The sequence below is a fragment of the Elgaria multicarinata genome, chromosome 4, assembly GCF_023053635.1.
Source record: "Elgaria multicarinata webbii isolate HBS135686 ecotype San Diego chromosome 4, rElgMul1.1.pri, whole genome shotgun sequence".
NCBI classification, from domain to species: Eukaryota; Metazoa; Chordata; class Lepidosauria; order Squamata; family Anguidae; genus Elgaria; species Elgaria multicarinata.
In genome coordinates, this window is record NC_086174.1 from 19,383,629 (window position 1) to 19,444,576 (window position 60,948).

At 42.7% G+C, this 60,948-nt stretch overlaps 2 protein-coding genes across 2 annotated transcripts in view; both read right to left on the bottom strand.

Annotated features, from left to right (window-relative positions):
- Positions 1-8,761, bottom strand: part of APMAP (adipocyte plasma membrane associated protein) — a 21,438-nt gene extending 12,677 nt beyond the window's left edge. The window contains exons 1-2 of the mRNA XM_063123906.1: positions 8,589-8,761; positions 2,240-2,356 (exon numbers count right to left, since the gene is read on the bottom strand). Of these exons, the coding sequence (XP_062979976.1) occupies positions 2,240-2,356; positions 8,589-8,680 (209 nt within the window). The 5' untranslated portion in view covers positions 8,681-8,761. The remainder of the gene's footprint in view (positions 1-2,239; positions 2,357-8,588) is intronic.
- A 10,903-nt stretch (positions 8,762-19,664) lies between these two features.
- On the bottom strand, positions 19,665-55,095 carry ACSS1 (acyl-CoA synthetase short chain family member 1). Its single transcript, XM_063123898.1, has 13 exons — positions 55,015-55,095; positions 46,076-46,275; positions 44,558-44,733; positions 43,280-43,432; positions 40,847-40,994; positions 39,803-39,940; positions 38,959-39,051; positions 28,377-28,489; positions 26,623-26,749; positions 25,094-25,221; positions 24,429-24,492; positions 22,326-22,444; positions 19,665-20,341 (listed from the first exon to the last, which is right to left on the bottom strand). Exons 2-13 carry the CDS (start codon positions 46,260-46,262, stop codon positions 20,165-20,167), a joined length of 1,623 nt encoding a protein of 540 aa, XP_062979968.1. The 5' UTR covers positions 46,263-46,275; positions 55,015-55,095; the 3' UTR covers positions 19,665-20,164.
- Positions 55,096-60,948: the final 5,853 nt, after the last annotated feature.

Consider the following 60,948-nt stretch of genomic DNA (forward strand, 5'->3'; position numbering starts at 1 on the left):
GATCTAGGGCCTGCCATTATCAGGACAACGAACATGCTTCAAAGTACAGTTATTCTTGAACTGTTACCTCTGCAGTTTTGCAAAGCATATATAACATCTGACACAATGAAAACAGTACTTTTGATCAAATATTAAAATTTTCATTCCATGGACCATCAAGCCATTTTACACAAAAAATAGGTTCAGGCATCACTTTGCTTATAAAGCATATTTACAATCATTATGTCCCTACAAAAAATATCTAGAAGGAAAATGATTAGCTCTACTAGACAGAGGAGAGAAAAAACATTGAGGAAGAAAATCAGAAACTAAAGCCATAAATAAGTTAGTGGCTGAGCTGGAATATGAACCCAGGCCTAAGCAGAGATGTGAAAGCCCCAAGAATAGAAAAAATAAAAAATTGGGGGAACTATGATATATTTTACTTTTTGGATTTAGTAATATGCTTTTTAAGACAACATTTTATTCACTCAAAACTAGTCCTGGTGTAATGTAGGGCAGCTGCCCCTGAGGCTCAGAACAGCCCATCCCTAACCATGTCAACCCCTATGGCAGGCTGAAGCAACAGCCACTCACTCACTCACTCACTCCATGAAAGTTTCCTCAGGGTTGGACAGAGGCACTCTCGAATGGGAGCCAAGACAGCGCCTGGATCCACTTCTTGCCTGCCTGTCACCCATCTGTTTCCCTTCCACAATTTCACCTGCCCTCCCCGCTGCTGCCACCAGGACCACCATCTCGTCCGCCTCTGCCTCGTTCCCTCCACTGCCACCATTTCGCCTTCCTCCCTCTCCTTGCCACTCACCCTGCCTTGCCTCACCACTTGCCCTACCATCTCCAACATTTCAGATGCCCTGCTGCTGCCATCTCCACTTCCTTTTCTCCACTCCTGGCAAGGTAACAGTGCTTTTGAATGTGACTGGAGTCCTCTTAAGATTACTCCAAATGCAATGCCTGTCACATAAATGCCGAGCATTGCATTTGGTATAATCTTAAAATGGAAAGCATCAGCTGCAGAGTGGAACCAAGCACACTCCCACCATTCAAAAGTGCCACTGTCCCACCAGGAAACTTTTTGTCGAGTGGTGGGATGGAGAAGGCGGTAGTGGCAGGACAATGCGCCAAGGGTGGAGGTGGCAGCGGGCAGACAAGCAGGTGAAATGGTGGTGGAGCGTCGCAGCATCACTGTGGCACATGGCAGGATGGAACAGGAGGTGGTTGCAGCCTACAGGTGAGAAGGCCTTGGTGGAGGTGTCCAGTGGGTGGAGGTGGAGGTGGAGGAGGAGGCAGGGGACTATGACTTTACAGGAATTTAGCAAGAGTTCATGTGATAATTTAAGCAAGTTGCATGAGCAGTTAGAAACTGCCTGGATTTCCAGGGCCTGTGGATGTGACTCGTTACGCAACTGTGGTTTGCTGAGCAAAGTTCTGTGGGATAAAGAGCACTAGAACTTGCCAAATGTTAAAAGCTGACACAAACACACAAAGGCATGCTCGAGAAAAAAGTGGAGGGGAAAACCCAGAAAAAAATGCATCAGAAAATTTGCAAAGCCACTTGATGCTTTAAAATGAAGACTAACATGGATGTGGTAAGCTCCAAGACAGAAGTTTTGATATATTGCCTATAAACCCCACGGATCTTACCAATCAAATACTGGCATTCATTTCAGTTTTTAATTTCATGAAAATGACTCTTGACCAGCCTGGCTACCAGCTCTTGCTTGTTATGTAGCAAGGTGGATAAAAATGAATGCTTAAAATAATCCACCAAATTGGATTCACAACCAGATATATTGATTCTCAAATTCCTTTTTAATTCAAAGAACTGACTGCACTCTTGAAGGCAAACACAAGCCCAGCATTGTAGGCATTCTTGGTTCTGGTGCCACCAGAGAATATCCTGCCATGTACAGTTAGAGTTAAGTCTCACAAATATGAGGGATCTAGAACACTGCCGTAAATGTTGATCACAGCACATGGGGAGGTTCATATGGGAGAATACATTCCCTAAATTATTCTGGGCCTAAGCCACTTAGGGCTTTGAAGATCAAGACCAGCATTTTAACAAGCACCCAGAAGTAAAATGGCAGCCAGTACAATCAAGCAAAGATGTAGACATTGGGCTTTCTGCACTAAATACCTGCCTTCTGCAGCAAGCAACTAAAACTTAATACTAAAAAACCAACACCAAAATGAAACACTCGAACTCATAAGTGCTAAGTTCTGATGTCATACTCACCTAATTGGCTGAGGGTCTATTGGACAATCCAGAAAAATTATTGCTCCAATTAAGGGAATAATTAGTGATACTGCCAGAGTCATGAAAGTCACACGGAATACCTTGTTGCTGTAAGTGCTGCAACAGAAATACAAAACAGAAATTAGAATCTTAATCTAATAGAAATTGCAGATCTGCCCAAACATGCTAATTCAAAATAAACTGCCTTGCAGTTTCAGGCCACATTTATATTTTGTGAATGTGTGGGTTCTTTGGTATGAATTTGCACTAGAAATGCATCTATGTATGCCTTTGTTTTTCCACATGAACATAAAATATGAACACAAAATATGTTATTCCACCAATCTGCGGGGAATTACTAGTCAAATAAGACACTCAGTTCCAAAAAGTGTTTTTCAACGTAAGTACAGTTTGTCAATAAACATTGGCTGCATTTCCACATAACACTTAAGCCATCGTTTATGTTGACCACAATTTGTTCCTTCAGCCATGATTTCTCTTGTAGATGAGCAAACAAACCACAGGTTGTTTCCCCTATTTCTGGTCTGTTTCTCTTTTGCCTTTTTTGACAACTTGATACCAATTTCATTTTTAAGTTGCTCTTTCTGTGTCAGGGCAGACAGCAGTGCAAATAAGCCAGAGATAAGTTGTGGTTCTGGGTTCAAGCATCACAATAAACCATGGTTTATACAAGCCAGTTTGTAAGCCAACAAAAAGCCATGGTTCTATTTGTGGTTTATAGCTGCTTAGCAAGCAATTATTTGTTTGAAACGATGAGTTCAGACACACTGATAAGCCAGATTTCAACAAACCACACCAGTTTAGCATTTTTTGCAAACTAAACCATTCAGTAAATCACTTGGTGCAGCCTAACTGTACAACTTCAAAGTCTTATCTTCCAGTACCCTGAGAAAGATATTAGACTATTCTTGGATAAGGGATAGTTAAAATCATTTGGTCAGTGGGTATCATGAAACAGTAGTACTGCGTTATATTTATGGAGTGCTCCATAAAGCAAGAAGAAAATCTCTACTAAAAAGTATAAGAAGCATTTTTGTATCTGAAGGAAGTTATTGACTTGTGTCTAATTTGAAGTTCACCAGCAAGACAGACTTGGGGAGGCAAATTTAGACAAAGGTGTGCAAATAGAACAGATACCAAACATCTATTACCCTACCAATGTAAAGTTGTATAGATATATCTACAAGCTTTATGCCCCAATTATGTTCAAACAATAACTTTAATGCCAGCCAACATTACAGTAGCTTTATAGAGATTTCTTTAGCACTTTTCTTCAGACATTTCCATACAGGGCTATCCCTGTTTAGGCTATGAAGGTAACCAGGTAGATTTGGGCAAGCCACCATCTAGTCTAGCTTCTCTCAGTTCTATAGATTATCAATATGCCACTTTAGAGTTTCAAAGAAGAGTGGCTCCTTTGTCTTGTTGATAATGAAGCTGTGGTTGTTGAGTCAAGGTACTATTAAGAGTTGAATCATCACATGCTTTTTGTTTAGAGAAAGACCAGGTGAGCAGGCTATCCAGGTACAGATAAATAAGAGTTGTAGATGAGTGATCAGGGACACTGTTATTTTGACGAAGATTCAAGAAATTGAGTTTAGGCCACAGAGCATGGTTCTGTATTGGAAATAGTGCCGCTGAAATGCTGATCTAAGAAATTTTCAATGATGGCTGGAGATCAGGATATGAAAAAAGCTTCTGTCAAGACATATTGATGCTAGAAACTCTCCTTTCTAGTGGAGTGTTTCATGATGTTTCAATAATAATAAAATTATTATTATTATTATTATTATTATTATTATTATTATTATTATTATTATTTTGTTGTACTAACCTCCCTTTGGATCGAGGCAGGGAACAACATTAGTACAACAAATCAACACATCTTAAAAATTCTTGGTTTCACATTCATCTGGGTAGGACTGCCGGAAAAGGCTAGTCTTTAAAGCTGTCTTAAATTCAGAGAGAGAGTTAAGTTTACGAATCTCCTCCGGCAGGCCATTCCAGTCTGGGGGCGACAGAAGAAAAAGTCCTCTGGGTAACAGTTGTCAGCCTAGTTTTGGCAGACTGAAGTAAGTTCTCACCAGAGGACCTGTGTCTGCGGGCGGACTCTATGGGAGAAGGCGATCCCACAAGTAACCTGGACCCAAACCATGTAGGGCATTAAAGGTAATGACCAACACTTTGTACTTTGCCTGGAAACTGATTTGCAACTAGTGGAGTGATTTTAATATTGGGGCAATATGATCACCCCTAGATGTACTGGTGACCAACCTGGCTGCCATATTTCGAACTAACTTAAGTTTCCAAACTATGGTAGGCCTTTGTACAGCACATTGCAGAAGTCGAGCCTTGAGGTTACCCATGTGTGCACTTCTGTCTTTAGAATTAATCCGAATTTGACAAATTTCTTCACAAATTTGAGATCCTGTATGGCTCTCTGTCCTTCATCTTTCTTGGGCAGAAAGAAGAATATAGTGTAGATGGCTCCAAATTTCTCTTCTGGTGGGTCTTTTTTTAATTCTATGGAGTAGCCATAGCAAATTGACTCCAAAAATCAGCAGTCAGATGCTGGCTGTTCCCAGGTGGAAAGGGTGGAGCCTTCCCCTACAGTGGGGATGGATAAAGTCATCCTAATACATCATGCCATCTAGGTCCATGACTCTTAGCAGGTTATGTATTGTCAGTATTAGCAAATTCTAAATGGATACCATATTCTGAAAAAAATATAAATTTCTATTTGGCCTCTGAACCAGAAAATATTTAGTTTCTCCATTAACACAAGGTTCTAAATTTTCTATACTCATATGATAAGAGAAAGTTCATTGCCTATTTCCACTTAGCAGGCATGCCCAACATGGCTGCTTTCCAGAAAAGGGTCAGGAGCTCTTTATGTCTTATTTGTGTTTTCAAGTCCATATTTATTTATTTATTAAATTTATATACCGCCCCATAGCCAAAGCTCTCTGGGCGGTTTACAAAAGTTAAAAACAGTGAAAATTAAAAAGTATACAAAATTTAAAACCATCAAAAATATAAAAGTAACAGTATAAAACAGTGTCCATTTAAACAACAACAGTTCTGGGGGCCATTAAAAAACAAACAAACTTAGTATATGTTGTTAAATGCTGTTAAATGCCTGGAAGAAGAGAAAAGTCTTGACCTGGCACCAAAAAGATAACAATGTTATGGAGATCATTGCATAATTGGGGGGCCACCACTCAAAAGGTCCTCTCCCTTGTTAGTAGTCCCAGTTTTGCAGGTAATGTTATTTCTTGTGACCTCTCTGGTGAAGGCAAAGACCTGGACCCAACACCTTTGCACCTCCCACCACATATGAAGGTAGGTGTCTCTCATGCCTCCATACCTCCAACAACTAGGCTTCATATTACATTAAAATAGCTGTGGCATAACACACCATCATCTGTGTCTCATCTTCAATGCATTTTCTTTCACTCTATGTAACACAGACTTCACTGGGGCCTTAGATCATATTACTAACTACTATCCTGAGCCAGTAATCCTGGCTTTCTGTCAATCACACTAAGCCAGGATTCTCCGGAATTCTGGCATACCATTGCATGTGAAAAAAGTCATTGTCCCATTTGCTCCATGATTCTTATAATGCTAACAAGTAATAACCCCGAGTCATTTTTCCCATCTGAGTTTAGACTGAAGACAACATGTGGGATAGTAAACTATTTCTTCTAGTCCCTGCGTCAATGACAAGCATAAAGACAGACAAATCAATTATTCTGCAGCAATCATGCTTACTCAAGGTATCACTCATGAGGATCTTGCTTTGTTACTCCTTTTCTCTTCAATATATAATCTTTATGCACACAACCATCAAGTTGTAAAATGGAAACGTTTATTTATTTTAGGGTGAAATGTGTAGAAAAATGTATTAGCCATAGCATTAGGGCAATGCATCTGTAGGGGAGCACAAGTAGGCATATACCCACTTCACTCCCAGCCCAACTGCAAATTACTCCTGGATACTACTGCTTATGAACAGTAAGCATCTTCTCTGCTACAAAACAACTAGACTTTCCTCACTTGTCTTCTTGACGCAGGAAGCAGCAGGGTACAAAGATCAACAAAAAGGGATAATAACTCTAAAGAAACTGATGGGAGAAAGGAAAAAACATTCATAGCCGTTGAACTAAGCACAACAGACATAACATCTCCTTACATCACAAGGATTTAAGAAACAAAAGTTTAGTGCTGTAAGCTTTAAGCAATGTTTTAAGTAGAGTTTTAATCATAGCTTAGCATTGACGTCTGACCAATTAAGGATACTGAGCAGAACTCTGAACTCATGAAGGTGGCACAAATATTATGATTTCTACTTCCTTACGCAAAACTAATACTAAATACAGCCTTTCCTTATGACAGGGGATACTACTTAATTACATTTAAATTTTCAGTCTCTAGGAGCCACTTTCAATAAGCTTCTGCAAGAGGAAAGGTATTTAGTCATCTTTCAGCTGACTGTGCAAATCCATCCAATATTGCTTCTCTGAAGGTAGCATTTGTCCAATGTTGCAGATACAGCACTCACTTCTACAGAGATTAGGGGCTTCTCTATGCCATAAAATTCTTGATCTCTCCCCTACAAACCTCTTACCTAGGCAGGATCTACACTACTGCTTTAAAGTGCTTTATGGCAGTTTTGACAACTGCTGGGGCCCAGGACACACTGCATATACAGTTTTAAAAACGTTTTAAAAGTGCTTTAAAGCAGTAGTGTAGATGCCCCCCCCCCCGTTAACTTTCACCCTCCCTCTGTAGCTGTTTTTCAAAAGAGTTCACCAAGGCTTAGTACTAGAACCTATTTAAGAACATAAGACGTGTCATGCTGGATTAGTCCATTACTCTGTTCACACAGTGGCCAACCAGCCATCGGCCAGGGACCAACAAGCAGGACATGGTGCAACAGCACCCTCCCACCCATGTTCCCCAGCAACTGGTGCACACAGGCTTATTGCCTCGAATACTGGATACTAGTAGCCATTGATAGCCTTTGCTTCCAGGAATTTATCCAACCCCCTTTTAAAGCCATCCAAATTGGTGGCTATCACTACATCTTGTGGTAGCGAGTTCCATAATTTAACTATGCGCTGTGTGAAGAAGTCCTTCCTTTTATTTGTCCTGAATCTCCCACCAATCAGCTTTATGGGTAGTGAGTTCCTATACTAGAGCTCTAATCAAGTTATATTATATGAAATATTAATAATGGAAAGTTCTAAGGACATGTGCAGCACTTTCTCCTGCACTGATAACCACTTAATACATGTAGAATTGGGAAATGTTTCTATTTTGGCCTTCTCCACTGCACTTTTTACTGCTGCAGCTTTATTGCTTTTATCATAGTGTTGTTTTTTGTTTATATAGCAGCAGCGTTTTTGACACTTTACTGTAATGCATAGCAAAAAAAAAAAGTCAGCCCTGCTTTCAATACAGGCTAAATTTTGAGAGTATGGAGAACCACAGGGGTGGGAGAAGGGAGAAACTGGGGTAGTGAGTGATGGGTTTGAACATACCTAGGCTTTGTTCCAGCTTAACATAAAAGAAAGCAAGAGTTTCTTCTAGCACCTTAAAAGAATAACAGTTATTATGGGATAAGCCAGCCTTCCCTAACCTGGCCATGCTGGCTGAGAATGATTGGAACTCAAGTTGGAGGACACCAGGTTGCATTACAGAGAGCCCATTTCAACAGATGCACAAAGTGTTATTCTCAGGTGAAAGGAGCATTGTGTTCGTGTACACGTATGTGTATAGATACATAAAGATTCATAAACACGCAGGTATATTGGGAGGAAATGCGAACAATGGGGCCAAATAAAATGTATCTGATACAAAAATTCTATTTATTTTACATTTTGTCTTGGAACCTTCGAGAGGGCAAAATACATTATCGCTTTAATGAGCGAGAGGCCTTACAAAATAGGCTTATGCTCAGGGACGTCCCACTTGGTAAAAAATTAAGCATGTTTCTCTTCACGCCGTCCCAGGTCACCAGATCCACCTCCAGCAGCCCCTTGAGGCACCATCTCACCGCTCGAGACCATGTCTTTCGGGGCAGGGGATGGAGAAGCCGGGGGTCCCGACCTCCAAACGCATTTATTGACAACCTCCGCGTCCTCCCTCACACCCGACTCCCCATTGGCACTGCCGGTAAGGGGCGACACTCAAGCGCACCTGCTTCGAGAGACAAACAGGCGCCCTTTTCCCTGACGGGGTGGGGGGAGGCAACGCCTTGAGGAGGGAGAAAAAGGGGGGCCCGCTGCTACCACCACCCACCCACTCACCCACCCACACGCACCTGCTACCCTTGGTCTCTTGAGCCGTGTTGTCCTCGGTGATCACTTGCGGCCGGATAGGGCGGCGCTGCCGCAGGCCTTCAGCCTCATTCATGTTGCCCGGATTGCTCTTCGGCGTGACAGACCAGAAACGGGCTTGCCCGCCACCGCAGTACAGGCTGGCCTGACAACGCCACGGAGCGCCGCCCCCCGCATCCTGCCCCCACCACCGCACCCACGGGGCCCCGCCCACTCGGCCATGCTTGCCTAACAGCTGCCTCGCTACCGCTCCGCCCACTCTAAGCCCGCCCAACGGCCGCCACAGAGCCGCTTCCCGGCTCTGCTTGCCCAACGGCTTCCCCACCCCCAGAGCCGCGCCCCTTTCTCCTCCCCCACCTTGTTTGCCCAACGGTTGCCCCACAAGAGCTCCTCCCACTCCCCTATGTTCGCTCATCCGTTGCCACAGGGCCGCGCCCCTTCCTCCTCCCCCGCCCTGTTTGTCCAACGGCAGCCCAACCTCCACTCCAAAGCTCCACCCCGTCCTACGGGACGGTCCAATCGACGCCACCCATCTCCCACCCCGCTTCCGCCATAGCCCAACCGTCGCCCAGAGATTCAAAAGCCCACCTCTGCCGATGGCCCACCCACAGTCTTCGCGAAGCCGCGCCCCCATCGCTCTTTGGGCGATGACTGGCCAAGGCCTCCCAAGACTGCCCGTAACGGGCCCGGCTTCTACCGAACCCTCTACATTTTTACAGTATACGTCGTCTCTCCCGCTCTTCGAGCAGCGGCCCTTGCCTCCCTCAGAACGTCTCACAACTGGGCATCCCACAAATTAGCTCGTCCGAAGGCCGCGCCCACACCATCTAGGCCCGCCTTCTTGTTCGCCGCTGCCCAATCAGAGTTCGAGTTGCCTGCTTAGGGTCGGGGTCAAGAGAATGTTCGCTCGTTTCCTTTCTGTGGGGACAGAAAAATTCAGCTCATGGGGAAATTTTGCCCCTTGCAATGGTCAGGGCTGGGCCAATTGGCATGGGCCTACTATTTTGAGGGGGGCTACTCTGGGTCCCCCTGGGCAAAGTTGCTTGATTTTTCTGTTGATGATGATGAATTTGCCCAAAGAAAAGCATGTAAAGCATTTCTGAATGTGAAGAAGTGATGTCTTACATATATCTTGAACAAAAGTGCTTGCCATTACCTTTTTTTATAAATCGTTCTAGTTCATATGTATTTAGAACTGATTAAAAAAAACTTAATGAGCAGTTTGAAATGGAGCCTACATTTCCCATCTGCCCTGGGCCTACTACCAGCTTTGCCGGGCCCTGTGGCAATAGTTATTGTGGAGCAAAGAAACGTCAAAGGGAGATCACAGGGAGAGACTGTTGCGTGAGTTAGAACTCATCAACAAGTTTAATTCTGTCACCAGAGGCTTGAATCGAGATAAAAGGGTTTGTTTGTTTTTTAATCACAACTATATGTGTTAATTGGCTTTCCTGGTGCCAGGATTCTTGTATTAGCAGCAAAAACTGCACTGTAAATGACCACTGAATAATATGATTGCCCGTGGGTACTTTAGACTGGTGGTTACGAAGCTGCAGACAAAACATAGTTGAATCATGAGAGATTTTAGTTTTCGTTAAGTTGTGCTACCTGCTAAGGTACTAGGTGGTACTAATTCTTTGTACTGGTAAAATAAGCTTTTATTGTGAGGCACTCTGCAGTTCTTTCTATGTAAAGCAAAAAAGCAGGAATTATCCAAGTTGTCAAACTAATAAAAGGCTGTGATCTGGGGAAAGGTTGCCTATCATGGCTGGATCAGACCAAGGGTCCATCTAGTCCAGCACTGTTCACAGTGGCCAACCAGCTATTGTCCAAGAACACACATTTGCTTACATTGAACCATATTTGCCAGTTCACACAGTTCAAAAGCTGTTAACTATAGAAGCTTCTTTGCAAGACCTACAAATCTATACACTAGACCTAAAAAATCCCTGCCCAATCACATGTCTGTCCTCTGAATTATGTGCAAAGTCTAGGTAATATGCTAACGGTATTATATTTATATTTAGTGCCTCAAAGGGGTGAAAGGCTCGCTACCCTGGCATGTTAATATCTAATCAAACACAAGAGGCTGGAGAATGTTCTTAATCATTTTTACTTCCGATACTGCAGTATGGGGGTGCTCTCCAGTTAAACAAAATGGAGGCATCCAGAACAAAGGAATCTTACAGTATATATATATGCTCTGATTACACAGGGGGGGGTACTTCCTTTCTAACCCCTTGATTAGTCAGGGCGGGGTTAGCAAGTTAAGTTACATTCAATTAGCAAGTTAAGGTGCACAATTTCAATGAGTCATAGGTTGCATTGGATGCTCCATTGGTTGAAAGTTTTCCCCTTTGCCTGCTAGGACATGATGTCCACCATTAAGGAATGCAAATCTGGCATGTAGCCACCTGCAGCCACCCTTTGGCAGAGAAGCCATCTTTAACCCTTGGCACATTACATTCTTTCACAAGATGAAATCCCTCCCTGCCGCATCAAGACATGACTATATTGATTTATATACTGCTGAATATATTTTAAAGTATCTCTAATATCTCAAATTTTATACTTTGCATCTTCAAAAAAACCCAACAACACCCCACAACAACCTAGGCACCCTTTAAAACAATATTCATACAATTATTGTCCAGGTTCACTTCACATCATCACTAGCTGCAATTAGCAAAAAGGATGATTCATACAAAAGTTGCTGTCAGAGAGCAGCCTGATGTTAAAGTACAATGCAGGGTAGGAATGTATACTGATCCTTGGGTTTAGCATTCTGCTTGGGTAACAAAATGTTTGAATTCTTTAGAAATGTTTCCTTTGTATACTTTAGCAGGTACTTATTTATTTTAGCATTTTTATTAGGGGTGTGCACGGACCCCCTGATCCGCTTCTCTTCCAGATCCGCAACTTCCGGATTGGGTCCGTCTGCTCCGCTCCGCCTATAGTCCGCTCCGGTTCGCTGCGAAGCTCCGAATCTGGATCAGAGCTCCACTTTTTCTCCCCATAGGCTTGCATTGAAATCCAAAAAAGCCTACAACTTTTTTTCTGTTAACGTTAGAAACCTCAAACTCGGCACCGTGATAGCTTATCCATGTATACACATGCATGCCAAGCCTCAAGCAATCCAAGCATCCCCTGATTTTCGGGGAATTTTTGAAAATCGGACACCCCATTTTCAGACATGGGATTTACTCCGACATTTTGAGGAAGCAGGCACATCCACATTCGTGGCAAGTTTCAAGCAAATCCCATCATCCCCTGATTTTTGGCGGGGCTTTAACCTCTAACGCATCACCCCTAACCCCAATTCACACCCCTTTCGATATCTCCGTCAATTTTCACGTTAGAAACGTCAAATTAGGCACCATGACACCCCATGCATGTATACACATGCATGCCAAGCCTCAAGCAAATCCAAGCCTCCCCTGATTTTTGGGGAATTTTTGAAAATCGGACACCCCATTTTCAGACATGGGATTTGCTCCGACATTTGGACAGATAAAAAACTTTGAAGCAGGCACCCTCACAGATGCTATCTAGATCCATATTCATGGCAAGTTTCAAGCAAATCCCATCATCCCCTGATTTTTGGCGGGGCTTTAACCTTTTAACTCACCCCAAATCAAGTCCCATGCTAGAACTACGTCAATTTTCACGTTAGAAACGTCAAATTAGGCACCATGACACCTCATGCACGTATACACATGCATGCCAAGCCTCAAGCCAATCCAATCCTCCCTTGATTTGGGGGGAATTTTTGAAAATCGGACACCCCATTTTCAGACATGGGATTTACTCCGACATTTTGAGGAAGCAGGCACATCCACATTCGTGGCAAGTTTCAAGCAAATCCCATCATCCCCTGATTTTTGGCGGGGCTTTAACCTCTAACGCATCACCCCTAACCCCAATTCACACCCCTTTCGATATCTCCGTCAATTTTCACGTTAGAAACGTCAAATTAGGCACCATGACACCCCATGCATGTATACACATGCATGCCAAGCCTCAAGCAAATCCAAGCCTCCCCTGATTTTTGGGGAATTTTTGAAAATTGGACACCCCATTTTCAGACATGGGATTTGCTCCGACATTTGGACAGATAAAAAACTTTGAAGCAGGCACCCTCACAGATGCTATCTAGATCCATATTCATGGCAAGTTTCAAGCAAATCCCATCATCCCCTGATTTTTGGCGGGGCTTTAACCTTTTAACTCACCCCAAATCAAGTCCCATGCTAGAACTACGTCAATTTTCACGTTAGAAACGTCAAATTAGGCACCATGACACCTCATGCACGTATACACATGCATGCCAAGCCTCAAGCCAATCCAATCCTCCCTTGATTTGGGGGGAATTTTTGAAAATCGGATACCCCAGTATCTCAGGGATTTAAAGCTGCAGACAGCTCAATGGGGCCATTTCAAAGGAAATCCCAACATGCCATGAATTGGGGAGTAGATAACCCTAAATATGAATCTTCTTCCACACTTGAAAAATTTATTTGGAACTTCAAAAAGTCTAAGTGAGCGCAGGAAGGACATTCCCTAAGTCAAAGCAGGACACACACAAACCATCCCTGTGACGCGGGCACAGAAGAGGAGGCAAGGATAGTTTGTTTCTTTCTAAGCCAGCAGTAATGCATTGCAAACCAACCCTGCGAGGCGGGCACAAGGAAGTGCGGCAAGGATTGTTTCTTTCTTTCTAAGCCAGCAGTAATGCATTGCAAACCAACCCTGCGAGGCGGGCACAAGGAAGTGTGGCAAGGATTGTTTGTTTCTTTCTAAGCCAGCAGTAACGCATTGCAAACCAACCCTGCGAGGCGGGCACAAGGAAATGCGGCAAGGATTGTTTGTTTCTTTCTAAGCCAGCAGTAATGCATTGCAAACCAACCCTGTGAGGCGGGCACAGAGGAGGAGGTCTGGCAGCAAGCATGCCGGAGGCTGGTGGGCACGAACCACAAAGCCCATCATGTAGTGCAGCTCCCAGGCACCAGGTGGGCAGAGAGGCAGGCAGAGATATGCCATAGATCTATGGGGGAGTCAGTCCCGGCAGATGCCCCACCACAGCAGCACCCTGGGGGGAAAGCAGGCAGGCAGCAGACATTTCTGGGGGCACAAGGAAGTGAGCCAAGGATTGTTTCAAAGCCAGTAATGCAAACCATCCCTGTGAGGCGGGAGCAGCACAGAGAGATGCCTTTTCTTTTGCATCCCATAACTAGGAGGCTAGGAGGAGTAAAGCTTTGTGATCCTTGCTTCAGAGTTGATTTAGTGCACTGTGATCACAGCCATTATTAAACAACAACAATAGTAATGTTAATAATAGCAGTACTAATTAATATCAATAATAATAATAACAATAAGGAGTCGAACCACAATGAAAGCCCACCTGACTTCACTGAAGAGGAAAAACCAGGAGAGCTTGGGCTATGGGGTGTATATATATAAAATGGAATAAATAAATAAAGGAGGGGTGGAATTAAAAGCAGCAGTGTTGCTGAATAAACAAGAAGTTTTTTTTTTAAAAAAGGCTATGTCTGTCTTTTACCAGTAAGAGGAAAGTGGACGTGCCCAGGGGGAGGGGGATATGCCAATTTGACTGGCCCTAAGTAAGTACCAGTCTTTAAGAAGCTACCTGTCACTTCAACTCATGACAGGCATTAGCTTCTCCACTCCAGTCTCCCTCCACTGGTTACTCTTTGGAGGGCTCTGATGATCCTCCAAGGAGTCCACTGGGCACATCCACATGCCCTAGGGAACCTCATCCCCTTGCACCACATCTATTCAGTTGTTCACCAAGGTTAGGGTGGGCAGCAGTGCTGTGTTTCCTATCTGTTATTTATTTGCTTAGTATATGATTTCAGGTTGTGTTTGTGCATTTGGTGGGGCTACTGTTTAAAAAAAAACACTGGGAAAAGTCCGTTCAGAGACTAAGAAGAAGTTTCCCATTATCCCAAGTTACTAAGTATTCCGTTTTGCTTATCTCCCCCTCCAACTTTGGGATTGGAGGATGTTTCATCAGGTGATCATGACTGGGAGTTGAATCTGCCTCTCAGCACTTCAAAAAAGTACCTCTCCCGCTTTTTTTACCCTATTTTTTAGAAAATTATAGCAAGCAAACCGCACCATGCAGAGTGCTGAGAATAGGCTCAAAATGACCCCCACCCATGACTCTCTAAGCACAGCGAGTTTCAAATAGATAGCTTTAAAAACAAAAAAGTTATCCACTAATCTTTTCCGCAATGCAATCCTATGGGCGAAAAAATCCAAAATGGCGGGCAGATCGCTCCACAAAAAGAGGAGCGCTCTGCCTATGGTCGCTTCTCTTCGCCATGCTCCTCCAGGCCCCAGACTCACTTCTCCTCCGCCTCAGGCGGATCTGCCCAATTCGCTGTTGCTTCTCCGATCCTAAGAGAAGCGGATCACACCCCTAATTTTTATCCCGCCCTTTCGTTTTACAAAAATATTTCTTAAAACAGTTTCTGCCCACAGGCTTACAATCTAAAAAACATGACACAAAAGGAAAGGGGATTGGGAGGGAGGAGGGGGGGGAAGAAAATCAAATCCAGGCACTAGAATTTTAGTAACAAGAAGGAGGGGGCTCTCAGCTGGAGATGGATCCAGGCACGATGGAGAGGCAGCTGGCTGCTGCTTCCTCTCCCACAAACTGGACTTCTGCAGCTTTCTTCTGGCAGACAAGACAAGCAGAAGTAGCAAGATTTCCACACAACCCATAATTAAGAGGGGAAAGACGCAGAATACACATCTTAAATCAGTTTTGAATGGCGCGCTTATATAAATTGTAGCTTTATACAAAATATAAATACAAAATACATGGAAGTGATGACTGGGGAAAGGATCAGATTCTTCTGTGTATTTTGAGGAGGGGAATCTGCAATATATAGACAATTTCTAGAACTGACACAAGATCCATGTATTATATATCAGGTTTCAGACTTTAAATACAACATGGCTTTTAAAAAGCAACACCAAGGCCCATTTCACATTGCTATTTTTAATATGGCATCATGGGAATGTTAATGCTGGCATGATAGCCATTATAGCAGTATCATAGGTTTGGTCTGCCCCCCTTTATGAAACAGACTATGTATAGTAGTTGGACTACTTAACTATTTTAAGGATTTTTTTAAGCAGCAAATACTTTGGGGAAATCCATCTGTGTCTGCCAGTAGAACAGGAACAATTTGCAGAAGATTCCCACTCCTCCACCCCCACCCCCTCTAAATCTGCTCCAGAAGGTGGGGAGGGGGGCAGCTCTGAAACAGATTTGGGGATGCAGGGAGGAGAGGAGTGAGAAGACCCATTGTGGAAGCCTGCTCACATGACATTAGAAGGCCTTACAGTGCCCCGGAGTGAGGGGAGGTGGTATGTGGGAAGGGTAAAGGTGTCTTATTATCTAGCAGATAATACTATTGTTTCTTGTATAACTATTTTATTTATTTATTTTTATTTATTTAAGGATTTTTATGCCGCCATTCAGCCAAAAAAGGCTCTCACGGCGGCTTACAAAAGTATTTCTTGACAGTCCCTGCCCACAGGCTTACAATCTAAAAGACATGACACAAAAGGAAAGGGGATTGGGAGGGAGGAGGAGAAGGGGGAAAAGGAAAGCAAATTCAGGCACTACAATCTTAGTTGGAAAGTTCAGCAGTTACAGTTGGTAGCAGGAGGGAGGGGGCTCTGAGCTGGAGCTGGACCCAGGCACGGTGGAGGGGTGCCTGGCTGCTGCTTCCTCCCTCACTGGTGGTCTCTGCAGGGACAGTTGGTAGCAGGAGGGAGGGGGCTCTCAGCTGGAGCTGGACCCAGGCACGGTGGAGAGTTGCCTGGCTGCTGCTTCCTCCCTCACTCATGGAACTAGGTCTTTCCATGGGATTTATTGAACTTTATTTAGATTTTGCAATATATTTATCAATTTCCTCATACCTTGCATGTGTGTGCGGTATCGTTTATTTGTACCTCACCTTTCTACCAAGAAAAGTGGCACTCCAGGCAGCTTACAATCATAAATAAAAACCAACAATAACAGAATAAAACAGCATCCAATCCAACAGATTTTATTGGTCATATAAAATATATTGTCCAGTAGGGGGCGCTCTTGTTTGTATTTGCAAACGCTTATTGGCGTCAGGAACACTCCTTTTCCATTTTTTCAGTGCACATCCTCACAAATCCATTCCATTTTGTTGTATACATGCACTAAATATATAAAATGTGAATCAGCCTACATTCTAGCTCTTATCCAATTGTTTCCAGTAACGATAAATGTTCCTGATTCACAAATCAAAATCAAATGTACTGTCCCTTCTGTACCAAAAAGATCTTAAGAAATCAGCCGAACGGTATGTATAGTTCTGGGACAGAATTTAGGTAGACAATCTGTAACAAGTGGCAAGAGGGAAGTAACAACACTCAGTGTCCAGGAATCCCACAGGCCTTTTGGGTAAAAAAACAACAACAAGGACACAGCACCAAAATAAACCATGCAAGTCCCAACATTACAGGAATTCAATCTAATATCTGAGCAGCTCTCATGTACTAATGAATCATTCTCCCTTCCATTATTCACATGTTGAGTGTAATAGGAATTTATTGGCCTCAAAAACCAAGTAATTGTGTTGGCTTGGATTAAAGATTCTGAATTGGCACAGTGTTTTATTTTGATTTTTTGCACTGAATTCAGTACATTATTTCTGAATAACTGCACGTTCAGACTTGCTACATCTTTTAAATAGGCAATATACGTGCATATGTATATAAAAAGGTACACACATGTATTTATCTTTACAAAAGAATATATTTCTATTCGTTATTCCTAACTAAAATTCAATTTCATGAAAAAGAACATGAACCATAACTAATTCTGCTTCAGATGTTATGAATGCACCTCCCCTATCAATGAATGCAGCATCATGAGAAATCAGTTTCTCGTTAAGGCACCAGGGTGGGACTCAGGGCATCCTCGTTGTTGTCAATCTTCCTGTGTCGTCATCTTCTCATATGCACAATGCTTTACTTTCACCTCTGTGTAAGATTCTCAGCAGTTACTTCCATTTCTTATTAAAAGTATTGATCCAATGTGTCTTTTACTGATGGGTATTTTAGGAAGCACCAAGACATGCTCAGTTTCCCAACATGTGAAAAGAGTCACCATATCATGATATGGAACAAAATGTACATTCTTGGTAGCTTGGGTTTTTGTTCTTCAGAGTCCTGTGTTTCTTGACTTGTCTTCCTCTAGTTCTTCCTGCTTCTTCTGGCTTCTACGATGATTCAAATGTCTCAGGGACGACTTGCTGAAGTTCCCTCTGGTCAGACCTAAACCAGGAATCTAAAATATGTTATGTATAACTTGGTTTGCTCATAAAATTAATCATGTTTGTTATATCAAAATTTAAAACTATTGTTTATTCAGATAATAATGACAAGTTCACTTTTTAAAGTTTCCAAATACAATAATTTTCTTGAGCAAACCATATTATACATAATATAACTTTAAGGACATAAAAGTTGCTTTATGTTCCTAAAGCAGCATTCCTCAACCTGATGTCCTACAGCTGTTTTGGACTACAATAGCCAGCATTATTGACCACTGGCTATCTTATTTTATTTTATTTATTTATTTATTTAAGGATTTTTATGCCGCCATTCAGCCAAAAAAGGCTCTCACGGCGGCTTACAAAAGTATTTCTTGACAGTCCCTGCCCACAGGCTTACAATCTAAAAGACATGACACAAAAGGAAAAGGGATTGGAAGGGAGGAGGAGGAGGAGGGGGGAAAGGAAAGCAAATTCAGGCACTACAATCTTAGTTGCAAAGTTCAGCAGTTACAGTTGACAGCAGGAGGGAGGGGGCTCTCAGCTGGAGCTGGACCCAGGCACGGTGGAGAGGTGCCTGGCTGCTGCTTCCTCCCTCACTGGTGGCCTCTGCAGAGACAGTTGGCAGCAGGAGGGAGGGGGCTCTCAGCTGGAGCTGGACCCAGGCATGGTGGAGAGGTGCCTGGCTACTGCTTCCTCCCTCACTGGTGGCCTCTGCAGTGACAGTTGGTAGCAGGAGGGAGGGGGCTCTCAGCTGGAGCTGGACCCAGGCATGGTGGAGAGGTGCCTGGCTGCTGCTTCCTCCCTCACTGGTGGCCTCTGCAGAGACAGTTGGCAGCAGGAGGGAGGGGGCTCTCAGCTGGAGCTGGACCCAGGCATTGTGGAGAGGTGCCTGGCTGCTGCTTCCTCCCTCACTGGTGGCCTCTGCAGAGACAGTTGGTAGCAGGAGGGAGGGGGCTCTCAGCTGGAGCTGGACCCAGGCACGGTGGAGAGGTGCCTAGCTGATAAGAGCTGAAGTCCAAAAATATCTGGAAGGCACCAGGTTGGGGAAGGCTGTTCTTAAGCAACAAAGAGACTTTAGATCTGTGAAGAGTGCTTAAAAATAAGTATTTCCTATTTTTCTATTTTCCCCTAAATTTTCATTTCCCCCCGGAATGAATGAATGAATATATATATATATATACATATACATACATACATATATTATATATATTCTATGGCTGCAAAATTTCTGGGAATTTTACATCTCTAAATCCAGCATTACTAAACTGGTCATGGTACTCCTATTGATTTTGGGTGTAATGAAAACTCATCCTTGTGAGGCCAATTTGGGCACATTTCCAGCTCAAAACAAGTGGGAGGAAGTTGCAGCATCCAAAGAAGAAAGGACTTCCATATACCAAAAGAAGCTATTTTGTGCCACGTAAAAACAAACCTACATTCATGAAAAGATGCCAATGCAATCTTCCACCTCCCACTTGATGTATTAGAAAATTCATTTTCATACCTGCCATCACATTCCTCTTTAGTAATCTTAGGCCTAGCTAGTATCCCGGGATTATCCCAGGGTCATCCCTGATCATGTAAATGACACACAGGGGATCCTGGGAGCAGGCAGGGACAACCCCGGGACGATCCTGGGATAAACCTTAGGTCTAGCTAAGGCCTAAGTTGAGTTTTAAAATATTATTTGTCTAGCCACAATCTTAAAAATTACTGTTCATTCAAGAAAAAAGTCATACAGAAATATCTTTATTTGTGCGATTGCAAATGTTTAGGATCTCACATGACTTCAAGCACTGAAAAATTCAAATTACCTGAATGGTCAAGGACACTTAAGAGAGATTTCCCTAAGACAATGATCAAAAAGGTGCTTCCTATTTTCTGAGGCACAGACATGAGGCTCAATTCCTGCCAACTGCTGAGTTTCCAATGCTCTGTTACATTAACAAGGTCTTAAAAATGCTAGAGGAAGAAGTCTTAAAATAAGGGAACCTAAATGAAGTCTTGCATAGTTTCAAAGACAACATAGTGAACTGCAGCAAAGCACATACAAGAGGCAAATACTACTGTAATAAAGATTTTTTCAGGAGTAGAATATTCTGTTCCTTACATAAATAAGCAAACACAATTCTCTGACAGAGCATGAGTAGATCTGGTGATTCCATTTGTTCCTCTGGGTTTCTTATGGAACTAATGTCCACAGCTTCCAATTACAAGGTAGGATGCTTAATTTTGTACTCCTTGTATGCATCGAGTATTTCTGTGATGACACTGGGGTCATCCAGTGTGGTGATATCTCCCATGTCACTAACAGTGCCTGTCACTATTCTCCGTAGCAACCTTCTCATGATTTTTCCTGAACGAGTTTTGGGAAGACGCTTCACTACCTGAATGAAGAGGGGAGGAAAAGAAGGAAATCTATTTTTATTACTAATTACTATTACTTTAAATCAAGCCAGAGTTGTACAGCCTTGAGATACTGGCTAGTTTCAGATGTAACAGTAAACCATGGTTTTTAAGTGAAAGAATGTCTGAGGGAAGGAAGTTTAAAGTTTTCTTTCATGGTTTGAAACAAACCAGTTTCATATGTCCAAATACAGGAAACAATCGTTTTTACAAACCACAGTTACACAAAACAAGTGGGGACCAGCAACAAAATGTGGTGTGCAGTATTCAAGCCACTCCATTCCCAGTCTCTTCCCACTGGTTTTTCATTCCCACCTGCACTCCAACCCCACAACAGTCAACATTCCACGTCTACTGAACTATTCAGGGGAGTTCCATTTCGGGAGTTTTTGATCACATTGCTGTCCAATCTCACCTATATTATCATCTTGGATAACTCTCAGGTTCTCTGGGAATGTTTAAAAATAACTTCTCAGGTAGGGTTCAGACAACCACCTACATACACACGCATCATTAATACACTCCACTTATTGTTAATAAATTGTTTAATAATGACGCCCAGTATTGAACAAAAGGCAGGATACAAATAATAATAATAATAATAATAATAATAATAATAATGATGATGATGATGTCTATGAGCATCTATTTATAAGTAACTATGGCTGTTTCTACTCCCATTCACACTTGTTTTAACACCTTCCTTTTTTCCAGCAATCGTCCCAGGAGCATCCCTGTACATGCAAACACACAGGGGATCCCGGAAGCAGGCAGGGGCGATCCCTCCATGTTCCTGGGATAATCTTTAGGTGTAGAAAGGGCCTATGTGGAGTGTAAAATGGCCTTGTACATATGTGGTGTGCGTTCGTCTGCATAAGCAAGAGCACATAGAGAATCAAATTAGAAATAGAAGGAATAAGCAAGGCCCTGCACTGTATACCTGGAAGGTGTGTGTTACCTGAGACTTTGCTCTAATTTAGGTTTTACATCATCTGAAAATTTTTAATGGCAAGCAACTCAATGGAGCATGAGGCTTCTTGCCACTGAATGTTCGGTTTGGCCTGGGAGGAGGTCTCTGGCAGCAATTTAAGTAGCCCCACCTTTAGCCTGCAATATTAACCAGACTATATTATGCAGTTGATGTAAGCTACCCTCTCCTAGCTCAGCTCTCCAGCATGCAATAGGGACATAACAGTTAACTACACCACAGGGTTGGTGTATAATGCTCACTTTCAGCCAAATCTGCAGTGTAGGAATGAAACAAAAGAAGTGGGGATAAAAGGAATGGATTGTTGTAAGCTACTCTCAGCTCCAACTTGCAAAAGGGGTCTAATACCTTTGGACAACATTGTAGGGATTTATTTATTTATGTATTACATTTCTATACTGCCCAATAGCAGAAGCTCTTTGGGCAGTTCACAAAAATTTAAATCATAAAATGCAAGACGATAAAATACAATATAAAAGTGTTAAAAGTTAGTATCAGATTTAACACTAACTTTGTATTCCTTTCAGTGCCTCCTGAAAACGTCATTATTCCAGGAAGCCTTTCTTTAATGACCAGCCCCGGTTCACTTTACATTTTGTTTCTTTTAAAATCTATTTTAAAGTGTTTTACTTTGTTTTTATTTTAATCTTGTATACCACTCTAAAATTTTGAATGGGGAGCGGTATATAAACATTGTAAATTAATTAAAATTTAAAACAAACTGAAAAACTAAAATATCCCCATATCACTGGTGATGATGAAGCAAGTGAGGAACAGATGGGCACTAGGTGTCCTGATTCACATGTACAAACTGGTCTGGGAGGAGTCCAATAAATGTTTGTACCTCCGCTAGGAATGGTCTCCAATACCATAGGCAGGCTCAGTTGACTCCCTGTAGCTTGAAGAGAGCGTGCCATTGTTAAAGGTAAAAAGTTTTAGAAGTGTTTAAAATTTTGGCTATCATCCTAAGAACTTACCAGAACATGATCAGGCACAGCATATTTGGCTATCTTGGAAGCAACTATTGCTCTTAGCTCTTTGGTAATTATTTCTGGATTTCCCGTGTTGTCTTTTAGCACAATGAAAGCAAACGCAGCTGTAAGAAAAGACCAGAATTAATTTACTACACATTAATGTACTTTTCGACATGTGTGGGACACTCAAACTTATCAAGTAAGATAGACTATGTAGAATAATCCATTACTCAATGCAATAAAGGTGATTATCTGGCGTGAAAGCTTTTGGCTCTAAAGTTATTTTCACAAGGGATGCTAAGCATGTTGTTTTGATTAATGTCGCTCTTTCATTGTTTAAAAATATGTGTGTAAAATTCAAATAACCTTAACTTTACTTGTGAAAATACTCTTGCAGTGCAACTCTAAGCAAGTTTACTCAAGTTTAAGTCGTATTTAGTTGAATGTTATTTATTCCCAGGTGAGTGTGTATAGGTTTGAGGCCAACCACATTATCGCCTTGAAAAGCTTCTACCCTTAATGGCAGCCTAAAAATCATTAAAATAAAATAAATACATCACACTTTATTTCACTGGGTAATGGATTATGCTACATGCTTTCCATATGTAGTGAAAGAAAATCAAGGAGAGAACCCTAAAAGATGACTGCTTCTTGTGCAAGAATTCTTGGGCCAAATTGTCAACCCATTCAGCATTAATTGAGCTAATAAACTGACTCCGTTAAGCTTCATATCGAAGATCCCGTTCCTAAATATTCTTCGAAGGAACCACATTTTTACGCAACGAAATATATTAGGTAGGAAAAACTACCTGCCGATCCTGATTCTGCAGAACTGATCGAACTGGTAACACAAGCACCTGGAATGGAATCTATTCACTTTTACCTCCTTTAACCATGGGGCTGGCTTCACGGCGCTGACTTCACGCCTACTAACAGGGATTGGCCGACGAGATCATATTACACCAGTCCTTCTACAACTTCATTGGCTGCCAGTCCTGGTCCAGCCGGATTCAAAGTGCTGGTATTAACATTCAAAGCCCTAAACGGCTTGGGGCCAGGTTATCTGAAGGAACGCCTCCTCCCATATGTGCCTGCCCAGACCTTAAGATCATCCACAGGGGTCCTTCTCCGTGAGCCCCTGCCGAAGGAAGTGAGGCAGGTGGCTACCAGGAGGAGGGCCTTCTCTGCTGTGGCACCCCGGCTGTGGAACGAACTCCCCAGAGAGGTTCGCTTGGCACCTACATTGTTTTCCTTTCGTCGCCAGCTGAAGACCTTTTTATTTTTTCAGTATTTTAACACCTAATTTAACTTAAATTTAAACTGCTGTTTAATTTCATATTTTAACCTATGTCAATTTTTGCTGTGTGGTTTTATCCTGGTCGTGCTTTTTATATTGTATTTTGTATTTGTGTTTTTAAATTGTTGGTTGTTTTATTATGCTCTTCATGGTTTTAATTTTTGTGAACCGCCCAGAGAGCTTCGGCTGTTGGGCGGTATAGAAATGAAATAAATAAATAAATTGGCACCGCTCCGCCACCAAACCCCACGATTTCACTAATGCGGGGGTGGCAGCAAGTTATCCAGATGGAGGGAGGCAGTGCAAGCTTTCCAGCGACCATTAGGCTCGCCAGGCCCGCCCCCACCTCCCATGGTTACTGGCGACCAATGGTAGGTCACCTTTCGCCCGGGAATGCCCCCTGGAGCAACACCAGAGTGAGGACAGAGGAGGAAGAGACACGCTGACTTTGCTCAGGCAAGAAAAATCAGGATAAATCCTTGACTTTTCTGCCCGCATCTTCAGCTCTTTGCCCCGAGGTGGCTCCGGATCGGTGGCTGCATCATATTTATTTATTTATTTATTACATTTCTATACCGCCCAATAGCCGGAGCTCTCTGGGCGGTTCACAAAAATTAAAACCATTCAAAGTATAAAACAACAGTATAAAACCTTAATATAAAACCAATGCAGCACAGATTTGGAACCATTCTGGGGCAAAGACAAAGTATAGACAGCCCCTGTATTTCTATGCCTGGATCTTAAAAAGGTAATTAGTAAACATGAAAATAAATATTTGAATAAAGACTTAAAACATTTCATTCACTTACCCTCCCCTTTGATATCATGGGGAAAACTAATCACAGCTGTTTCAGGTACTGCAGGATGTTCATCCTTAAAAAAAAAAAAAAGATGAATGGAGGGGGAGAAAAGAAAATTAAGCTATGCATTTGTACTGGTTTGACCTTATGCCTTCTTTTAAAACCTGTATAAACAGATGTCAAAAGGCTGTTTCAAACATACATGCTTATTCTCCGTGGACCTAGTTCTCAAAAACAGTAGATGAGGTGATAAACCTATGTCAGGGGTACTACAAACTGTAGTGAATGCTCATCTACGGGTCTTTTCTTTATGTGCCCTCACATGCAATCTGATGTAGTACTAAGAGACATAGATTTACCAACTCATCCTTTTGGAAAACCAGGCCTTGACCTCGCATGAACTGATGCCCCTTGGCCAAATATGTGAACCTTCATTTGCAAGCCTTGTGTTTTGACACAGTATGACAGAAGTTCCACCTGTGGTGACTAATCTGCAATGGCTCATTCACACGTGCAAGTCATCACTTAATGCCACAATGCAAGCATAAATGCAAGCATAAATTCATGTGTAAACCAGCCCTAAAACCAAAACTGTATACATTAATGATTTGTGACTGCATCAGGTTACCTGAATGAATTATTGTCGCCCACAGTTTTCCTATCCCAATAATTACCATGGCATCTTCAATCTCTGCAGTTCCAAGTCTGTGTCCACTGATGTTTAGGACATCATCCATTCTCCCTGTTATCTGATAATAGCCTTCTTTAGTTCGATAAGCACCATCTCCTGTGAAATAATAACCTATAGTGACAAACAGAGTTAGTGCCAGCAAATGTTGGTGCACACTTTTTTTAAGTTCACTGTGCTCTTAACACACTCAATGCTCCTAAATTCACAATGCTCTTAAATGGCACTGCACATTACTCCTGTGGGGAAATTAATTAACGTGTGTATGTTGCATATGACCACTCGTTGATAATTATAATCGCATAACAATTGGAGAAAATGACCTTGAGATTACATCACACACTACATTTTTATAATGTGTACATCTAATACTGTGTAAGCATAGCCAACTAACCTATTTAGTAAGGCATGGATGTTATGGGTATATGTGCCAGGGAACTGGAAGGGGTCAGGGTCTGAAAGCATGAACTCTGAAAATGGTCCCAAAGGCCTCAGTGTCTGTGCCACCACAGCTGATTGCCAGAGGGAGGAGCTCCTGGACTGTACTCTCTGTTGCACTTCTGCACTATCACTGCAGGTAGGCTGTTGTTGTTGCAGCTACCTGCTCAGCAGGGGGCAGAAGAGCTAACAGAGTCTTTGAATAGGGGCTGTACTGCCATTTTGTAGGAACAAGTGAAATAAGCAGTAAGGTCCCAGAGAAGTATAATGCCTGTACTAGCAGGAAAGAAGGAAGGCATGAGAATGAGGTACTGCAAATGAACAAACTGGAGTGTTGGTTGCGGATGAAGGAGACAGACTTGGACCTTATCCTCAGCACTTGGCTCTAGCCTGGCCTATAGATATTGAGCAATAGTCTATGTCATGTTTTTCTAAAGCCACTTCCACGGCAGACTCTGCTATATAGTAATAACAACAACAACTATACAGAAAACCTTCAGAAACTGGGCCTACAAAAATACGTCCACACCAACATGGAGAAAGCAGTCATACTTAAAATATGCTTAATTGTCAGGAAATTCCTGAATCTGTAAAACACAGCATGACTTGGCAATGCCAGTCATGTCCGTCTAGAAAATCTGCCATTAGCAAGAAAGAGATAATAACAATAGATGGCACCTCTTGCAGAATTTATCATGTTTCTAGATCAGTCTTTCCCAAACCAGTACCCCCTAGATGTACTGGACTACAACTCGTGGCGTGCCCATGTTGGCTGGGGAAGACAGTTGTGAAAGGCACTGGATTGGAGAAGGTTGATCTAGATTATTACTCCATTTATCAATCTACTGCAACAGTTTCTGTACACATTTGCTTAATGATTGGTGCAGGTTGCAGGATTCAGCTTTCCTTAGCACAGAACTTGCTGGTACAGAATTGTTCGTTGTTGTTGTTTTAAGTACAGAGAAAATATAGCATTAACTGTACAACATTCTATTGTCAAAAAAGAAAAAAACCAACGTTTTATGCAAAAGACTGCTGTGCACTAATTGCACCAACATTTATTTTCATCATTCTCACCTGGGTACATTTTGAAATAAGCCTCTATAAATCTCTGATGATCTCCATAGATAGTCCGTGCTATACCGGGCCAGGGCTGTGCAATGCAGAGAGCACCAGACACATCATTGCCTTCTAAAATTCTTCCCTAGGGGTCCAAGTACAAAAGTCACAGTTAACATGACCATGAAACAGAAATGTCCCAGAAGCTGAGCTAAATAGCCTAACTGTAATTTCCATTAACACCTATAACTTGGCACTACAGCATTAACAACACTAAGACCAGCAAGAGAACCACAGTATTCTGTCCAAATCCAAGTGCTTGTCAAAAGCAACACATGGTGTACGCAACATGCCCACAGATATGAACAAAATAACTTTTTTAAAAAGGAGGGACAGACGGACGGAGAACAGATATGACCACTTGGAACACAATGACATATTACCCTCGCCAAATACTTAATTTATTTTACAGCACAAGGAGGGGTAAGGAGCTGCTGGAGAGCTGACTCATATCCTGGAGTTAGTTATACTAACCCTGAGAACTGAAACAGCATCTTATGTCCATAAACCAATTCAGAATCAGTGTGGTTAGAGCAGACTTATTCAACCTGGCACCCTCCAGATGATTTGATCAATTCCCATTAGCCCCTCAGCATAGCCAATTGTCAGGAATGATGGGAGTTCTAGCCCAAAACATCTGGAGGTGCCAGGCTAAGGATAGAGTGCTGGCCCTGAACCTAAAAGAAACCAGCTGAGCTACTGGGTAGCCCCAAGCAAGCCACTTTCTCTTAATCCTTCATCTTAAAATGGGAATAGATAAAAGAAACAGCTGTTGCAGTGAATAATGTAAAGCCTTTGTGGCATATCTAGACGTTTGTCCTGGCCACCCTAACCCCGCACCCCACTGGCAATATTCCGTGGATTCAATCCCCACAATCTGAAATGAGCCTGCACTGATCCTGAGCACAGGCATATGTAAGACCGCAAGGTCACTGTCCGCATGGACCCAATGCATGTTGATGATTCTAGCTAGAAAATAGCTAAAAAAGCTAAAATAATAATAATAATAATAAGGTGTCTTCCATGTCAAGGACCACTGGCACAACACATATTTTGGAAGGATAGGGTCCCAGGTTCAGCCTTTAGTAGATCATGGGGTTGACAAAAGATCTCAGGATGAGGTCTTGGTAAGCTATTGAAATTAAGAATCGAGTATGCATGCTGAGCATTGGTGGTACACAGCATAACATTCCATCAGATATCAGGACAGTTACCTCACACAAGTTCCTCAGAAAGACACATCCTCACATTCCAGATGCATTTAGCTCATACAGTAAGAAACAAAGCTCTCTAAGAACATAAGAAGAGCCCTGCTGGATCAGACCAAGGGTCCATCTAGTCCAGCATTCTGTTCCCACAGGGGCCAACCAGCCATCGGCCAGGGACCAACAAGGCAGGACATGGGGCAACAGCACCCTCCCACCCATGTTCCCCAGCAACTGATGCACATAGGCTTACTGCCTCAAATAACTTAAGTAGTCCTTCTGGCCCCTTTAACCCAATTCTTGTTCAAACTCCAGACTATTGTGCAGCAGCATAGAAGCAATCTTGTAAGAATATATTCAAGCTTTTATTAAATATTTTAAAAGATACATTTAAAATACTTTAGGGAGGTTAGGAACAATACATAAATAAATAAATAAAAAAACCAGCATCACTACTAAATATCTCTGTATTTTCAACACCCAGAATTTTACAGTGCCTCAACTCACCTTCTCATCCATCAGTACTGGGCTAATCCCATAGAAAGGCCGCATTGCTATAGCTGGAATGATCTCAGCTCCTTTTTCTGCAGGCCGAGGAGCAATGCAAATGCCACCAGTCTCTGGAAGAAGAATAAGGAATGTCACTTGAAATCCAGGCATCCTCTGCTCTGCTCTAATTAAAGGACTTTGTAACCTCATTTTAACAAATGATTTCCCCTTCATTACAAAGGGAGCTGGATTATACCCCCAAGAAAATAAACAGAACAGCCTTGCAAACAATTATCATATGCAGCAGATAATTCATTAAGGTCCGGGCATTTGCTTACCCTTTCCCTGCAGGATTCCCATCACAACATTCGAAGCCCAGCATCAAAAAACAAAACAAAAACCACGGAACTGGGATATATAGGATTATTCTCCCAACCATACAGTTTTCTATAACAAACAATGGGAGAAAATGGCGTGGGGGGGGGGGGAACAAGACAGTTTTTGGGTTGAAAATTCTGTCTCTGGCTCCAGCTGCTCAAACTACTAGAGGCAGGAATGGGCAATCACAGATCAGGGTTAAAAACTAGATTTCTAGCTGAGGTTCTGTTCACAAAGGAGAAACGAGTGTTTGTGCGTTCTGGAAGGCAACCACATTCTGGAGCAGGGGTGGGCAACCTGCAGCCCTCGGACAAATTTCATGCAGCCGTCAGCCTAATTTCAAAAGCCCTTCTGCATGTAATCAATACAGACTTCAGGCAATAGCAATCTGTTCCTTCCCTGGAAGACCGCTGCATGGGAAGGAAGCAGTACAGAGACAGAGGGCATGGCTAGATGGGGCGATATCCCAGTGATCGCTCCAGGATCGTCCCTGTGCGTCCACATGATGCACAGGGGATCCCGGGAACAGGGAGGGATGATTCCTCCCTTTCCCCAGGATATTGCCCTACCCTTCTATCCTGGTTTTTCCCACGGTTTTTCCCACGGATGATCCCGAGACCGCGGGAGGTGTGGCCCGCAGTCCCAGTTTGCCCCGGCTCCTCACGAGTAAACGCGGGGAATCAAGCACGGAGCTCCTCAGGAGCTCCGTGCCCATTGGGGGTGGTGTGGGTGGAGTGCGAGGTTTTTTTTAATAAAAAAACCTTACAGTTGCATTCAAACGCTTGTGCGGTCATTTTCCTTTTAAACAAAACCAAAATGGCAACTGCGACATCCTACGTTCTCCCGGGATGTCGGCACCACGTGTAGACTGACGGGGGAGGATCTCGCGATCATCATACCGCGAGATCATCCCCCTCCACGCCCCTCGTCTAGCCATGGCCAGAGAGAGACAGAAAAGGCTGGCAGAAAGAGAGAGAGAGAAGAAAGAGAAAAGGGGTGACCCACCCATTTTTGGCTCTGACTCTACCCAGAATTGACTTTGGCCCACCTACTACTGACATGCAGCCCCCAAACAATTACCCATGAGGGAATGCAGCACTCAATAGGGGGGGGGAAGGTTGGACACTCCTGTCCTAGAGCCCCCTGCCAATGCTGTCATGATTTGGTGGACCTTTAGGAAGCTCTTTTGCTGCCCCACTGTGCTAAGCCCATATAGGTAAGACCGTGACCACACCAACTTACCCTACATTTGCTGATTATAACTGGGCTAAAGTGCCTATACTGGGCTCATTTGGGGCCAAATTCCTAACATGAAAATACAGGGAAGCACCTTGTTCTATTCTACTCTAACCCACCACCACCACCACCAACATGAAGCTACCTAGAAAATTATATTCAACCCAATTTCATGCACTTAGCAAGTGATTTCCACAGCAATGATAGAAGTGCAAGGATATTACGGAATGTGCTTCCTTGTGCTGTTTTCACAGCACTTCAAATGGTTTGCCGAAAAGCGGTTTATGAGACTAAAATACTATTATTGTATAGGATTAGATCCTCCCACCCATTATGGGCACTCCGCGATTATTTTCAATTCAGGACTGAGCCTCTTAATCATTCTTTCCTCATTTCTATCAGGATAAATGTTAAATCAGATCAGAGATTCAACCTTAATCAGATCTTTTATAGCCTAATACTAACATACACACAAAAAGAAGCAACGGTAATAAAATTAAAGAAATATTCATCCCTACAATAGTAAAAGCCATATCCCACAGTTGGCATAAATGTATGCAATTCCTCTGAGAGCAATTTACACCAAATGAAGATCTACTGGCAAATGTCTAATTTATTAGTACTCATATTAAAGGATTTTGCCTCTTGCTTTGCCCTCTGAAGGCTGGAAAAGAAGCTGCCCTACTTGGCAAAAAATAGCAATCCTACATCTTTTTTCATTAATAGAGATCAGCGCTCAAACATGGTTTATATGCTAATAGGAAAGTTATTTGGGAATCCTCGGAGGTAATAGATGTTTGCCCTAATTACATATCTTTACAAAATATCTTAAAGCCACTGTAGATTTATCATCTACATAGTACTTTTACGGCATTAGCCCCCTTGTTCGCCCACCTAAGTATTCGCAGCTGGGTTTTTTTTAAAAAAAAAATGGTGTCATGCCTCAGCTCCAGGCTGTAACGAAATGCACAAACCCCACCATGATTTCATAGAATCATAGAATAGTAGAGTCGGAAGGGGCCTACAAGGCCATCGAGTCCAACCCCCCCCCCTCAATGCAGGAATCCACCCTAAAGCATCCCTGACAGATGGTTGTCCAGCTGCCTCTTGAAGGCCTCTAGTGTGGGAGAGCCCACAACCTCCCTAGGTAACTGATTCCATTGTCGTACTGCTCTAACAGTCAGGGAGTTTTTCCTGATGTCCAGCTGGAATCTAGCTTCCTTTAACTTGAGCCCGTTATTCCGTATCCTGCACTCTGGGAGGATCAAGAAGAGATCCTGGCCCTCCTCTGTGTGACAACCTTTTAAGTATTTGAAGAGTGCTATCATGTCTCCCCTCAATCTTCTCTTCTCCAGGCTAAACATGCCCAGTTCTTTCAGTCTCTCTTCATAGGGCTTTGTTTCCAGACCCCTGATCATCCTGGCTGCCCTCCTCTGAACGCGCTCCAGCTTGTCTGCGTCCTTTTTGAAGTGTGGAGCCCAGAACTGGACGCAATACTCTAGATGAGGCCTAACCAGGGCCGAATAGAGAGGAACCAGTACCTCACGCGATTTGGAAGCTATACTTCTATTAATGCAGCCCAAAATAGCATTTCCCTTTCTTGCTACCATATCGCACTGTTGGCTCATGTTCAGCTTGTGATCTACAACAACTCCAAGATCCTTCTCATTTGTAGTATTGCTGAGCCAAGTATCCCCCATCTTGTAACTGTGCATTTGGTTTCTATTTCCTAGATGTAGATTTTCTAGATTCAGAACTGGTAGAATGGACTTGGATGAGGAAGCTCCATTCCAGTCTCAAAAAGACAAGAAAATTCACTTGCAAAGGTTCAGAAACTGTGTATTATTAGCCTCATCACATTTGCAACACTTGCTGGCTACATGAATTGTTTTTCATCTCCTCTGCCTAAGGGTGCAACCTTATGCAAGTTTAGACAGAAAAGAGCCCTACAGCTCCCAGGATTACCCAGTCAGCACAGCTGTAGGACTATTTTCCGCCTAAACATGCATAGGATTGCACCCTAAATCTCCTACATTCTGACATTTCCCCTCTACCATTTGCTAGTATGGCCTTGGTGTGGCTTGTCTAAAGAAGCAATCTGGCAGGGAATACATTCTCATGATTATGTTAATGTAAACCTTCCATCAATACCTAGCTAGAAAGAAGTCGCAGAGGAACTTTCTCCCAAATTGTCAGCTTTCTAAACCTTTTAGGGCACAATGCTATGCATGTTCAGACATTAAAAAATAGCTGGGGAATGCTGGTGGTTGTAGACCTTTTTCTGTCTAAACATGCATAGCATTGCGTCCTTAATATTTTAATCAAAGATCTGGTGAGACATAGAGGAAGTAGGCATATGCTGTTATTTTTATTGTAATCATTCCACCCAGAACCAAGGGGAGGGGGTGGTGGAACAGGACTTCAACCCACTAAAATGTTAGGAAAATTTTCTCTCAAGAATCCTCACTGAGTGATTGCAAACTTGCAAGCCTCTGCCTTTCTAAACCCCTCTCGTGCCGCCACTGGGCAGCCTTGCAGACTAAGGACGGGTATATTCCTATTAATTCCTATTGCAGGAGTGGGAAAACGGTGGCCCTCCAATGTTGTTGGACTACAACTCCCATCATCTGACCATGCTCCATGCTGGCTGGAGCTGTAATCCAACAACATATAGGCAGTAAACCTATATATACCAGTTGCTGGGGAACATGGGTGGGAGGGTGCTGTTGCACCGTGTCCTGCTTGTGGGTCCCTGGTCGACAGTGGTTGGTCACTGTGTGAGCAGAGTGATGGACTAGATGGACCCGTGGTCTGATCCAGCAAGGCTCCTCTTATGTTCTTACCTGGTTCCCCACCCTGACTGCCCTCCTCCACTAGTCCTTTAAGCCAGCTAGAACTCCTTTTCTCTGCTCATCACAGGTTTTCCAACTGGCACATATTTCCGAAGTTTTTGTTGGATCTGGGGTGTTCTGGCTACTCTGAGACGCCCCTGCTCATCCTCACTTTCGAGGACTGTCTGCATTCTCAAACACAGAGATAGAGAGGACTTTAAACTATGATTTCTTTTTGCTATTTGAGAATGTTTGGTGATAGAGGAGGAAGAGGGCTATTCCTTCACTTCTGCTGAGAGACCAAGCTGCCTTTGAGCCTCCCTCAAATTGTCACCTAGCAGCAGCCAGTCCATCAGTCTACCTGAACTGTTTCCATCCCAATTGATCATTATGCAAACTGTAGCTTTAGGACCTGGTGCTTTTCCTCCCCGCTCCCCCCATCGATTATTCCTTGTCTATCATACCTTTCAGATTATCAACCTGAGCAGAGGCTGTCATACTACCGGTCTTCAAAAGGCACCGTGTGCGCTTTTTTAGCTAAAGAAAACAAATCTTTAATTAAATAAATAATTAACGCTTAAATAAACGAAGAAGTAAACAGGCTAAACCAACCTTTTCCTGGTTGTTCGCATCCCTTCTTCTCAGTAATTCAAGAACGAAGGTTCTCATCAAGGTCTGAATGTCTCAGTGCTTCATTACATTTGAACTCCCCATGAAACTGCTGCAAGGCCTTTTGCTCCCCACGGTCCTCCCTTATACTTATCCTACGTTTCACACCAGGGAGCAACTCTCCTCGCACCCTCGGATCTCTTCCTTTCTTACATCACCCCATGATCTTTTGTATCCCAAGCCCTGCTCTAAACTCTGCTACCCATTCTGTTCTAGAACAATGCCACAATGAAATTCTCTACTTGGATCATGCCTGAACAAATCCCTTTCTTCCCTTCGCTGTATATTTAGCTATACGTACACACCTGCCAAAAATGCTAATAAGTAAATCACATTACTCTTTCAAAATCTTTGTCTTCATTTTCTTGATTCCTCTAATACTAAGGTATCTATTTTCAGGAATGCTTGATGACTCAAAATAAAATAACATCTAAAATATCCTTAGATTAAACATCTGAGTGGCTCCATTTGGGTCAACCGACTCATGTGGCAGCAGTGCACGTTGTGTAATGTTTGGTTAACCACTAAATCTTGTATATTGCCTGTCATGAACGTGGTGGATGGTCTTAAGCAAACAAGGGGACATTAATATTTCCCTACTTTCCACAGGCTATTATTAAGATTACAAAGGGTCACACGACATGTCAGACACACAGCATGCAGCCAGCTTGCTTTCAGTTTTTGTTTTACTGTCATGGGGGCCTGTTCCAGATCACAGGGGAAAGGGAAATTTAATCCTTCCCTCCCAGCTGGAACCCTATCAAAATTACCCACATACAGCATGTAACCGTAATTTTAAAAAGCCCCACTGCTAACTGCCACACAGAAGGGCCAATTTTGCAGTGGGAAGGATTTAACTTCTCCTTCTTTTATGCTGCAGTCTTGATCTGGATCAGGCCCTCACACTTACCCTAGAATAAATAAAACACAGACAAAACCAGAAAGGGGGTTGCACCAGAAAGGGGGTTGCATCATTAATAAAAATGTTGAAGGGCCCAGTGCTCTTCAACATTTTTATTAATGATTTGGACGAGGAGGTGCAGAGAACGCTAATCAAATTTGCAGATGACACAAAATTGGGTGGGATAGCTAATACCCTGGAAGACAGAAACAAACTTCAAAGTGATCTTGATAGGCTGGAGTGCTGGGCTGAAAACAACAGAATGAAATTTAATAGGGATAAATGCTAAGTTCTACATTTAGGGAATAGAAACCAAATGCACAGTTACAAGATGGGGGACACTTGGCTCAGCAATACTACAAACGAGAAGGATCTTGGAATTGTTGTAGTTCACAAGCAGAATATGAGCCAACAGTGCGATATGGCTGCAAGAAAGGCAAATGCTATTTTGGGCTGCATTAATAGAAGTATAGCTTCCAAATCACGTGAGGTACTGGTTCCTCTCTATTCAGCCCTGGTTAGGCCTCATCTAGAGTATTGTGTCCAGTTTTGGGCTCCACAATTCAAGAAGGACGCAGACAAGCTGGAGTGTGTTCAGAAGAGGGCAACCAGGACGATCAGGGGTCTAGAAACAAAGCCCTATGAAGAGAGACTGAAAGAACTGGGCATGTTTAGCCTGGAGAAGAGAAGATTGAGGGGATACATGATAGCACTCTTCAAATACTTAAAAGGTTGTCCCACAGAGGAGGGCCAGGATCTCTTCTTGATCCTCCCAGAGTGCAGGACAAGGAATAACGGGCTCAAGTTAAAGGAAGCCAGATTCTGGCTGGACATCAGGAAAAACTTCCTGACTGTTAGAGCAGTGCGACGGTGGAATAAGTTACCTAGGGAGGTTGTGGGCTCTCCCACACTAGAGGCATTCAAGAGGCAGCTGGACAACCATCTGCTTTAGGGTGGATTCCTGCATTGAGCGGGGGGGGTTGGAGTCGATGGCCTTGTAGGCCCCTTCCGACTCTGCTATTCTATGATTCTATTATGCATCTAACAGTGTGATCCTGAGATAATATATGTGAAGTTCTTCGAATACTTAAATGAATATGCTGTGTGCAATAACATTTAAATATAGCAATCAGCACCTGAAAGCCATTTTGCACACGTTTTCTTGGTTTGGTGATGGTTTTTAATATCCTGGAGTTTGTTTGTTGCCAATTATGCATTTGGTTTATTGTCTTGGGTTTGGGGTTTTAAATGCTGAGTATTATTACGATGGCTTGGGACTAGAGTAATGTAAGAACCACCTGCTCTTGCACAAATCTGCCCAGTTACTAAAAACTACCTCAGGCTCAGAGGCCCTTCTGCAGGCCTAACTGCCTTCACAAGCAAAGCAGGTGGTGACGGAGGCTTCTTGGCTGTGATGCCAGAACCACGGAGTATTCTTCCCAAGGAGGCTCACCTGAAGCCAACTGATTTCGTTCCAGGATTACATAGAGACCTTTTTATTTGTCCAGACCTTTTATCCTGTTTTTATATATAAGTCTCCTAAATAAAGAGGGTGGAGTATAGCTCAGTGGAAGATCCCTGGTTCAGTCCCTGGGATCGCCATTGAAAGGGTCAGGTAACAAGTGACGGGAAAAACCACCACCTGAGACCCTGGATAGGAGCTGCCAGTCAGAGTAGGCAGTACTGGCCTAGATGGACAAATAGTCTGACCTGGTATAAGGCAGCTACCTATGGAACTAAGGGGAAAATACTATGTTTGAGAGTACTACACTGAAGACTCAAGGTTCACTGGGACATTAGGTTTAGAAACTATGATGTCACAAAGAGCTTGATCACACTTACCAAATATATTACTTAAGATTTGCACAATGAGCTCCCTCCCCCACCCACCCTCTCTCTCTCTCTCTCTCTCTCTCTCTCTCTCTCTCTCACACACACACACACACACACACACACACACACACACACACACTGTCTCACTCTCATAATCTCCCCCTCACTTATCCACTCACCCAAATGCTTTCAAATGGATTCGTAAAGCCTGATTTGCTAATCTTTATGCCTGTTCAAGTTGATTATCTTGTGGCATACTGCTGCTTCAGACAGCAATGTTCCAGAAAGGATAAACAGCAATTAATGAGCTATTTTTAAATTGATTGTGTGATGTACAATTGAGCTAACACTACGGTAAATCAATTCTCTCTATGAATTATTGTTATCACTTCCGTTTATATCCACAGGAAATAATACATTCCACAAGAATGTGTACATTGTTTTTTAAATTGAGTAATCAGCTTTTGAGAGATTATGATTTCTTCTTTCCAGCAACAGTAATTATGGGGAGGGAATCATTCTATTTTCAACTAATTTGTTTAAACTAGATAGACCAACATTACTATTTTAGAAGTGGAACTGAAACAAAAACTTGCAATTTATCTCCAGACCCTAACAGGAAAACACCTGGAGTAGGAGCCTTGTAGTGCTGTTCAGGTAAGGTGACCATATAGAAAGGAGGATAGAGCTCCTGTATCTTTAACAGTTGCATAGAAAAGGGAATTTTAGCAGGTGTCATTTGTATATATGGGAAACCTGGTGAAATTTCCTCTTCATCACACCAGTTAAAGCTGCAGGAGCTATACTAGAATGACCAGATTTAAAAGAGGGCAGGGCACCTGCAGCTTTAACTGTGGTGATGAAGAGGAAATTTCACCATATATACAAATGACATCTGCAGAAAATTCCTTTTCAATACAACTGTTAAAAATACAGGATCCCTGTCCTCCTTTCCATATCATCACCCTAGTTCAGGTTTCTGGGGGGAGAGGGTGTGGGGATGCTGTTTCAAGAAGATGGGGGAAAGGACACCTTTTTCCTTTCCGATATCTGTGGGGCCTTTCCCTGTTGTGGTATATAGCACTAGAGAGCTTTTGAGGTGAACATTTAATAATGTTTTTATACTGTTCTTAAACTGGAAAAGGCTCCCAGACCGCCTTACAAAAATCAGTAACAGGACGGTCCATGTCCTTAGGATTACAGTATAAAATACACCACACAAAAGAAAAATGCATTATTTGTTTTATTATTGCATTTATCTCCCATTATTATTATTATTATTATTATTATTATTATTATTATTATTATATTTATTTGTATCCCGCCTTTTGCCCAATGCTGGGCCTCAAGGCGGCCTTACAAAGTTTAAAACATACATGGGGGGGGGGAAACAAAACCATAAATGTTTAAAATACACAACAAAATTATATGACATTAACATAGATGGAGGGCCAGATTATTCTCCAAAGGCCTGCTGGAACAAAAAAGTTTTAACCTGCTTCCGAAAGCCCATCAAGGAGGGGACTCCATAAGAATGATAGAAAACATTTATTTATTATTGCATTTATATCCCGCCTTTTTCCCTCCAAGGAACCCAAGGCAGCGTACATAATCCTCCTCCTCCGCTCCGTTTTATCCTCACAACAACAACCCTGTGAGGTGGGTTGGGCTGAGAGTCTGTGACTGGCTCAAAGTCACCCAGTGAGCTCCCATGGCCAAGTGGGGACTAGAACCCAGATCTCCCGACTCCCAGTCTGACACTCTAGCCACTACACCACACTAGGGAGGAAAAAGAAAAAAACAAATCTAGGCACTAGTTCTTAGTTCTATTTTATAGCTATATAGTAGTGGGAAGAGTGGTTCTGGAGAGTGGTCAAGGGAAATGTCCCCTGCAGTGCTACATAGTGCTAAAGGAATGTTAAGCTCTATTAGCTTACTTCTACTTTATAGCAAAACTAAGAGCCAAATGCTAAATATTTTGAGTTTTGAACAAAATTACTTCATTTCTAGATACCATAGACATATTCTAGAATTCTTGTCCCAGGAATTCTGTATATGAGAATTGCTCTTTTGAACTAAATTTCCCAGAATCCTTTGGTTGGAAATTATGGCTGTAAAACTGTTTTGAAACTGGTTAAAATCTATAGCGTTGACACAGATGGCACACTTTTAAGACAGGTACTGTAATCCAGGCTTTCAGGAAGGCACAACTGTGTATTCAAGCATCATCAGACAGGGTGGAAATAGTGTTTCCCTCCCGTCGGTTTGCCTCCTGCTCCAGTCCCACAACAGGGACGAACAGCTTCCTCTTTCTTCACACGGGGAAGAAAGAGGAAGCAAGGAACTACCACGTGGCCCATTCAGAGAGTGTTTTTATCTCGCTGCTTCTCCTACACATAGCAGGAAATGGTGGCAAGTTTCATTACAACCAAAAGAAACGGATTTTCTGGGGCTTTTTTTGTGATGGAAAAAAAATGTTGAAAGAGCAGGAGGCATGTGTGAGGTGAATGGCATCATGAAAAGGACCTGTGAAAATCCATGATAATGAGCGTGTGATAAAACGCTCACCTGACGACACTCCTAAAATGATTGCCCTTTTTGGCAAAAAAACCACCCAAACACCCAATAGACATAACTGGCATCATTTGCAAGCTTTATAGCTGAGACCAGCAGATACCCCAATAAGGAGATACACAAGACACTCCACTATGCCTTTTTAGTAAACATTTCCCACTTGCTGCCATTATTTTACCTGTTTGCCACCAAGTGTCCACAAGGGTACACCTTCCGTCTCCTACCACATTGTAGAACCATTGCCAGGCTTCATGGTTTATTGGTTCTCCCACTAAGATTAAAAATAGTAAAAGAAATAATTGTGATTTCTGGTAAGAATATTTAATAACTGGTCAGCAAAGTCAGTTATATGAGGAATGGCTCAAAGAACTGAGCCCATTTAGCCTAGTAGAAAGAAGACTGTGGGGAGCGCACTGACAATGCTCAAAATTGGACATGAAGCAACAAGATGGAAATAAAAAAGGTAGGTGCATTTCGATTGGGGTGGGCAACTTGTTTTTAGACTGTGACTCCCATCAGCCCTCACCATTGGCTATGCTGGCTAGGAGCTGATGGGAGTTGCAGTCAAATCATCTTCTTAATAAGATACAGCTGTTCAACCACAGAATACGTTTAAGAAAGCTGTAGAAAACCATGAAAGTTTTCAAGGAAAACATGGACTGGCATCTGTGGAAGATACTATTAAGAATTTAAAGAGCAAGACAGTTTGATGTCATGAATTACATGTCTTTAGCCAAGATTTCCCAGATTATATTCCCAGAGCCTTAACCATGAGTGTACAAACTGAAAAGGCAACAGTCCAGAGCTTTCTTAAGCAACCCAATATCACCTCCTCAGTCACATTCCTCCTATTGAGGTTTGCATCTGTGCTTTTCCTGGTCAACAAAGTAGAATCTCCAGTCTGATGCACTCAAGACACAAATACCAGCTTGTGTCTGGTATGTGTGTGCAGTATTTGCCACACAAAATCAACAAAACTACTGACTTCAAAAGGAAGTAAAGCTTAAGTCACTCATCCTCACCTGATCCAAGGGTAGTTAGAGAAGACCTGTCATACTTCTTCACATATTCCTCTCCATACTTTAGCAGCAAACGTAATGCAGTGGGGGCACAATAAAATTGATTAATTTTTAATCTTTGCACAGTTTCCCAATAGCGACCTGCAAAATCCCAAATAGTTATCTGAAATTTGTGAAGTGAACTTCATAAACACTACACCGCACAGAACGTTTCAAGCACAGCGAGAACACTTGTCTATAGTACAGACTACCGTACAAAGATTTCCATGATAAGATGGACACAAAATGCCTGCTTTTGAAAGGCACAAAGGAGGAAGAAACTACTGACAGGCAAGAGGAACCGGAACAAGTTCCTCTTGCCTGTCAGCACCAAGTACATTGTTGATGCTATATAAATAAATATTAATAGTAGTAACAACCACTGGAACACAAAAACTATGTGGAAACTTCCCCTCCCCACCAAGGACCACATTTCCTCAGAGAAAAATGGCCAGGCAAACACACACAGCACACAACCCATCCATCCATCCAGGACACACCACACACAACCTCTCTCCTCCCCACCTTCTCCCCACTGCTGCTCAGCTGATGGGGAAACAACTGAGTAGGGGCAAAGAGGGGGCTGCTTGCTAGGGAAGTGCTGCTTCAATGCACTCCCGGGGCCTTTTTGAAAGGGGAATGACTTCAAGGAGGGGAGGGGATGCAGGCTTTGCAGGGTGAGGGGTTCTTCATATGACAGCAGTTCCTTGGGGTTTCAGACAGGAATCCTTTTCTAGCCCTACCTGGAAAATTATTTATTTTATTTATTTATTGCATTTATCTCCTGCCTTTTTTCCTCCAAGGAACCCAAGGCGGTGTACATAATCCTCCTCTCCATTTTTATCCTCACAACAACAACCCTGTGAGGTAGGCTGGGCTGAGAGTCTGTGGCTGTGTAAGCAGAAATGCCAGTGTAAGCAGAAGCATATACTCTACCCATAAGCAGCAGCCCTTCTCTATACCCAGTAGTGTTTCTACAGATCAGATCTGCCATTTCTACTAAGTCACCTGGATCAGGATAAACTGGAGTACTTTCAAACAGAACGGTGGTGCTTCCATTGCAGAGCGGTCCATAGACAACATAGCTGTGTCCTGTGATCCAGCCAATATCAGCCACACAACCAAAAATGTCACCTTGCTTGTAGTCAAATACATGCTACGTAGATGAACAATAAGGCGAGTTATTCGTTTTTTACAAAGCGAATCAAGGCTGTTAATCATGAATACACCATGCAAGCCTTTCTGCTCAATTAGTTACAGACAGCCAATGCAAACACATACAGTAGCATTACGCTCGTTCGGGTGTCACAATAAACCTTGGTTTATCATGATGGAATAAACTGCAGAGAGTCTTGGGTTCACATGTCGTCGTCGTCCCCACTCCTCCTCTGACACAGCCAAGAGATGTCCATAAGCTTTTGCTTGTTTTTGATTAACCACAGCTTGTTGTTTTGTCCAATCCTGACAAACCGTAGTTAATCTTACCTACGATTTGTCTGAAACATGCTAACTTCAAGGCGGTTCCATTTCAGCCAGTAAATGAGGACCAGGTGCCATCGTGCACAATGGACTTGGAGGCAAGTCAGGTTCAGCTGATTCCAACCAAACAGGGGGCTGTCTATACAGCTTATTTGCCCCACGGTGGCTACGTAGTGGCACTGCCTCAGTTATACAACGCAGCCGCCAACTCACAGCCACCGTAGGGATTTCTCTCAAAGCTCCACATTTAAAAAGTCTGGGATTTAACCCAACTTTTTCCTTTGAAGTAAGGTCACCATGGTCCTTCCGCCACATGGCCTTGCTTCAGCATAGAGCTGGGGGCATTCTGAGATGGATGGCGACTGCAGATAGTTCCTCGGAAGCCGGGAAGAGGCAGGGGGCTGGCCCATACGGCTGCCGGAAAGCATATGCTCCGTCTTGGCATGGGGATACACGCCCCTACCCCACAGCAGCAATAGTGGAGGGTTTTACTGGGAAGGAGTGGCAAAGTGGTGCCAGGAAGACCCCCACTCCAGGAATCAGGTTTCCTAGAAAGAAAACCGTCAAGTATCACAGAGAGCTCTGAGTGATGCTGGAATTAGAAGCCAGACAAGCTGCCTGTATGTTGCTCCAACAAGCAGCAGATTGTGATTGAGCCTTATTAAGTATGATTTTGGCTTTCCTGTAGGCTGATTAGCCCCACCTCCCTATTGACTGAGGCCTCCCTTCAAGAGATCCAGTCTAGCCTCGGGCTGTAATGACACAGAAATGACTGAAATGCATAATAAAGCCTAAAGTTTCTTTCTTTCTCTAATTTGACAGTACAACTGTTGTTAACGATTATTACTAGGCTGGCTAGTCATATAAACTGGGTTTCTTTCGAGCCTCCTTAGCCCTATGGCTTCGTGATTATATTGTATGCTACAGTTGAGGATTGAATGAAATTGAAACTTTTAACTGTAAGTAGTTTTTACTTGTTTTTCTATATGTGAGTGTACACACTAAAATAGTGATGTTATCACTGGAATTTTTATTGTGTATTTCAGTGTGTATACTGATGACTTTGCATGAGAATGATATAAAGCCTTCAACCCCATTTGATTAAACTTTCCTGTACATTCAAGCCAGGGTAGGTATAAATATTATGTGCCGTATATACTAATATTTCCCCCCTTCTCTTTGTATGGCACTAATTAATACTGTTTGTATTTGTATGTCTTTTTATATGCCAGCTGTTTGGCCACTGAAAAAGACTTTCTTGTCGAAACGCGTCTGGCCACTTGAAAGAGCGCACTTTTTTTAGCAACTCATTCGGTTTGAAATTTGGTAATACAAGTACTCCTATACAAAAGCACTGTTAATTTTAACCTCTCTGAATTGTATATTAAAAAATTACATTTCATTGTCCTTAACTTGGTTTCCATTGTTTCAAACAAGCCATAAGACGATTAGCCACAGTATAGGGTTCAGATGCAATGCTAAACTACAGTTATTCAAAAATGGAAGTTAAATCTTATCTCCTTTTTGAGGCTGTGTCAGGGGAGGAGACGGGAATGGAAAATATGTGAGGCTCACTACGATTTAACATGATGTCCGAAATGGCCCACTATGCATTTAAAACAAATGTTCATTTATACTGTGATGAAGAGGAGAAGGCGCTTCTTCACATATTCAAATTCGGACACCTCCAATTCATATCAGAATACTTTGTGTCTCAAAAAGAGAGGAAAATGAAAATGTATACATTTGTGTTTAATTAGCACTGTTATGTGATCTTGGGTTCCCATCAGTGCTTCAGTCCTTCTAATTTCATCTGGATAGTGAGTCGCAGAGCAGTCTAATGTTCATGGGGGTGAAAAACTATTAGAACACATAGACCAAGACTGTATCTTAAATCTATAGACATGTTTTTTCTTAACCATCATTGTTATCTTTTCACCAAGGAAATGATTGCTCAAATACCTTGTGTGTTAAGGCAGCATAAAGCAGATAGCCAGCCTGGGTGTGAACAATTCCTTTAGGTTTCCCTGTACTCCCTGAGGTGTACAGCATAAAGAGCATGTCTTCACTGTCCATGATTTCAGGAGGACAAACTGAAGCCTCACAAGCCATCTCCTTAAGGGAAAAAAAGAGGAAAAAATATATTGTTTATAAGTATTTTCCATGCAATTTCATAAAAATTGAAGCAATGTTTTGGATTCAGAGTTGTACTTTCGTTTCTTCGTTTGCTGGATGTTTCACTCACCCCAAAACAGCAAATTCGCTGCTAGGATGTACTTCTGGATTCACCTCTTCTCCTGGGTGGCCAGATGTATCTTTTACCATCTTCACCTGATAAGCCAGTTGTGTCCATATCTGGCCAATAAGACCAATTTAATTGTCCCCTCCCCACCCAGATTCCAAAGCGATATATAAGCCTAACTGAAGGGAAAGTGTTGAGGGGACTTTTGCAAGAGCAGATTGGTAAAAGAGCAGGGAAAGGGTTAAGTTCCTGGACTAAGGACAGGATATATGTGTGTAAGGAAGACATAGGTTGTGAACAGAGATAGGTTTCATCAGCTTATGCTGGTCCTCCACTAGGCTACACAGACGACAAGGACCTTCATGAGAGCAGTACAGGCTTTGCAATGCGCACTGCTAGCTTCCTGCAGCAGGCACATGTGATCCAGGGAAAAGCTAGCTACTTCTTCCTGAAGCATTTCCTTTCCGTCTGGTTCTGTTGGAGGACCAGAGAGATATGAAGCTGCCATCTGGGCATGCCCTGGCCTATCTGGAGAATCTTGCCCCAAGTTTCAGCTTAACCTTTGACTTTTCATAAAACTAGGTTTGCCACACGTTTACAGCTACATTAGATTCTATTGCACAATACTTCCTCTTTCTTCCCAGAGAAGAGGAAGTAAACAAAGACCACGTGGCCCATTCATGGGCCATTTTTATCACGCCGCTTTTCCTGCACACAGAAGGAAATGACTGCACATTCCATTTCCCAAAAAGAAAAGTCAAGATATTTGGGGATCTATTTTGTGACAGAAAGAAGGCAAGAAGGAGGCGTGCGTCGTTGTCTAAAGGACGTGTGAAAAACCGTGAGTGGGTGGTAGCGAGCGTGTGATAAAATGCTCGTCTGATTAATCCCTCATTTATCTTATATAGAACCCAACACATAGCCTGGTGAGATAAAATATAATTGTGCCCTGTAGGAATACCTGATTAAAAGTAGTACAGTGAACATCATGAACATACTTCTTCAAGGAGAATATCACGACTGCCCATGTGGATTTTGTTGGTAGTTCTCTGAGCCACAAAGACACACTTGACACTTGGACAGTTCTTCACCGCTTCATCCACAGTCTTCTTCAGTTCTATGACTCGTCCTCCCCTGAGACCCTGGTTACAGGTGATGACTGCTTTGCATTCAGCTAGGAAGAGAAATCATTTGTGGAGTGAGCAGCTGTATGTACACTACTGTATCATAGTATACCAAGCGAGATTCTGAGCTGATCATGGGGGAGGGGGAATAAAGCAGTAAAGAGGATGACTGAGGGCCATTCTAAATGTCAGAAACTGCCATGGGAATTTTATTGAAGTACAATGTTTACATCACATCAAGAATAATTAAAATATATAAATATATGTCGCTTTTGGCAAGATAAATCCCTGTGGAAAGTAGTGGCATGACCACGAGCTTGCCACTTTCTAAACGAATGTACTTTGGAACATATCTGTTCAACACCCATGTTCCCAAGATTATAATCAGACTATTTTAGTACTTCATATGAAGCCATTATAACAATGAAATTCCCATGGAAACTTCCATGATAAAATTAAAATTAATCCAGGAATTCTCCTTTGCAGTTGTGACAAACAAGACATCTCTGGATGGGCATATAAATGCAAAAATCATAACAAGAAAACAAAATATATATATTACCATTACTTCAATAAAAGGTCTATAATGCATTATGTACTCGTGATAGAATGCAACCAATATAGTTTACTATATCAAAATACATTGTGACAGTATAGTTTCACAGGGTTCTAATGTATTATTATTATTATTATTATTATTATTATTATTATTATTATTATATTTATTTGTATCCCACCTTTTGCCCAATACTGGGCCTAAAGGCAGTCTTACAAAGTTTAAAACATACATTGTAAAACCTAGGAAAAGAAATGTAAAAAAACCAAAAAAAACCCACCATTTAAAATGCACAACAAAATTATAAGTCATTAACATAGATGGAGGACCAAATTACTCTCCAAAGCCCTGTTGGAACAAACAAGTCTTTGGCTGCTTCTGAAAGCCCATCAAGGAGGGAGCCAGCCTAGCTTCCCCAGGAAGAGAGTTCCAGAGCACTGGAGCAGCCACCGAGAAGGCCCTCTCCCATGTTCCCACCAAGCGTGCCTGTGAAGATGGTGGGACTGAAAGAAGGGCTTCTCCAGAAGATCTCAAAGCATGGGCAGGCTCATAAGGGAGAATACTAATGTACACATAGCTTTGTGCACAAAGAGGTTATCACATTATATTCTAGGCTGAGGAATACTCCACATGCATAATGGGTATAATCGCTCTGTGCATAGGGCATTCTTTAGCACATTGATCAGAATATGACCCAAAAAGTTTTAAGTGTCCTGACGATGATGATGTATTATGAGATTTTCTAAAGAGAAAGATTAATTTGCTCTGAAGTATGAAAATAAGTCAAACTATGAATGTTAACATCTACCCTTTCCCCTCATCTGAACGTTACTCACAGTCATTGATCCTCCCTGCTAAGGATTCTGCACTGAATCCAGCAAAAACAACCGTGTGAACAGCACCAATTCTGGCACAAGCCAACATGGCAGCTACTGCCAGTGGAGACACAGGCATATAGATAGCGACTCTGTCCCCTTTTTTTATTCCATTTTTCTTTAAGGTGTTAGCAAGGCGGCAAGTCATGTCCAGAAGTTCCCTGCAACACAAAAAAGAGCTGGTTTTTCATTTGTTTATGGTACATTTGTTAGATATATACGTTTCTATTAAAGAAGACTTAGAACTACAAAGAAAAACTTGCAAGTTATAATCCAGAGATCTACTACAAACAATTATTAATCCATCAAAGTTCTCACCTAAGCAGGTTTTGAGGCTCATAAAAAGGAACAAAATCATGTTGAAGAATGCCCTCTTTGCTTATTTACCATGCCTTATTTGAATAGACTAACATCAGCAGATTGATGTGGACATTTAATTGTTAACTCATACATGAAAGTGCCTTCTGTGTAAGAATCGTGTAGCATGTGAAGCCGTCCTGATAAATACTTGACTATTCATCCATGGAGGGGAGATAATTTTGCTGCTGCCTGAACGATGTTTTGGATGCCATAAGTTGAAATATTAGCTCTTTTTTATTCTTTCTGTAACAGTGGTGTACATGGGTCAAAGACCAACATAACATGAGGGCATCTCTTGTGAAGTGGCCTCCAGATATGGCATTAAGATTCTTTGCAAAACTCTACTGATCGAATTCATTTCAAGTTCTGTGGTTTGCTTTCTGCAGCCAAAACAGCTAGAGTTACTTCCTTTACAATGACAGCTGGCATTCCGTCCTGATGATAAGTAAAGTTCACATATTGCTGTATTCAATTCAAACCCTAACCAGTCAGCATTCTTCAGCCCTCTCCTCTGCTTTGCTGAGCGTAAAAGCATTTCATCTGGACGTGGTATTTTATGTGAGAAAAGCCATCCTACTTGCCTGCAGAACAAGATATGCTCTTCTTGTAGTATAAAATTAGTATTAGAGAATGTGGCACGTGATTAATCTAGGTATAAAAGCATCCACAGCCGATAACAGTTCGTACAGGAACTGTCAGCACAAGGGGATGTCAACATTTTTAGAGTCTTCAGAGTGTTGCCGCCTACTTTTGAGAGGAGGAATGGAAAATATTGCACAAGAACATGTATGCATTTGCAAGAATGGAGGGGGGGATCTTGGTTTTGTCATTAGCAGAACTTTCTCTTCGGGCTGCTCAAGAGTTGGCTTTTCTGTTCCATTACAACTGGGGTGGGGAACCTGCGAGCCACATCTGGACTGCAGCTTAATTTCATCTGACCCTCAGAGCTCCATCAAAAAAGCATTTTATTGCACACTTGTTACTGGGCACTCACAGATTTTCACGGGTCCCTCTCATGACGCTGTCTGCCTCCCTCCAGACCCTTCTAGCCTTCTTCGTGCGACAAAAAAAAAACCCGCCCCAGTAATTGCAGGAGAAGCAGCGGGATCGAATTGGCCCACTGAATGGGCCACATGCAAGTTGTTTACTTCCTCTTTCAAAAGAGGAAGTAATGAGGGACAAATGCACGGGCGGAGAAGCAACTGTAAGCAAATGCAATTTTCCCCTGTGTGATGACGCTCTCAGTGTCATTCAGCTTTCTGGATGCTGTACGCCTAAGTCTTGTTCTCTGAACTCTCTCTGGGAATTGCTTTCTCTTCTGCTTCATATGTGTATAACATACGAGGTAGAGAAGGGATGAACTGGCACAGAGAGAAAAAGCTATGCAATCCTGCAATGCTATAAACTCCACCCAACATCACCTCTGTCCCCGACTAACTTTTTCTTTGAGTCAAATGCCCTTCATAGGAAAAGAGTTCACAATCTGTTCATTAAGGAAAGCCCTGCAATAAAAATAACTCTTTAACTGAAGCCAGAATCATAGCACACTTATGAAGAGAGATCTTGTGACACTACTCAAGCAAATCTGCCGTATCAATTTGTGCTCTCTAAAAAGGGATGTGGTCAACAAAACATTGCTTTAACTTGCAAATGGGAGTTGCATACAAAATGCATCTACAGCATGAGGCAAGGCTAATCACACTGTTTCTATTGCCACAGATGAATTTACAAGATAAAGTAAGGGTGTGTTTACAGTACTATTCATTTAGTTTACATAGAAAGGCGTAACACCCAGTCTTTTAAAGCCACTAGTTATGTTTTTACCTGCTGTATTTTATTATTGTTATCTGTTGTTGCTTTCTTGCTTTTCATCTGAAGAGGCTGGTTATTGTGTTGATTGTATTTTTATTGTATTTTACGTTTTATTGTATCCTGCCCTTTGAGCACTGTTCACACAGGTGCAGTATGAAAGTGTAATAATAAATAAATACATACAAGCATAAAATAATCCAGGAAAATTTATAATTTATCCCCTTTTCCCCTGGATGACACACCATCTTTCTTTTCCACCATCTAATCCTAAAGGCAGTTGAAACCCTGGGCAGTACTGGAATGGATGAGGGCTAACAAGCGGAAACGATCCAAAGATGATGGAAATCCTGTCAGTTGGGAAATCCACTAATCTGGACAGAGGTTTAGAGATGGGGCTCACATGTATGCAGCGTGGAAGACTGGGGGCTAATCTACACCTGCAGCCGTTTCGCAACAGAAGAGGCCTGCTCCCGAAGGTTCCCCACTTCTGCAATTGCCCCTCATGGGGCACACAGGACTGATCCCTACCGCAATTAGAGGAGTGCTGTTGCGGGAGTACGTGTGCCCCATTACAGCGGTTCCGCGTGTGCATCACCAGAAGTGAGCGGGGCTAGACAGATGGTTATGGGGCACAAGATTTTTTTTTAATTAATTGTGAGGGATGTGCACGAGCACAGACACACAGCAACACATGGGGGGATAGAAACTCTGTCAAATATGCGCTCCTACGCAGAGATAGGTTTGGATTTTTTTAAAAAAACACCACTCAGCGGTAAAACACACCAGTACCCATGCACACGCCCCTCAGCTAATTGCTTGTTCGCTGAGCCTGGAACTCAAGATGAACAGCAACAACCTTGCACACCGCAAACGTTCTTCACAATGGAAAAACTGTGACGAAAGCAGTCTGGGGAATTCCAGTAAAAGTGAGAGGTGGAGCCAAGATCACCGCAGGAGCAGGATAACATCATGTTGCCCGTAAGAGACGATTACAATACAATCCTGCAATAAACGGCTAGTATAGACTGCCCCTGGGAGTGCTGTGCTTCCAGACTCAACGCTGTCTATGGAGGCACAAGTGGCATTAGCTGCCAGGAGTGCTTTTTATCAGCAAAGGGTAGTTTGGCAGCTGTGGCCCAATCTAAAGAATTTTGACTTAGCCACAGGGACAGATGCTTTGTTATGCCCAGGTAAGACTACAGTAATGTGCTGTATGTGCAGCTGCCCTTCAAATCGATTCAAAAACAGCAACAGGAACAGTATGGCCCCGTTAAGAAGACAGTTGTGGTTTAAGGTGTGTTTTGAACAGTCCAGCTTTCTGGCTTAGCCAGCATGGTTAAAGCCATGGTTTAAGGTGTCTTCTGAATGGGGCCAATGGGGCAATTACAGTGCTTGTGGGAGTTAGGTGCTAAATCATATTGCTCCTTTTCTGTATTGTTTACATTGCCTGCCTGTTAGTTTCCGGGCTTACTTCAAGATGCTGATTTTGGCCTTTAAATAGGGTGACCATATGAAAAGGAGGACAGGGATCCTGTTATCTTTAACAGTTGCATAGACAAGGGAATTCCAGCAGGTGTCATTTGTATATATGGAGAACCTGGTGAAATTCCCTCTTCATCACAACAGTTAAAGCTGCAGGAGCCCTGGCCTCTTGTCCACATACAAGAGGGAATTTCATCAGGTGCTGCATCCATACAAATGATACCTGCTAAAATTCCCTTTTCAATACAGCTGTTAAAGATACAGGAGCCCTGTCCTCCTTTTCATATGGTCAGCCTACTTTAAAGCCCTAAATGATTTGGGATCATGTTAGCTGAGGGACGCCCAACACCTATATGAGGCTGCCCAAGCATTAAGATCAGAGCCAGAGACCCTACTCTCTGGCATACCAGCAAGACCCATTAGGCTGGCATGTACTAGGAAAAGGGCTTTTTCAGTGGTGGCAGCACAAGTTTGGAACACTCTGGCCAGGAAGATACACATGACCTCATCCCTGCTTTCTTTTTTTAAAAAGAAAAAACTTGACAAAAATTTATTCCAGTCCGCATTTGGTGGTTAAAAATCATTAGCTGCTGCTCCTGCTTGTGAGTGTGCTTGTGTGTAACTGTAATTGCATGTTAATGTTTTTGTAATATTATAAGCAACCTTGTAAGGAAGGTTCAAAATCTTTTAAATAAATAAAGAACAACAACAGGCAGTTATCTTGAATAAATATTAGACAAAATACTACAACCTTCTTACGTGTTAGAAACATGAAGTGAACCTATAGCTGCTGTTACAACTTGACTGTATAGGGGACCGGAAGCACACGAAGAAAGCAAACCTCAACTAACAGGGTATACTTCATCCCATGATGTAAAGATTATCAAACATAGAATCACAAAGTTGGAAAGGGCCTATAAGGCCATTGAGTCCAACCTCTTGCTCAATGCAGGAATCCACTTTAAAGCCTACCTGACAGATGGCTGTCCAGCTGTATCTTGAATGCCTCTAGTGTAGAAGAGCCCACTACCTCCCTAAGTAATTGGTTCCTCGGTAATTGTCGTACTGCTCTAACAGTCAAGAAGTTTTTCCTGATGTTTAGGATCACCAGACATGTCAGCTAGCATCATCTCACATTGGAAACTGGGATTCCATTTCAGTTGGCTCACTTATTTATTATTATTTGTTTATTATTTTTCCTCCAAGGAACGCAAGGCGGTGTACATAATCCTCCTCCTCCTCTCCATTTTATCCTCACAACAACCCTGTGAGGTGGGTTGGGCTGAGAGTCTGTGACTGGCCTAAAGTCACCCAGTGAGCTTCCATGGCCAAGTGAGAATTAGAACCCGGATCTCCCGACTCCTAGTCCAACACTTTAGCCACTACACCACACTGGCTCTCACTTGTACCCATTCTTGCCAATGCAGTCAAACACTGCCTGGAAACGGAGACTGCAAGCTTGGGATCAGATGAGAGGAAGATAAAGGTCCGGACATGTATTCCCCCCCACCAACAAATCTCCACTTAATGAGACACCACATTGACAGCATCACCCACCACCACCCTCTCCGATTTCCCCAGACTGCATAAGTAGGAAGTAAGCATCACTTACTTTTCAAACATGTGGACATAGCTAATAAGAGTTAAGATAACAATCTATACGAACAGGCTCTATTTACCTCTTCCTTTGCTGTCAAGGTAGATATGCTCCCCAACACACATGTGTACTTATTTTATCTCACTGGTCACCTGCTTTCTTTATGGTAACAGCTATATCTGGCTCTTGCTAGCAACAGCTGGGTATGGACTCCTTTCAGCAGACAATGCATTTGTATAGCACCTTTGTTAGTTTGATGACAAAAATCAGTATCTAACGTGGCACTGTGCCCCCACCGACTCAAATGCACTCCCACCGATTCCATTCCGTGAGCGAAATACATTGCCTGCACAACAGAGATTTAACCAACTGGATAACAAGTGGAAAGGCTCATTTCTGTTGCAGGGCAGGTCGCAATTCAGAGACAAGTGTTTCTGCTCGTTTCAGAGCTTCCTATAGGAAGTGTTAAATCTCCATTGCACAAGCACTGGTTCCTGCTTGCGTAATGGAAGGGGTGGGGGGAGATAAGGCTGCTTGCCCAACAAGAAATAATACAAATTTGGAGTCAAGACCTTTACAGCTATAAATCCACTCTATTCCACTAAGTGAGTTCAAAAACATTAATTGATAAGAGGTGTGTCTGCTCCTGCAACATTCATGGCTAAATTAAGCACTTCAAATTCTGAAGGTTCTCTCCTCCAAAAAAAGGAAAGAAATTGTGAAGAGGTTAACAACTTTCTTTCACATATAAAAGATAAACAATCCTTCTGCATTCAAAATCCCATAAAAAAACAGTAGTTAATTTTCATTAACAATGATCGACTTTTTTGGCCTGATCTTGTTAATGCTTTGACAGAACTCCAACATATATTGCAATTGTATTAGCTCACCACCTCATCGATCAACTAATATTCCAATTATTTTTCAGGAGGTTATGATTTTTTATTTATTTATGTAGCACCATTGGCATGCGTGGCACTTTACAGAGAACAAGAGGACAGGTTCCTGCCTGATGATCTCAACATGCCATAGACTTAAGTCAGATCAGTGTTGGGCAGATGGTAGATCTTCAGACGTTTTGGACTTCAACTCCCAAAAGCCCATGCCAGCATAGCCAGTAGTCAGGAATGCCGGGAGTTGAATCCTAAGCATCTGGAGATCTACTTTCTGGTCACCTCTGTGTTCACAAAACCTTGTCAAAAAATCAATCCAAGATGGCCTCACCATGTAAAATATCCATATGCATAACCCCTAACTTTGCACAGAAGGCTAACATTCCTGTGAAAGATCCATATTTGTGGCCAAGCCACATACATCCACATTTAAGTACCAAGAAGGCTATGCTAAAACAGTGGTTTCTATCTGGCCCTCCATCTATGTTAATGTTCGCGCAACCACCTCTGTACTGGATCCTTGCCCCTCTTGGCTAATAAAAGCTAGTAGGAATGGAACAGCCGCCTGGGCCAAGGAGGTGATTAATGCCTCTCTACGAGAGGGAGTGGTCCCAGACCGTCTGAAAGAGGCGGTAGTGAGACCACTCCTGAAGAAAACTTCCTTGGACCCGGAAAATCTTAGTAACTACAGGCCGGTAGCAAATGTTCCATTCCTGGGCAAGGTCCTTGAGCGGGTGGTGGCGGGCCAGTTCCAGACACTCTTGGATGAGACTGATTATCTGGATCCATTTCAGTCGGGTTTCAGGCCTGGCTTTGCACGGAAACAGCCTTGGTCGCCCTGTATGATGACCTACGTCGGGAGAAAGACAAGGGGAGTGAGACTCTGTTGATTCTCCTTGATCTCTCAGCGGCTTTCGATACCATCAACCATGGTATCCTTCTGGAACGTCTGGCTGAGGGGAGTGGGGGGCACTGCATTGCAGTGGTTCCGCTCCTACTTAGCAGGACGGCTCCAGAAGGTGGTGCTTGGGGGACATTGCTCGGCCCCGTGGACTCTCCAGTATGGGGTTCCGCAGGGGTCGGTCTTGTCCCCCATGCTGTTTAACATGCACATGAAACCGTTGGGTGCGGTCATCCGGAGTTTTGGAGTGCGCTGTCATCAGTACGCTGACGACACGCAGCTCTACTGCTCCTTTTCATCCTCATCAGGTGTGGCTGTGGATGTGCTGAACCGGTGCTTGGCTGCGACAATGGACTGGATGAGGACTAATAAACTGAAACTCAATCCAGACAAGACTGAGATGCTGCTGGTCGGTGGTTCCTCTGATTGGATGGGGGGTGTTCAACCGGTTCTGGATGGGGGTGTGTTCAACCGGTTCTGGATGAAGGAGCAGGTTCGTAGCTTGGGGGTTCTCCTAGAACCATCTTTGTCACTTGAGGCTCAGGTGGCCTCGGTGGCACGGAGTGCTTTCTACCAACTTCGGTTGGTGGCCCAGCTACGCCCCTATCTGGACAGGGATAACCTAGTTTCAGTTGTCCATACTTTGGTAACTTCCAAATTAGATTACTGCAATGCCCTCTACATGGGGCAGCCTTCGAAGACGGTCCGGAAGCTGCAGCTTGTGCAAAATGCGGCAGCCAGATTGATAGCTGGAACAGGGAGGTTTGAGCATATAACACTGATTCTGGCCCGCTTGCATAGGCTGCTTATATGTTTCCGAGCCCAATTCAAAGTGCTGGTCTTAACCTATAAAGCCCTACATGGCTTGGGACCGCAATACCTGATGGAACGCCTCTCCCGACATGAACCTACCCGTACACTGCGCTCAACATCTAAGGTCCTCCTCCGAGTGCCTACTCCGAGGGAAGCTCGGAGGATGGCAACAAGGGAGAGGGCCTTCTCAGTGGTTGCCCCCGACTGTGGAATGATCTTCCTGATGAGGCTCGCCTGGCACCAACATTGTTATCTTTTCAGCGCCAGGTCAAGACTTTTCTCTTCTCCCAGGCATTTTAGCAGCATTTAACAACGTTAAATTTGTTTTAATGGACCCCAGAATTGTTGTTTTTAAATGGATACTGTTGTTGTTTTTATACTGTTTTTATGTTTTTTAAATTTTAAATTTTTGTATACTTTAATGTCTACTATTTTTAATTGTTGTAAACCGCCCAGAGAGCTTCGGCTGTGGGGCGGTATATAAATGTAATAAAATAAATAAATAAATAAATAATGTCTTATAATTTTGTTGTGTATTTTAAACGTTTATGGTTTTGTTCTCCCCCCTCCCCCGCCATGTATGTTTTAAACTTTGTAAGGCCGCCTTGAGGCCCAGCATTGGGCAAAAGGCGGGATACAAATAAATATAATAATAATAACAACAACAACAACAACATAATAATAATAATGAAATTTTGTCTATGCTTAAGAATTATCTGTCAATTAGAAATGAGCCGCTATCAATCTCCTTTACAGGACTGCCTAATCTCCAATATTCCCTTTCTGACAGCCTGGCGAACTACCTCCATATCTCCCATCAACACACTGGTGAGTCCTAACCCACTATTTGGGAATTACTCTGCTGAAAGAAACATTTGCCACCTTATTTACTACTATTCCTGAACAGTGCTTTTTCTCCAGGCTGGCCATCATCAAAGAAAGCAGAAGTGTTTTGTACAAAAGCCCCTCAAGCAGGAAGTAAATCTGCTCCAAATGCTGCACAAGACATATTTTGAAGTAAAGTGGGAGGAAGGTACCATACCTATAGGTGACTTTCACTTCATTGCCAGGCTCATCTTTTTCCCAAATCAAAGCCACTCTGTCTGGATAATGTTGTGCATGCCGGTCCAAGCAATTAACTGTGCATAAACAAATAGTAAAGAAAGCAAAGCATGCAGTTTGTTATTGATCTAGTCCATATGTCACAATAAATCTGTTAGATTTTAAAGATCTGTTACATGTAGAATCTCCATTTTCTTAGCCAAGTCTTTACAATACTCCTTGTTACCTGTACTTGCTGTACGTCCCCCAAATCAATATAAGCCTGTGTAAACACCACTCCCATTCATTCATTCACTCCATCTCATTATCAAGACATTTTCAATATTTCAAAGGAAATTAAATTAAATGAGGCTGCATTGTACTTCAGCTTAATTCATAAACATACAGTGAAAAATCTACATGAATTCTCAGCTTCTAAAAATCAGGATGGCCTTACTAGATTCAGTTACCATATGTATTAACTGACAATAATAATTTCTTTTTACACACCAACTATGTACATGGTGATTTACAAAGAACTGGTTTGACAGCTACCTACCACAAGGGTCTTACAGTCTAAATATAGATACAGGGATACTACAAAGAAAAGGGAGAGAAATGGAGACAGATTCTACTCAGTTATAATAGGGCACTGAGACTAGGAGGCTGACAATAGGATTCTCTTTATTATTATTTTTTAAATGGACAAAACTGACTAATTCCCTGAATTAGATTGGTGTCCTTGTACTTTAGAGTACCTACGGTTCTAAAAAGGGCAAACCAAAGTTATGTGGACAGCATGTAAGCCAGGAATATATGCATGAGAGCCAGTGTGGTGTAGTGGTTAGAGTTCTGGGCTGGGACTCAAGAGATCTGGGTTCTAGTCCTCACTCAGCCTTGAAACTCACTTGGGTGACTTTGGGCCAGTCACTGACTCTCAGCCTAACCTACCTTACAGGGTTGTTGTGAGGATAAAATGGGGAGGTAGAGAACCATATAAACCACCCTGGGTTCCTTGCAAGAGGAAAAAAAGGTGGGATAGAAATGTAATAAATATTTATTATAACTAATTTATTCCATCTGAAAAAATGTAAGATCTGGCAAGGACCTGGATAGTAGAAGCAGAGGAGTGCAATGGGAATTGAAGCGATTGAAAGCCGTGTAGCACTATGTATATGCTACATATTATTATAAGGAGGGAAAAGAGTGTGCTTAACCTCTGTGGTGTTCTGTGATTTTGTCATCTTTTATGATATTGATATTTCTGTTTTATTGCATTATAATCTTCACTTGTTTTACACCACCTTGGAATTTGATCTTAGAAAAAGTATTATAAAAACATTTTACATTTTCAAAAAAAAAAGCTGAAAAAAGTTCTTCTCCCTAAGCGTAAGAGGACCTGCACAATTCCCCTGAAGCTTTGAACTTGGCAGAAGCTGCCCTAATGTTTTCCAATTCTTCTCCACTCCCATGAAGCCTAGGAACATCTGCAGCACAGCACACAGCTAAACTGCATACTGTATAACTGTATGGCAATGTTCTAGAGACCACACTAATGCATTTCCTCCCATAAACATAATAATAATAATAATAATAATAATAATAATAATAATAATAATAATAATAATAATAATAATTTATTTCTTACCCGCCTCTCCATTCTGATCGAGGCGGGGCACAACAATAAATATAAAATACATAAAACTTAATTAAAACATAATATACGTTGTTAAAACATCCTAAAATCATTTTAAAAACATCCTAAAATCATTTTAAAATGTTTGGGAAACCATTATTGTGGCACTGTGGCTGTTCAGCCCATCCCTTCACTGTTTGTTTTTAAAATTTACCCTAAATAAGTTCTCTTATTTACCAGAACTTCAAACAACTATCAAGGATATAACTAGCAACTGTTTACTGTACAAAGCATATAGAAATTATACTGGAAAAACTACGTAATAAATGCTTAATTCCACTGTATCGTGTGGGGTGGTTTTTTTTAATGTGATATAGCATATGAGTCCAAATTACTTGCCCTTGAAAAGAAAAGCTAACTGTGAAATCCTATGCATGTTTCCTCAGAAGGAAGTCCCTCTAAGTCCAGTGGGACTTACTTCCAGATAACAGTACTTAGGATTGCATCTCAAATTCTTAGGCAAACAATTCCTTCATATTTCGGTCACATTCAGTGTATCTTTTAAACTCTTACGTACACAATCACCCTAGTCACATGGCAATGGTAGCTTAACAGGGTCAATGAGGCTGCAATCCTATACCCACTTACCTGAGAGCAAGCTCCACTGATCTTAATGGGATTTAAGGCAGTATCCAATGGTAAGCCTATTTAGTTTAGGCCATTCACCTCAATGGGTCTACTCTGTATAGGGGTACCATAGGATACTACCCTTACTCCTGAGTTTATACAAGATTCCTCTAACTTTTTATTCCCAAATATTTAACACTGAAATGGCTTTAATGACCTTGATTATTTTGCACATTGGAGACTCCACTGTAAAATATTTGACTCCCTTTTAGCTGAATTGCATTTATTTTTAGGTATTTTTATACTCTGCCTTTTGATCAAGTGATCTCCAAAACAGTTTTATTTAAAAACATATTTATGTATCAGCATATGTAAGGAAAAATCATGCTTATTACTTTTTATTTTTATCCTTTCATTAGTTTGCAATTTGCTATCGCCTTCTATGAAAGATGTAGCACAAGATAAATTTTCTCCCTAAAACACTAACTAGCACATCGACTCTTTAAGCAAGTAAAGCCCACTGAAGTCAATTGAATCTTCTTTGAAATAAGTATGCATGCAACTGTGATACAAGTAAAATGAACATGGAACCATTGCGTTGTTAACAAACGTGGGTAAAATATGGCAGGCTCCATTAAAATAAATGGAAGCTGGCAGCATCAATTTTGAGCTACCGGTATGTCACTTTGGAGTTAAAAATTAGACTGAACATGGGTCAATGATCAAACTGAAATGGCTTTTAATGCAGTTACTTTATTCATCATGAACCATCTATGTGGAACAATTTAAGGCACCTGTTCTGTAGAAGATTAACTTGTAAAATACAGCAGTCGAAGAAAGTTATGTGGCATTTCTGGAAAATGTCACCTATAATTTCACTGTGGTTTTCTTCACTATAAGCTGATTGTGATGATGAAATCTGAGCACTGTGGGATCACAGCTAATTGTTGTAAATACAAACCCATATCCAGAAAGTGTTACAGTAAGGCACACCAGCTCTTTATCTCTCATTAGCTTTATGAAACCACCTTAGCCAGTCAGCCTTGACAGATCTGGACATCACTACAATCCACGCCCAGCAAGCTTAGTTATGGTATTTCCTGTGCACTTTTTTTAAAATGAGAAAAATAAGAGTGCTTTTACCAAGAAGCCAATTTCCACAAGGCATCCAGGCCAACAAGCAGACTGTACTGTGCAAGATGAGAGGGGGGCATTCCATCAGCCCTGCTGACTCCCCCCCCCATTCCCATTACCTTTTCTTTCTATGTCGTGTCTTTTTAGACTGCAAGCCTACGTGCCGTGACTGTCTTTTTTTTACTGATTATATGTAAGGCTCTCCATGAGACCTTTTGTCTGAGAATGGGATAAAAATACTTTAAATAAACTAACTAAATAGATAAAACAAGCATTGCATGTGCCAAAAAATTGCAGCAGTTGTAACATCTATGTCTAGGGTGAAGTGTGCTGAATTAAGTGGCTAGAACCACCATCACCAACTGTAACTTTCTACTTTTCAAATATGATACTTAAAGGCATATGTCCTACAAGAAGGAGGCCCTTTATCAGCCAAACTTTCCCCTACAAAAAGCAAGTGTTTTGTTGTTGTTGTTTTAAAAAACCACCTCTGACAGTTGGTACTTATTCAAGGAAAGCTTCCAACAGCAGTTTTGTTTATGTTCTTATGGTTAGGGACGCACCTTTGTGATGAGACGAAGTCTTTTTCCACCACTTGGACCACTGCTTAGACTGAGCCCATCCCATCTAAAGCTTGTGCATGGGGAAGTTAAGGATCACCCCCAACAAGAGAAACTGGCCAAACCAGCTTTAAGAACAGGCATCTGTTTCCAGGGCCTTTGAGAGCAGCTAGGGTGGTCAAGAGCTTGTAAACTGCATGTGGAACTGCTAAAAGAGTGAAGGAAGAGATATAGGTGGACATGAGGTGACCTGCATTTAAACAATCATGAGGAAAATAGAACAGCAGATTGAAGGGCTTTGGAATCGATGGCTTTGATTCTAATTTGCTTTCCATTGACAGAAAAGAGTCCAAATTCCTGGAGCAGGGCTTTCCCACCTCACCCCTTCCTTTGCAGCTCCCTGTACCTACCCCCACCCCACAAAGATCTGCTCCTTGGATTAGCATTGGGAATCGTGTGAGATACGGCCGTTTCTACACCTTATTCACCGTGGTTAAACCCATGATTTAAAGTGTCTTCTGAATAGGGCCAGCGACTGGCCCAAAGTCATCCAGTCAGCTTCCGTGGCAGAGTGGGGATGGCCATGGAACCAGGATTTCCCGACTCCCAATCCAACACTCTAACCACTACACCACACTGTCAGCAGCAGTTCTTCAAGGTCTCAATATAAGTCTTTCCTGACCCAGTGAACCTTTTAACTAGGGTGACCATATGAAAAGGAGGACAGGACTCCTGTATCTTTAACAGTTGCATAGAAAAGGGAATTTCAGCAGGTGCCATTTGTATATATGGAGAACCTGGTGAAGTTCCCTCTTCATCACCACAGTTAAAGGTGCAAGAGCTATACTAGAGTGACCAGATTTAAAAGAGGGCAGGGCACCTGCAGCTTTAACTGTGGTGATGAAGAGGAATTTTCACCAGGTTCCCCATATATACAAATGACACCTGCTGAAATTCCCTTTTAAATACAACTGTTAAAGATATAGGAGCCCTGTCCTCCTTTTCATATGGTCAGCCCATTTTAGCTGGAAACGTTTGAACCCAGGAGCTTCTGCACACAAAGCATCTGCTCTGCCACTCTAACTTGTGGCCTCTTGAGACCAGCTCCAGAACTTACATGTGGCAGAGGCCACCAGTGAGGGAGGAAGCAGCAGCCAGGCACCTCTCCACAGTGCCTGGGTCCAGCTCCAGCTGAGAGCCCCCTCCCTCCTGCTACCATCTGTCTCTGCAGAGGCCACCAGTGAGGGAGGAAGCAGCAGCCAGGCACCTCTCCACCGTGCCTGGGTCCAGCTCCAGCTGAGAGCCCCCTCCCTCCTGCTACCATCTGTCTCTGCAGAGGCCACCAGTGAGGGAGGAAGCAGCAGCCAGGCACCTCTCCACCGTGCCTGGGTCCAGCTCCAGCTGAGAGCCCCCTCCCTCCTGCTACCAACTGTCTCTGGAGAGGCCACCAGTGAGGGAAGAAGCAGCAGCCAGGCACCTCTCCACCGTGCCTGGGTCCAGGTCCAGCTGAGAGCCCCTCCCTCCTGCTACCCACTGTCTCTGGAGAGGCCACCAGTGAGGTAGGAAGCAGCAGCCAGGCACCTCTCCACCGTGCCTGGGTCCAGCTCCAGCTTAGAGGCCCCTCCCTCCTGTTACAAACTGTCTCTGGAGAGGCCACCAGTGAGGGAGGAAGCAGCAGCTGGGCACCTCTCCACCGTGCCTGGGTCCAGCTCCAGCTGAGAGCCCCCTCCCTCCTGCTACCAACTGTCTCTGCAGAAGCCACCAGTGAGGGAGGAAGCAGCAGCCAGGCACCTCTCCACCGTGCCTGGGTCCAGCTCCAGCTGAGAGCCCCCTCCCTCCTGCTACCAACTGTCTCTGAAGGGGCCACCAGTGAGGGAGGAAGCAGCAGCCAGGCACCTCTCCACCGTGCCTGGGTCCAGCTCCAGCTGAGAGCCCCCTCCCTCCTGCTACCCACTGTCTCTGGAGAGGCCACCAGTGA

Bases quoted from the DNA above. Each gene is read 5' to 3' on its own strand.
- ACSS1 (XM_063123898.1), bottom strand. From the start codon at position 46,262: ATGACTTGCCGCCTTGCTAACACCTTAAAGAAAAATGGAATAAAAAAA. The intron at 25,222-26,622 runs GTGAGAATGATG...TTGTCACTATAG, and splicing joins TTATTTCAAAATGTACCCAG to GTTATTATTTCACAGGAGAT. The intron at 22,445-24,428 runs GTAAGTGAATGA...CTTTTCTTACAG, and splicing joins CCATGATATCAAAGGGGAGG to CTGCGTTTGCTTTCATTGTG.